General features: G+C 35.0%; 1 non-coding gene across 1 annotated transcript; it reads right to left on the bottom strand.

The window, feature by feature from the left end:
* Positions 1 to 47,121: 47,121 nt before the first annotated feature.
* Positions 47,122 to 47,248, bottom strand: LOC138833063 (small nucleolar RNA SNORA40). The gene has a single exon (XR_011373778.1). It is a non-coding gene; the product is annotated as a small nucleolar RNA SNORA40 (small nucleolar RNA).
* Between the last annotated feature and the right edge of the window lie 24,841 nt (positions 47,249 to 72,089).

Raw genomic sequence — 72,089 nt, 5'->3', positions numbered from 1 at the left:
GGGGGATTTTGGAGAAAAAAAAAACGCAGCAATTTGGGAACATCACTCATTCAGACTGCTGTAGAGATATAAAACAAGACAAAGTAGCAAATGAGATATACTTGAGTTGGTAAAGGTGCATCAACTCTTAGTTAGCACATTTTACAATTAACATTTCTAGCAATAAATGTTCAAATTCACACACACACACACACACACACACACACACACACACACACACACACACACACACACACACATACACACACACCCCAACCACATCTTTAATTTCCAACATTATAGTAGCCTTTTCCTCAGGCCACATGTTCCATATAAATATCTAAGCATTCTTTTTTCTTTCCAGCATTATTCAGCACTCTTTACGTGGATGAGCATAACTATGATTTTGGTGGCAACACAGCATTAGACATCTACTTAAGGGCAAGAGGAAATAAACTGTAATTAAAATGTGGAATGTACACTTGATGTCCTTGGCATCTTTTCCTATTCAATAGTTTAGGCATAACGTAGACAGCCCACTGAATAAGTGCTTCATTTGAAATTCATTTAATCCATTTGAAATAAATTTAAAAAGTAGTATTTTTGACATAAAACTCATTGTTAAGAATATAACCATTGTATGCTACATGTCCCAAACTACCTCTTAAAAGAAACAAATATGTCGACCTTATAGCCAGTTCAGCTAAAATACCCAGTTTGACTGCCAACATGTATATTATTTCTCATTACAATCCTCATCTTTTCATTTCACTTTTTTTGGAATTTGTACCTTTTGTTAAAGTATACTTTTCCTTTCTAATAACAATTTTTAATAAAAAGATTAGGATTAGCCAGTGGTGACAAAATACCCATGGAGGTCCTTCACCCAATGGATTCCTGTGAAAAACTAATTGAAGAGGAGAGGCACACTGCTTGGCTCTCATTAATCAGTTCCTGTGCTGTGGCCATGTAGACCAGCTCATTCTTTCATGTTTGATTGAAATGGGATGCCCTTGCATCCCCCATCCTGACTAAACGTTCTACAAAGTACGAATGATATAGAAAAACTTGGAATTTATACTTTTGTAGTTGCTCTACTTTTTTATTTCAAAAAGGCTTTTAAAGTCACACGAATGCTATTTAGATCACTGGTATGTCTAAATGGAAATGCCAATTCTTGATGCTCTGAATATCTCCCTAACCCCAAAGGTATATTGAGCGATTGGGTGCTAGCTTTGTTCTTAACTCTAAGTTCCAAAAAGTTTTATTTACTTTTTGAACTCTTTTCTATGATGAAAGTGTCATGGTGCTTTTGTGGTCTGCCACTTAAGTGGCTTCATCTCTTCTTGGGGAAAAAATGAAAGTAACAAGCAAAATATAGAGGAGGTTTGGGTTTGTTCTCTGATCAAAGGGGTCATTTATTGATCTGACACTTGAAAGAGAGATCTGTTTTGGGGAAAGTCATTGTACTATCTGGAGTTTGAACTCTACTTCTTTTATTATATATTAAAGCATGATAAGTGCAAATTTCTATTTCTACAGAAGCAAAGCTCACAATTAAAATAAGGATTTCATCATTACTGTGGGCATATAAACATTCTTCCAAAACTGAAAACAAATATATCTCTGCTAATTGGAAAGCTGATAATTTCTGATTAGTCCTAAACAGATGCTTTCTTCTAAATGACAATTTATCACTACAAAAGTTTTATTAAATCTTTTCTAGAAAGAGAGAATTAGAATGAGATTGAGTATTGAAATTACATGTTTTCTACATTTTCTCTCTCTTCACATTTCTTATCTAAGGAAGTAGCTTGAATATCCCACCGAGTATAATGCTGGGAATTAGAATAAGATGGAGACTAAAATCACAGTTTTGGCTCAACTATGAACTCATATATGAACTTGAACAAGTTAATAAATATTTTTATATTTATTTTTATTGGAATCAAGGCAAAAAGAAGCCAGAGTGTATAATGTTATTAAATGAGGTAACCTAGGACATTTTACAAAAATAATATTTGGCAATTTAATATCATGGGTAAAAAAATTGAGTAAGCATATGACATATACAGACATGCAAGGAGAGATCTTTATATTTATGAATATATAATTATAGTACATTATATCCTTCAGTATATCATACAAATATCTGGTAAATATATGAAATTTTGCTGCTACAGCTTTCCCTGCCTTTGCTTTGAGATATACTGAATTTCTACAAGATGTTTCTCTTGGATAATCATAATATAAAAGGGAAAATTAAGACTATGAAAAGGAATGCAGAAGGAAAGCCAGTGCTTCCAAAAACCTGTTTGATCTTGTTATAATTCTTAAGGTGAAACCTTTGTTAAAGGTTTTGAAATGAAAATATCATATTGGTAAGAATACACAGTTAAAACATCTGAACACTCCAGTCGAATTGCTATCTCAATCCTTATTAATTATACTACAGTTGAAATACTTAGCTCCTTGGTTAACATGAGTTCTTTGTAAAAGGCATCCTACTTATGTTTGTAATAACTGATTTTATGATATATCATAACAGCACACACTCCACTTCTGTTCCACTATTTATTTTATTTATTTATTACTATTAATTTATTTTGATGTGATTGAACTTAATGACATTGTTAGGTAAGTTCCACATGGGAGGTCAAACTTCATTGTCTGACTGACCCTTCTGTATTTCTGCTCCATTGTTTCAGCATGATTCTTCTTCTACCTTTGATTTTTTTTCAATACTGAGGAATTGAATACAGGGCCATTCATATACAGGCAAGTGCCCTCAGCTAGATTCCCAGACCTCATCCTCACCTGCAGTCAAAACTAGTGAGCAAATGGTTATTACAATCTTGTCTATGACAAGTTGAATGATGTTTTAAATGCTAAGGCAGCCCCATCTAGTCTTCTTTATTATTAGAACTCAGATAATATGGAAGGGTCTTAGCTAGAGGTGGAGCAGTAGCCATCTTTTGCTTCAACAAAGATTGGGAAATTTGGCAACAATATTGTAAGTTAGACCAATCATAGTTTATTCATTATCTCTAGGCATATTCCTGACCTTAATAGAAGTATAGTTTCATAACAACAAAGTAAAACAAAAGTAGTTGAACATGTTTACAGTCCCACTAACAATGTAGTAGGGTTCCTTTCTAGCCACATCCCCTGCAGCAGTATCTGTTGGATTAGAGTTCTTGATGATAGCCATTCTAACTGGGGTGAGGTGGTGTCTCAAAATTGTTTTGATTTGCATTTCCTTTAAGGTTAGAGAGGTTGAGCATTTCTCCATGCGTCTATTGGCCATCCTTCTTTCCTCTTCAGAGAAGTTTCACTTTAAGTTTTTAGCCCATTTAGTTATTGGGCACTTGTTTCTTTGAGGATTTGTTGTTGGGGGACTTAATTTTTTGAGTTACAAGTATATTTTAGATACGAGACCCTTGTCCATTGTATGGCTAGTGAAGATTTTCTCCCAACTCGTGGGCTTTCTATTGATCTTGCTAGCTATGTCCTTTGCCATGCAGAAGCTCTGCAGCTTCATGCAATCCCATTTGCCCAACCTTTCTTTGATTTGCTGTGTTTCTGGGTCTTTATTAAGAAAATTTTGGGGGGGGGGTGGATGGGACGTCAGGGATGGGAAGGGGAAGCAAATGAGGAGGCAACAATGCTTGATAAAAAATGCACTCATTACCTTGCTCATGTAATTGTAACCCCTCTGTACAGTATTTTCACAATAAAAAAAACTTGCTAATTAAAAAAAAAGAAAATTTCAGCCTGTGCCAAGGAGACCTAGGGTTTAAGTAGTATGGAGGTTCCTCAAAAGACTCCACATAGAGCTCCCCTATGACCCAGCAATCCCACTTTTGGGCATTTACCTGAATGATCACAAACAAGACCATACTAAAGCTACTAGCACAACTATGTTTATAGCAGCATTACTTACCATAGCTAAGATATGCAACCAACCCAGATGCCCCTCAATAGATGAATGAATCAAGAAAATGTGGTATATATACACAATGGAATTCTATGCCTCCATCAGAAAGAATGACATTGCCCTATTTGTTAGGAAATGGAAAGGCTTGGAAAAAATTATATTAAGTGAAGTAAGCCAGGCCTAAAGAAACATAGGTCCTATGGTTTCCCTTATTTGCAATAACTAGTATATATGTCTGAGACAAGCACAAAAGTTCAGATAAGATGATGTTAAGCTAAATGGACCCCAAGATAAGGACACAAGTGTTTTTTTTCTTTCTTGTATTGTTTCTAACGTATTTATTAAGTACCACATGATTTTTTGTTGCTTTGTGTGTCCCTCCCCCATGGTATAACCCCTGTTTTCACTGTATTTGATGTTGGCATAATTTGTGGAGAGGAAGGGAAAAAATTGTTTAACTAGGGATACAGGTTGACCCATTCCAACAATGAGAACATATGTAGAAAAATGAACTTTACAATTTAGGTGGGTGGGAAAGGAGTGTCAATGTGGAGGTGGGAGGGAAGGGATGGTAGGGGATAAACAAAGGAGGAAGCAACAATGCTTGATAAGAAATGAACTCATTACCTTGCTCATGTAACTATAACCCCTCCTCTGTACAGTATTTTCACAATAAAATATTTTTTTTGTTGTTGGTTGTGGAGCCTGTCTGGGCACTGTCCCTCAGCTCTTCAGCTCCACCCCTTGAGCCACAACACCACTTCTGGGTTTTTCTGTTTATAAGGTGCTGAGGAATTGAACCTAGGTCCTCATGCATGCAAGGCAAACACTCTACCACTGAGCCATCTTTCCAGCCCCCAATAAATCTTATTTAAAATCTTATTTTCAAAAAGAGAAACAAAAAATGTCATAGTTGAGAAAATAGAATCTCTTTTAAGATTTAGAGATATAAAAAGAAGATAACATCTGACATTCAGTAATGATCCAGAAAAATTTCTATGTTCAAAATGGAGGAAGTCACTCTTTTTTTTTTGGTCCAGTCGTGGGGCCTGAACTCTGGGCCTGGGCGCTGTCCCTCAGCTCTTCAGCTCAAGGCTAGTGCTCTACCACTTGAGCCACAGCTCCACTTCCGGCTTTTTTTCTTTTAGTTTATGTGGTGCTGGAGAATCGAACCCAGAGCCTCGTGCATGCAAGGCAAGAGCTCTACCACTGAGCCACCTTCCCAGCCCGAGGAAGTCACTCTTATTCATAATCAGTGATTTTGTCAGTATCTCTAGAATACCAATCTGAGGTAAGAGTGAAGTGTCCATACTTTTATTCCAAGGCACAAACCTAGGGCAGGGACAGTGAGGAAAAATGACAGGCAGTCCATGAACACTAGATAAATAGAATAGGTATCCTGGCCCTTTCAAAATAATGACAGTATAAAAATTCAACAAGTATTTTGACATTTCTTTTGCGAGGTAAAGTGCTCAGAGTTGTTAATATTTTGCAAATGTATGTTAAATGCATACTTATTTAAAAAGCAACAACTGTTTAACGGACTGGAGGCAAGGCTCAGGGCTCCAGCATCTGTCTAGCAAGTGCAAGTCCCTGAGGTGAAATCCTTAGTAGTGCAAATAAATGAATGAATGAATGAATGAATGACATTGATCTCTCATGTAACTATTTCATTCCATTTCTAAATTTCCAGGAGCAGTATTTTTCCTGTAGGCTCATATTTCAGACAAGTGGCTTTGTAATTCTGTGTTTAAGTTTGTCCACTAGAGACTGGAATAGGCCACAAAACTTCTGTAACCTGCTTTCAGAAATACAAACTAGTGTGAACACATTTTGCTTTCCCAATGAGAAATCTCAGGTAGCATATGAGGATGTTGAGATAACACCACACCCACCCTTTTCCAGAGCAGCCAATTTAGAATCACTTGCAATCTGGGAGAATCTGTCTCAACATCTTCTTGTAAGAACCTGCAGCTAACTGTTTACTGAAAGGTTTCCTGGGAATGGGATTTTATCCAAGACTTGTGGCAATGGTAACTTAGAACGAGGCTACAGAGATCTAATTAAAGAGGTGATTTTCTAACATATGGAGCTCCTATGTGAAATCAAGCAATGGTGCTGTGATCAGGGACTTGCTGACCCTGTAAATTCTTATGACATTAGGTTTAAATCTTAACTGCTCAACACCTTTCAAATATTTAATCCTCTCCAAGTAAATGGACTTCCTACAAAGCTCTATTTGTTGACTTTTATCCCAGTTGGATCAACTTTGGGGACTGCATCACTGAGACCTGTGCATTAAGTGGTACATATGTTGAATAAACAGCCAGACAGCTACCAACTGTCAAGTTGCTTTACCAAAGCATTAAAAAAACACACACACATATGCCACATTGAAAAGCAAAAGAAAAACAAAAGTTTATAATAGAATCAGGAAGTGTTCAGGTAAAATGCAGCCACATGCTTATTTTTTAAAAACATTCCACTCTGTTTCTGGAGGAAAAATGACAATCTACAAACATTGGAAAACATTGTCTATCTCCTCTGGTGGTTGATAATTCATTAATCAGTTGATACATCTAAGAGGAGACAAGCCATGTTCACAAAAGCCAAGGTTGAAAATGTGTTCAGTGAGGAAACACAGGTTTGATTTTTCTCCCAAGCAGCACATGGAAATGAAGGAGCAGGTTGTTCTTACAGGTATGGATGAAACAACAGAACACACCAGCTTTCCTGGCAGGCACACTGGAAGTATTTATAGTTTTTTTTATATTGTTTCCACCAGCATTGCTCTCCTGTGATAGCATGGTAGAACAACACTGGCGACACATCCCAGGTGGCCACCTGCTATGCAGAAAGAATCTTGGTCACTGGCAATGGATTTATTATGTTCAAGTTTATTTTAGCTTGTTTTCATAAGGAAATGAATTGCTGACATGCTTGTAACAATGAATGTAAGTTCAGGTGCTCCAAAAGCAGGTGTCAAGACAGAATTAGGAGAGTAAAAATTACATGGGAGGTAATATGCGTTTGAGAGAAAGGGTAGTGAAATAGGGGGAGCAATGGAAAGATTGAGACTTTCATAGATATCTGACACTTGTGGGGGAAAAATGTGAGAGAGAATGAAGGGAATGGGATAGAAAGCCTCTGAATTCAGGGCTACCCTGACAGAATTTTGGCAAATCTAGTGAGGAGATCAAAAGCAAAGAAGGAAGATTTCCCACCAGAGCAATTGGACAGGCAAAAGTGGCAAGGCTCTAGAACTCTGCTATTCTTGACTAGAGCCATCCAAGACAATCATATTCTCATATTTAATTCCAAGAGGTATGCCACAGGTGCTGAAATGAGAAGTTTGTGGCTGAGTTTCTGTGGCAAATCTTCCCTTGAAGGAAGAATTTTACAGAGAAGCTGTATGGCTGGCAGGTTAGAATTTTTTTTCCAAGAAAAGGGAATGAGTTGACTTCTAAGAAGAAACAACATTTATCCATCTGTTTTGTTACGAAGGGCAAAGATAACAAAGATTTACTCATGAGTTTCTAACATATACATCTCCAAACTTGTGAAAGACTCTGTGTTAGCTTCTCCTCATTCCTTATTAGTTTCTGCATAATATACTAGACAGAGAAAGATTTTCCTAGGGTGGAAGAACATTCTTAAATTATAAGAATACATATGTCCTTTGCTAGTTAGTGATGAAGAGTTAGAGAGATCTAAATTTATATCTTGCTTTTAATCACATATTCAAGTAGTAACTTACTTAAATTCTTTGTTTCATTTTGTGAATGTGGATAAAATATCATCAACAACCTGTTATATGTCTTTTGTGCTTTGCTTAGCCAATGTTATATACCCAGAGCCAAGTCAGTGCTAAGTTAATACTTTGTTGTGAAATAGTCAACACTTAAAATATAAACAGTTCTGGGAATTCATTACATCCTTTTTAAATATACCATATAGTTCCTGTTACCTACTAACATTTCATAGTAGTTTAGGTCACAAACTTTAATTAACTATTTTTTTTACATTTTCTATTATCTTTAAAGTATTGTACAAGTGAGTTGTCATTTAACAAAGCAGTTTATGGATACAATGACTTTTGTGCACTGTCTACTTTTAATAGTTCCACCCATCTCTTCCTGACCTACTCTTTCCCTCGCTCTTCTTAATTTTGTAGGATATGCATTGAATTCTTGACTGCATTCTCCCCCTCTTCTCCTCTTCATTTGTCTATCCTTTGATCCTGCCCAATCCCTTTCAAATACATGTTTCCTGATGTTTCTTTCTTCCTTGCTTGCTTTTCAATTTTATTGTAAATGTGATGTACAGAGGAGTTACAGTTACACAAGTCAGGCAATGAGTACATTTCTCTTTGAATAGTATCACCCTCAACTTCATTTTCTTTTTTTAATTTTTTATTGTGAAAATACTGTACAGAAGGGTTACAATTACATGGGCAATGTAATGAATACATTAAAATTTTTTTTTATTGTGAGAATACCATACAGAGGAGTTACAATTACATGGGCAAGATAACAAGTACATTTCTTATCAAGCATTGTTGCCTCCTCTTTGTTTCCCCTTCCTATACTCCCCCCACTTTCCCCCCACTTGATCCTCCCCCCCTCAAAGTTGTAAAGTTCATTTTTTGACATAATGACTTGTACATATCACTGTTGCAATGGGTCCACCTGTATCCCTAGTTTAATGATTTGTTTTTGCCCTTCCCCTCCACAAATTATACTAACATCAAATACAATAAAAGCAGGGGTTATACCATGGGGGAGGGACATACAAAGCAACAAAGAAATAATCTTACATGAAAGAGAAAAAACATTTGAATACTTGTAATTTATTTCATTAAACATTGGCTGGCTTGAACACAAAAATGGATGTTGTTCTTGAGCTTTTTTCACTCGAGACACACCTCTAATTCTGGCTTCTTCATGGTTAATTGGAGATAAAATCTCCTGGACTTTCCTACCCAGGCTGGCTTTGAATTCCTATCCTCAGATCTCAGTATCTTGAATGGCTAGGATTTCAGGCATAAAAAATTCGTGCCATATTTAACTAATTATTTGAGAACATTTGATATACTTATGTGTAATATGATGTGGAATGGTAAATAGAGATGGTTGGACAATTTATTTATTATGCATTGTTACTAACTTTAGCTCTCATATTATATAAAAGGTTGCTTTCACATATTTCCTTATTTAACTGAAATATTATATCCTCAACCAACATCTCTTTCCTTCCAGCTCTAGGCTCCGGTAACTAACACGTAGCTCTCTTCTATGAGTTCAACATTTTTTTTATTTTAGATGAAACATAGATTGGGATTATTCGGTCATTGTCTTCCTGTGTCTGGATTCCTGTGTCCTTCAGGTCCATCCATGCAGTCATAAATGACAGGATCTCTTTTTTTAAAAAAGTATCACACTGAATACACATACATACCATCTCTTCTCTACCCATTCATCCATAACAGATCCTTATTCTAGAATTTGGATATTGTGAGGAATATATATCACATTTTTAGTTGAAATCATACCATTGGCCCTGGTAAGGCACCTGCATGAGATGGATGAAACCACAAACCAAGCCAGGGAATGGGAGCCCAGAAGGGAAAGTAGTAGACACTGAAAGCATTGGCTAGCAGGGAAGTAGGTGTACACTTGCATATAACAAAGACAACAATCGGAAAAGAGAAGGGCTAGGCTTAGCTACTTCTACATTCTACCTTGACTTGGCATATTTAACACATCATTGAATCCATGGAGCCTATGGTCTAAGAGATGATTTAGTTGATATACTGGAGGCTGGGATAAAATTTATATGTCATTTTAAAGTAGATATTCTTTAGAATTTTTTTAGATAAAGAAAAAGTGGTATAATTTGACAAACTTAAATGTATGGATATGGAAATGGAACATAGCAGTGTGGTGTTTTTCACTTCTTTGACATTCTATATTAAAGACAATTTATAGTTATGTATCTCTCTGAACACATACACACACAGATTTATCTGGACGTGCAAAGGGATCTATGTTTATGGTTCTGTATTTCAACGGTACACACTCCTTGGAGATTGTCTTTGGACTTGTCTTTATAGTTGGAATGGAAGAGGCCAGAGTTGAATATTGCCTTTAATTGCTTTAAATTTGTTTAAAATTTTAAAGCTCCCTAAAGTGTTTGAGTAGATCACATAATAATGTGGCACTAAGGCAAAGTTTGCTTTGTTACCTCTACATGTGGAGCTGGAGGGGGGAGGGTTGCAATATTGATATTTCTTTATATTCTATATATACTTTATTGCAGCCAAAGAAGACTACATTTTCTTCTACCTGGGCCTTTGCCTATCCATTTTTTGTATGAAAGAATCTGAAGAGACCTTCCTTTCCTCCATTCATTCAACTTCCACATTTCTGCATTGCAGTTCAAAGGCCAAAAGCTGTGTCTGACTTTTATAGATATTTCTATGTGCCTCTCTAATTACAACCAATATTATTATAACTATATTTCTATGTACCTCTCTAATTATAGCCAATAATATTATAACTACAAAGAGTTACAAATAATCTTAGATTGCATTCGTCACCTTCAAGTTTAGAGGGGCTAATATTTTCTGCGTGCTGTTCCATTTTCACCAACTAGCCCATCACCTATAAAAACGGTCTCCCTGGATTGTGTCACACCATTTCAAAATTTAATGGATAGTATGAAATAAGTACACACTAGGTTGAATTCGTTCTGGTGGCTAATTTTACTTTTCAGCTAAACTGCATTGGGAATAGAGGAGATTAGTGAAGCACACCTCTGAGCATCTGTGAGGCATTTCTAGTGAAAGGAAGAACCCTGCACCATCAGGCACTGTCCCATATCTAGGGTATGGATGGAATTAAAGGGGGGAAGAAGAAAGCCTACTAAGGCAGACTCAGACTCAGATTTGACTCTCTCTCTGTTCTCTCTGTGTGTGTCTCTCTCTCCTTTCTTCCCTCCCTCATTCTGTACCTCTCTTCCTTCATCTCTTCATCCTCCCTTCTCTATCTGCCCATCATGAAGCAATGGGCACTGCTCTACCACACGCTGGACAAAAACTTGCTACTCCTTGCAAAGCTGAGCAGAGACAACAGATCCTAATCAGCCATGTGTTCTGAGGTAAATAACAGATTATCTGTAGTGTACTATTGTTGATAAATAATATGAAATACATAGCACTTTAGTTCAAAATGGTTCTGTGTTAAATGATTTAGTCCAATTGGAGGCTAATATGAATGTTCTAAGCCGTTTATAGAAGTCAGACTAAGCTATGGTGTTTGGTAGGTTGGGTATATTCAATGCATGCTTAATTTACAATGAGTTTGTTTCCCAATCATAAGTTAATCAGCTGTCTTTTTATTTTTCCTGTGTAGATTTCATTATTAGCCCCATTTTTCAGAGAGACACTTAGAAACTCACAAACTTTCCCAATGATACCTAGTAAGTGACATAGAATTATTATCAATATCAACAATGTAATAATTCATTCTGAAGTGATTTCATCTCTTGAGGTGTTATTTATTGTGTAGTCATTTACATATCTTAAATGTAGCATTTGGGCAAATGGTTTCAGTAGGGGATCCTTAAGATAAACCTTGCAGCACATCTTAAAACTCAGTATTCGTAACTGGTTCATCAAAGCTAGAACTATTTAAGCATATCTGAATACTCACAAAGCAAGAAAAAGTACTGTTTTATAAAGGGTTTGATTGAAAAGCACTTCAAATGTATATGCTGATAAACATGATTTGGTAATACTAGGTAAACTTTCTGTCTTAATTATAGAAAAATGAGCATTAATATAAACTTTTTTCACAAACATGTAAGAATATTGTGAAAATAAGTCATATCCCAATTTGCTAACAATCAGTTAAAATGTAAATAATCATTACTCATAACTATCTATCTTAAGCTATCTAACACTTTTCTGTAGGTTGTGGGGCTTGAACTTGGGACCTGTGGGCTGCTGTGCTATCCCTGAGCTCTTTGTGCTCAAAGCTAGCATATTACCACTTGAGCCACAGCTCTATTTCCTGTACTCCACTTTTCTTCACAGTAATTATTAGCTTATTCTTGGTACCTAACATAATACTCTCTAACCCATCAGTAATTTCAACAGATATTAATTTTAAGCATGAAATAAAATTACGTCTTGATGTTAATGAATGATAAACATCTCAATAGATAATGTCAATAAGGTTTGCTTTTAAGAATAATCGAATAAAAGAGAAACTGTTTCCCAAGTAAGTGTTATATCATAATAGCCTACCATGATCAGCTATTCATTTAGACTGTTTTTAGACAACATACTCAACATGTTTTCATTATTGTATGACTTATCTCTCAGCCACATATTTCCGAACTCACTTTCATCATTCCAGAATTGTTACAATTTTCCTTCTAAAGTCTATGGACTTAAAAATTAGACTTCCTAGAAGATTCTGTATTGTATAAACAGACTTCCTGAAGAACTATGATGTGTATCACATGATGAAATTTAGACACAAATATGGGACATTTGAGGCCCTGAACTTCATGGAAGCTTTTTGTATTATGTTTCTTTGTCTCTAAAGGCAAGAAATTGTGGCACAAATACATATAAATGAATTGTTGTTACTGGGAGAGGAGTCTGCTACAGTAAATAGTTGTTGAGGCAGTAGTGAGGTGAATGAAATCAAGTTACAGCTGAGACTGGGGTGTGTATTTTTGGATCAAAGTAAAAGAATATATATATATATATATATATATATATATATATGTATGCATATATACGGTCTTAGCAGTCTGGTCAATGTGTGGTGGTGTTACATTGCTTTGTAAATTTAAAGGAAAATTAAACTATAAATATGAGACTATTAGGGCCCTTTCCTGCTGCTGCTCCTAACTTGGGGGATTTATCAGGTTTACATGTGGCTGGGGAACTGGGTTGTGACATATTGCAATGAAGAACAGGTCTGAAAGCTGAAGTTATAGTGACAACAGTAAGAGCCTTAAAATCAGCCTGCAGTATTCATTTCCTGTGCTAGCTGCTGATGAAATCATGATGGGAGGGAAAACTCCCTCCCTCACACACAAAGTCTCTTATGCACCTTATTAGGTCTTTCTCTATTCTACTATTTTCCAAGTGTCAGGCCTTACAAAGTCTATCATTTTTAATTCCAAAATTTTATAGGCAAACTTTCTGTCCTCTTAAATCCACAAAAATACAGTTTAAGACAGGGACAGTCTAGATATGGGAATGATCCCAGCTCTTTTTCATTCCAAATATTTTAATTTCAAACTAAACAACAAATATATTCAAATAACAAATATGCACAGAGCAATGAAGACAACACTTTGCCTCACATACTGCCCAAACACCTGTTCAAATTATTCAAATGTCCTTTAGTGCCCTCTATAACTATTTTATAAAGCATTTTTTTCTACCCCATAAAATTCTCCAAATTAGGAGGTGGTGGATGAAAGTTTTTTTTATTTTTTTTGTTTTGCACATTCTGAATCTCAGTCTTCACTGTATAACACATCTGACTGTCCACCAGACTGATTGTGCTGAGATGGGGCAGAATTTCAGTTCTTTGGTAGTATGAGAATATAGACAGTCATGGAATAGCATTTCTGAGAGCAGAGAGACCTTTTTCAACTTGTAAGATTCTTTAAAATCTTTGGGGACTTTTCCATTTCTATATTGATACATCTTATGTGCTTTGCCAAAATCAGGCAAGGATATTTTCATTTCTCTCCTCTCTTATTCAACCACCCCCTGGGCTTGCTTTGCTCCCCAAACTATAAACTCTGAACACGGTGTTTGTGTATGAGACAGAAATGGTCTAACCACCTGGGAGTCTAAACTTCCTCCATTCAAAACAGGATCACAAAAATTGTGCTACTTCTGCTTGCTCCATACAAGATCTAGATTCTCTAGTTCTTAGATGGTTTTACAGACCATTTCCCAACCCAGTCAGCTGCCAGCTATTGTTACTTTTTACAATCCAGAAGAATATGCTAATTATACTGTCACATAATGCAATATGCTTAAGAACATGCCAATCAAAAGTGTGATTCTCAGGAGAATTCTACCTTCAAGCAACTTCATCTATAAGGAAATATCCCCTTTGAGATAAAGTTAATTCTTTTGTGATAACAGGGGAAGACTAAAATATGATTTACAGCACCCCACAATACACTATAGAATGATTTAACTCTTGTTTAAAAACGTATGCATTGCTGTTGAATTTAATTAAATGGAAGAGAAAGAAACGAAAATATTAAAGGACTTCTAATTATAAAAAACTCTCTAGGAAAGACACAATAGTTAATGCATAGATTGCAAAGAAAACTATTGTTTCATCCAACTGAGTGATAAATATTTAATTCCTATTAAAATTTTCTAATTTTGTGCATATTAAGTCAAGAAACTAAAAGTGCTTTTTGTGGATATTTTTATAATAATATTTTCTGTTATAAAAAGGCATTGCCAGACACTACCATCTGTCGTGTAGACTGACAGTATATGCATCTGATGTCTTTCTGTGACTTCCTATCTTATATAATTGGAAATTTCAGCCTAGAATGATGCTTCATTTCTATCTAAGGACAACCAAGTTTAAGTTTGCCTGGAATATTTTAATCATTTCCCTGCTATATTCTGATATGAACAGTGTTCTGTATAGTTAAATGCCACAAATGTGTCTATTGAGAGACTTAGAAATTCTCTCAACTTCTGGCCATCATCCAGAATTATTACCATAATACCTTCTGAAATAAAACCAGAAAGCGTAATATGTTATAATTGATAAATGTTTCACTTATACTTACTTTATTTTGGAAATATGATAGAGTAACTTGGCCACATTAACATGGCAATGAATTTCTTTTAACCTTTTGTTATTGTTGTTTGGGATACTATCTTTGTCAACTGTTTATGTCATTTGTTTATGTATTTGTCTACTGTGTTTTTAAATATAGTTGAAGAACTTTTAAAAGTACTATACTGGCTTGTGTGTAGAAGAGAGGGTATATAAATTCCCCTATCCTAGTCAATGAGATATTATTTTTGAAGGCATAGCACCTTCTTCCATAAAAGAGAAATGGTGGTTAAAACCCTTAATTGGAGATAATGTCTGTGTAACTGAGCACTGTCAAAGGGTAATGACCTCCTGCTGCTGAGCCCTGTAAATGTTGACAGGAAGCCAGCACATTTGTTTTCAAAGCAGGAGACATAGGTCCTCTGACAAGAGTCTATTAAAATGGCTTTATTTTTGGTGCATTCCATAATAAAAATCTCATTCTAGGCCATTTTACCAGCAGGATTCCATTTTTTCTGTCTCCAAATACATTTGCTGGTTGTTTATCTATTGTTATTCAATCTACCAGTTATCACCTCTGCTTTTGTTGGATGCTGATCTCACAGTGACATAATTAGTTCAGTCAATTCTGAAAGTAGCCAAAATGGCAGAAATGAATTAGTGTTCATCAAGATATGCCACCTAATGCAATTTAATAATTAGTACTCTACCATTCATTATAGCCTGGGTAATGCATAAAGAACCCAAGGAAATGACCTCTTGCCCCATCTTCCCCTATCCCTAATCCTTACATACTTCATTAGAATAATGTCTGAAATTTCATTTGGCTAATGTATAAAATTTTACTTAAAAAGCTCTTCTTCTCTTTCCCTCTGTCTCTTTCTCCTTTCCACTTTCTCTGTATATATTGATATTTTTCTCAGTACAAACTGAGGATGTATGGGGCTGGGAAGGTGGCTCAGTGGTAGAGCACTTGCCTTGCATGCCTGAGGCCCTGGGTTCGATTCCTCAGCACCCCATAAGCAAAAAGAAAAAAGCCGGAAGTGGCGCTGTGGCTCAAGTGGTAGAGCGCTAGCCTTGAGCTGAAGAGCTGAGGGACAGCCCCCAGGCCCAGAGTTCAGGCCCCACGACCGGACCCCCCCCCCCAAAAAAAAAGAAACTGAGGATGTAAGAATGGATTTCCTGTAGGAGCAATGCTTACAAGAGATTGGTACCCTCATTCTGGTTGGGAAAGGTGAGATTTTAAGATACTAACGCATCCACATTGTGAAAAGTGAAGGTACTTAAAACCATCTCCAGGCTTGTAATGCTCTAGGACACATTCTTGAAGTTAGCCCTAGTGACTTGCATCATGAATGTGTATGAAAGTATGGACAGTTTCAGTGATTCTCTTGCTGACTGTAGAACACTTCCATTAAATTCTGAAGAACAATATTATTGATGCTCTGTCTTATCTTTTGTGATTTTGATTCAGTTTCTAGAGTATGGCCCAGATATATGTACATTTACACATATCTGTATGTATATAGAACAATTTTTGAGACAGTGAATCTGTCTGGGATGGGCACTGAGAATTTGCCTATCTAATTCCACAGGTGATACTAATGTTGCACTAGAATATTCAGGGAGTCATACAGCCTTGTTCATTCCTTTATTTCTGATAATTTTCAAAAGAAAGACAAGTATAAACATAAGACAGCCAGACCTAACTAGAAGCCAAACTAGACTGGGTTTTCCCAGTGCAACAGGACTTTTAGTTGTTGTTGTCAACAGTCACATGATTGTTTCTTATTTCTTTCAAATTTTTTATTCTTTTTGTTTACTTAGAGTATTTTATTCCTGAATATATAATTTCTAAAAATAATAATACAGTGATGGATTCTTACTGAACTTTTAGCAACTAAGTGTTGTAAGCACTTTATCTCATGTAAATTTCACTATAGGGCCGATGCCTTCATTATCATAATCCAAAGGAACTTGCTTAAATTCACTTGGTTAGCAGGTACTGCAGTTGAAGTGAAAATGACTCAATGCTACTTTTGCAGACTTAGTGATTTGCAAAGTATAGTCATATAACTGTCGAATAAGCAAATCACTGATTGCTGTTGAATTAACCCTGATGAAAGAATATTAATAAAATAACTCCTGCTGTGGAATGCCTATATTTTGGTTCATGAATGAAGTTAATATTACCAAATTCCCAAGAGATTGAAAGACAAGGTAATTAAGTGGCACTAATAGGGTTTGAAGTCAGGCTTTCTTGGTAACCTTTGGAATTTAGTTCCTAAAAGTTGCTATTCAAGTACCTCTTATATTCTCTTTTGTGGACCAAAATTTGGAGAAACTTAGCTACATTTCTAAAGACATCCTCATATAATAATAATGAGATATACATTTTTGCCTAATAATTTCTGGCATAGTTTCTGTTGCTTTCAGTAAAGAAGGCTTTGACTAGAATAGTGCTCATATTGTTTTGTAAATATGGGGTCCTTGAGGCCTGGAAAGAGGTCAAATGATTTAACAAAACATTTGAACAGTGAATCACAATCATCAATGGTAGTCCAGAATTTCAAGTTTCTTTTTCTTTACTATGATACTGTATTACTAATTTCTGGTTTTGCACTTTTTCTAAAATAATTTCAAAGGTAGTGTGAGAAGACCATAGTAAAAGCCATAATTCCATAAAAATTTTTTCCACAAAGTATTTCTGAAAACTGCCCCAGTTAATTTTATGAGAGATGATAATGTGCTCTTAGTGTGCATAGCCCTCTAGGAATCATTGTCCCAACCTCACAAGGTTGTTGTTAAAGATAAATAAGATAAAAGATGTGAAGTGTCTGGCACAAGGGAATAACATGGCTCAATAAATGGTAGCTATTACTGGTTCTTCCCTGATGGCAAGTGGAACAGGGGAACAGAGTGGAGGGTGCAATCCCTACACTAATGATTCAGATGACTCCTTGGTTTCAGAGATCATTTGAGTCCTAGGAAACATGTTTTCTATGTAAAAGAAAATAAGCATTTTAAAATCTCAGGATTGTCGGTGCCAGTGGCTCATGCCTGTAACTCTAGCTACTCAGGAGGCTGAGATCTGAGGATCACAGTTCAAAGCCAGCCCAAGCAGGAAAGTCCATGAGACACATCTCCAATTAACCACCAGAAAATGGGAAGTGGCTCCGTGGATCAAGTGTTAGAGCTAGCCTTGAGTTGAAGATCTGAGGGACAGTTCCTAGGCCCAGAGTTCAAGCCCCACAACTGACAAAAAAATAAATCCCAGGATCAGTCATTTTCATATTCTTTCATTTATGGGATTTATCATATCCTATCAATAGGTTAAATTTGATTCAGATCGCACATCTCAAGTGCATCCTTAACTCTAAAGTTGTTTACAGGTTCATCATTGAAGGAGACAGTTCCCAGCAGTAGGACCAAGAAGTATTACTATAAACACTGAAAGGGTGAGGGTGATGGTCTACATATAGACTGCTCAGACATAGAGAGATATTTATTTTTCTATTTGTTTCTCAGTATATATAGAAAATTTCTCTATATTCCTCCCTGTCTCTCTCTCTCTTCCTCCTTCCTTGATAAAAAGTTCTATTTCTTTTCACATCAAAATTTCAAAGTTGAGAATAACATTCTACTTGGACTATATATTATATATAAATTTAACATAAATCACATTGGATATTATATTTTGCTTGATTATGATTGATTAATGAACTATTCTGTTTACATATAGTGATACTTTCTAAATCTTAAATGCTAGACCTAATTATGATCTTTAAAGACACACCAAAGTCAACTAGTGTATGTGACTTCAGAAAATATTTTTTAAAAACCTTGTCAATTGATTTCAGTTAAAAGACATGTGTCACAGGACCTATATGTGACCTATATCTGTAAATCTAAAACTGAGGAGGTGGCAGAAGGATCATGAGATTGAAGCCAGCCCACACAAGGGAAGGGGTAACAATGCTTGACAAGAAATGTACTCATTGCCTTACTCATATAACTGTAACCTCTCTGTTTGGCATCTTTACAATAAAATAAAACTTAAAAAAAGAAAAGTTTTATGTCATTTTCCTATATTGCTTATAATTTGGCCATTATGTTTTATATTGACTGATCTCTCATATTAGTGTATATTAATTGTACAAAGGGGTCTTACTGAGATATTTGTATACATGCACATAACCCACTTTGACAAAATTCTCCCCTTCTAGTATTTTTTCTTAACCTTCTCTGCGTTTTCCCTTTCTTTGCAATTTTTAATGTGCTGCATAATAACGTCTGTCTGTCTCTGTTGCTGTCTCTCTCTTTATATACATATATATATATAAATATATATACATGTATATATATATATATATATCCTTATATATCCTTATCATCTTACAACACATACACACACATACACACACACTGTACCTGGCCAAGGTTCAATACCTATCATTTTCTCTTCCTTTTCTCCATCCACTGGCTTCTCTCCACTCTCATTTACATTCATGTCACTTTATTACTAATTTTTAGCCTTCACAACTAATCTGTCACCTATTTATCTTAAGCTGTTTTCTTTTCTCAATATGTGTGCATATCAAATTCTAACAGTTTCAGCATGTAACTGCAATATAAAAATATAGATGTATACAAAATGTCATAAAGATAATTCAAAAGCCAGAACAGATATAAAAAGTGTATCTGTTAATCTGACTATTAGTGGGATTTTTATTGTGTTGCCCTCTCATCATTACAAAAAAGAATTTAATTTTAAGTTCAGTAATATAGAAGAATTTTTAAATTCTCTTCTAACACTTGCATCCATAGTATCGCACTTCAAGAATAAAGAAAGGAGCTGGGTGCCAGTGGCTCACAGTTGCAATCCTAGCTACTCAGGAGGCTGAGATTTGAGGATCACGGTTCAAAGCCAGCCTGGACAGAAAAGTCCGTGAGACTCTGATCTCCAATTAGCCACCAGAAAACCTGAAGGGGCACTGTGGCTCAAGTGATAGAGCACTTCCTTGAGCTGAAGAGCTCAGGGATAGCACACATGCCCAGAGTTCAAGCCCCATGACTGACAAAAAAAAAATGAAGAAAGGAAAGGAAGGGGGGAGTCAGAGAATTCAGTAATAAAATTCAATGTGAATCTTACAAAAGTAAAAAAAATTGAGGGGAAGGATGGGGAGAATAATGAAAGGAATAAAACTGATCCAAAAGCATTGTTTTGTTGAATGAAAACTTCTTTGTTCTACTACTTAAAGATAATAATAAAAAACCTAATTTGTTTGACATCACATCTACCTGATGTCAAATGATACTTGTTTTTCCAGCTACAAGGAAATTTGAACATTTTAGAATCTATATCTGATATCTACTTTTTCTTTCAATGTTAATTATATACTGCAAATATAATATATAATATTATGTTATTAAGTTCTTGTGCATTTATGGTTTAGATTCTTCGTGACTTTTCTATCAGAAAATTGAATATTTTATAGATCCACATGTCAAAATACAACTAAATCCCTAATCAAATGCCACATATCCAGAAAAATGTCCCAGGCAGTTAACATTTCTTATTTCCTACTTTTACATATAAAATACTATTTTAAAAATCTTACTGATTTATTTTCTGTATGTGTTATATACATAATCAAAGCACAGAAAACAATTTTTGTTCAGAGGTTTGATATTTACTGTAATTTTCTCAATTTTATTTGACTTCTGAAAATCTAAGTTTCATGGCATCTGGAAATCATTTGTCGTATGGCATGAGGTGAGCAGATTTGACTTTTAAATAATTTACTATGCTATGACCCAGCTGCCTGAGTCCCCTTACAATTTGGCAAATATCCAGTGAAAGAAGAATACTCTTACATTTTGTGTTCACTGAGATAACATCTGTTACTTTATTAAGTATGCCAGATTTCTTTTAACTGAAAAAGTACATGCCTTACTTAAAAGTCTCTTTCAAAAGCTTAAATCACTTAATTCAGATTAGAAGAGTATAACTTTAAAAAAAATAGATTTTTAGTACTCTGTTTAGGAGGACACAGTCACAAAACAAAGCAGGTAGTTGGCATTTTCCGTAGTTACCTACTAATGTTAATAAACCATTTTATATTTAGATGTTATCTGCGAACTTGAATTATATCCTAAGGACTGCATGATTTTATTAGACTTCTGAGAATGGAACCATGGTAAGGATTAAATGAGAGACATGAATATATCACCTGATTAAAAAGATAACTCACAAATACATCTTCCTCTTATTTTTGATAGTATAAACTCATTGTCATTTGAACTGGTAGACCACAAGTGCTCCTTGAAAAAAAAATCCTCATGGACAATTTTGGCTTTGAAATGTCATGCTTAAATTTTCAATAGAGTAGGAGGATATTGCTCAGTGGTAGAATACTTGCCTAAGCTCTAGGATCAATCACTGGCACCACACATACCAAAGAATAAGTGAATATTTTTTTTAATGTTGTATTTGAAAGCTGTTATATTTTGATCTTCAGGGATTTAAACAACACAATGAAATGACATCACTGACACCCAATATTAGCTATCTTAATGCTTCCCTGTGTTCAGCTACATGCTAAGACAAGATTTAGAAAGCAAAAGAATAACTGGGTATAGAGAGATGTTACAATAGTAAATGTGTCAGCTACTCTGAATTACAGAAGGCTACAATAACTCAGGAGTCTTTCCCCTGTTTCGAAAACAATACAATGTACATAATTAAACAGAAATCTCATGTAAATTTTGGGAACAAATATAATTACATGCAGATCTACATATGATGATGATGATGATGATGATGATGATGATGATGATGATGATGATGATGATGATGATGATGATGATGGTGATGATGATGGTGCTTGAACACAGGGCCTAGATTCTATCCTTGAGTTTTCTTGTTCAAGGCTAGTGTTCTAACACTTGAATTACAGCTCCACTTCTGGCTTTTATTGTGGGGTGGCTAATTGGAGATAAAATTCTCATGGACTTTCCTGCTAAGGCTGGCTTTCAATAAATCCTCAGATCTCAGCCTCCTGAGTAGCTCAGATTAAAGGTGGAAGCCACAGTTACCCAACTTCATAGTTATTCTTTTTTGTTGTTGTTGTTGTTGGTCATGGGGCTTGAACTCTGGGCCTGAGCGCTGTCCCTCAACTCTTCAGCTCAAGGCGAGTGTTCTACCACTTGAGCCACAGCACTACTTCTGATTTTCTGGTGGCTTATTGGAGATAAGAGTTTCATGGACTTTCCTGCCCCAACTGGCTTTGAACAGCGATCCTCAGATCTCAGCCTCCTGAATAGCTAGGATTACAGGCCACCAGTGCCTGGCCTCATGGTTATTCTTAATGATCTGTTTTTTCTCAATATGCAATTGCCTCCAGAAACCCTTTGAAGTTCAAACACTTAACATCAGTTGAGAAATACATGATTTTTCTAATTTCTCTTTTTTTCTTCCAGTTAGCCTGAGATTTAGAAAGGAAAAGCCTAGATATGGACTTTTTTTTTTCACTCTTCTTGTTTATAGTTAGGATTCCATGTAAATTGTGTTTATAAATCTTCTAATGTCAGAAGTTCAGTATTCCTACATTTAAAACTTCAATACCATTGCATCATAATTATTATTGCCTAAAATTTTATGTTACATAGGAATTTCAGCAAGAATTTGATGTTTCCAATTGAGGAAAGAGATACTAGATGCTTGGGAAATAATGATTAAAATATAATGATTTAGCTCAATACTTAATAAAGCATTAAGCTAATACTTAACCACTAATTAGTAATAATGTCTTATCACTGTGTGGTAATCACTAATAATTTATTTCTCCTAATTCCCTCAATTCAGGGAAGTCCATGATCAGTGTTCGAGTCAGTGTTTGCTTCCTGGTTTACAGACAGATTCCTTTCTTTAACTCAATAATTTTTAAAAGCTGAACCTGAGGTAAGAATTGCCCTGTGAATATTTTACCTGGAATATACAAGTTCACTTAAGCAAGGAGGAAGAATGGAAGAGGTATATAGGAAAATTTCAGAGCAATTTCTGATATTGTATTGCAAGAATAATTGCTATGTACAACATGATGAGCTATTAAATGATAGTGCAGGGTGATTAGTAGGTGCATTTATTCAAGATATAAAACACTTCCGATGTGTGATAAGATGAATCAGACCTAGAAGAGGAATCAGGAAAATGTGTCTCCAGATTTTTTTCTATCTCAAGCTACCTACTGGCCAAACATGGTGGAGCTTTTTTTTTTTTTTTTTTTTAGATAATATCCCATTTATTTATTTATTTATTTATTTATTTATTTATTTATTTATTTATTTATTTATTTGTGAAAATACCTTAACAACCTAATGGGTTGAATCAGCCATTCCCTCAGTATTATTCAGAAAGAGAGATCCAAGTCTAAAAGTAAAGTGGTGACCTAATATAGATGGAGAGCTGACAAGGAGATAGACAAATGTAGTCTAGAGGATTTGAAAAGACACACAAAATTTGTTTTCAAACTGTAAGGGGTTTGTTAACATGGAAAACTACAACTGTCATGTATGGTTTGGGGCATTGGTTGGGCCAGAGGTATGCAGAACAACAAATGAACCCAAAATTTAATTGCTTTAAGTGACTAAAATTTTATTGTTTACTCTGTCTCCATTCTTAGGTAGGTTGATGGAACCCATAGTTTGCCTCATTTGTTGATTCCTCCACTGGACTATCTACACTAAGCTGCTAGGTAAGAGAATGGGATGAGAACACGAAGAGTTATATTTGCTATTCATGAAGTGTTACCTGGTGTCACCTAAGTCCAAGGGATACAAATGGAGGTGTTGAGAGGAGGTAAACACTCAAAAGTCATATCCTAACCAGGTACCAAAAAAGTTTACTGAGAATATTTTGCATGATATAACTTGATTTTGAACTTTTTTGAACAATTCATTATGACTCTAACTAAATGCTATCCTTATGCCCTAAGCATCAATATGTGTGTGTGTATATATGTGTATATATATATATATATATATATATATATATATATATATATATTTCTATCCATCTGTCTGTCTGCCTGCCTGTCTGTCTGTCTATGGATGGTTCCTGAAACCTAACCATCTCCTGGTTTTCTCAGGGAAGAGTACTAGACCTGATAGTCTATTCCACTTCAAATTCCAAGACAAATCTTAATGGAGGACAGTGTTTTTATTTTGTTTTACAATCTGCTGATGTAATTATTGGACTATTCAGACTCCTGCAAGCGGACTTCTCAAAGAAAAGTTCCATTTTCCTTGACTACATGCCTATCCTTCTCAAATAGTTTGTACTATAACAAACTTTCTACAAACAGTACCTTAGCCTGAGGCTTATCACAGTCAATGCACTTAATAATAATTTTACTCTTAACTCTCTCAGCAAGAATGCAGCTCACTAACTTTCACCCAGGGAATCACTTTTCCTTTCCTTCCAGCACTGCCTGTAAAAAAGATGAGAAAACAGTGATAAAAATAATAAAGTTACCTTTCGTTTCTCTCTTAACAGTTTTGATACCCATAGTTGTCCATAAAGCAATTTCCAATAATGAGATCATGTTACTAAACAAAGTAGTCACAATTAGAGGTACTATTATCATGAAAATTAATGAAAAATTAAAAAGTATATTTTCTATGAGAAGGCTTTCCAAAGACTTGACCAAAAGCAGTTTTCATTGAATAGTTCTGGAACAGGAGGCAGCAGGCAATAGTCAAGTTATTTGTAATGTAGATCATCAGTTCAGGATAGGTTATTTATGACTTGTTAATGTCATGGGTGATGTGAGGGAGAGAAGTCACAGTTGCCTGCTTAGAGAAAATTGGAATGGTGCCATATTGATGCTCATGTAATGTTTTAGTGCTTGGCACTCTTTACATCCATCTTTTCCCAAAAAGAGTGGTAGTGTTTGTGGAATGCGTTCATATTTAATGTGTGTCCTGCTGTGAGCATACATCCAGGACTCTAGCATAAGTGCTTTGATTTGCAAAACCCTGGGATGTATCTTGTCTCAATCTTTTATTAATTGGTAAACATTTTCATCAAAAAATTAGACCATAATTTTCTCATACAAAATTCAAATATTACTACACACACTAGATATTAGAAATAATGGATATGATATTAAATAGGAAAGTGATCAGCAGAATATCTGACATAAATATTCTATTTTAAGTATGTTGATATGGTATTTGAATTTGGATCTGGTTGATGTTGATTGATTGCCTATTTTAAACATGTGCTTTTTCTCTATCCTTTCCTTAGATACTTAAAGAAATTTAAAATTTATCTATGCTAGGAACATATACAGAAAGATCTTCATTCTTCGAGCTTTTTTTTAAATAAGAGGTTAACCATTAAGATCTTTCCAAATACCTGTACAAAGGTGGGTGGGAACTTTCATCTTTAAATGAATTATTTTCTAATTGTTTTCCTAATAATTTCTTAATGATTTTCTTATTCACATTATTCTTATGCTTCTTTGTGGCTGCTAAATACTAAAATTTCTACTCGTGCTTATTGTACACATATTTTAAACCCTTTATACAATTTCACAAGGGAATTGTAAAACAATCTGCCCTTCCTCAAAAGAGAGCTTTACTAATAATGAAACACAAATAAAGAAGTGTGTTATTCAGTGCTGATCTAGAGGTGAGCAGAACAAGTAATCATTTGCCTGGTGTTAGCTGTTGTTAGACTATAAACACTACCACCACTGGGATTCCCGTAATCACTTGGCTGTTAATGCCCTTGGTTCTTCTTGGTTTTTTTGTTTTTGTTTTTGTGTTTTATGAGGAAGGTAAGAAAATAGGTACATGCTGTGGCTTCATGAGGAATTCTTAGGAAAACATCCATGTTTTTTTCATTCTTTTCTAGGTTCTAATTCTCTACATATTTAGCTGAGGAACTGTCTTAAAATCAGCTTTTACTTCTACCTAGCACAGTGAAGCAGTGAAGGCAGAACATCAGAATTTCCAGACCTGGATTCTATAATTAGTGTGTATCTTTGGCAATCCCTTAAATCTCTATGTTTCTCAGTTTTCTCACTTCTTAAGTGGGGTGAGTCATAGTTTCTTTAAGTCATTTGGATATTTTGAGAATCAGATAAAAGGATGAATGTCAAAATCCTTTTGCAAAAAACAAAATGTCATTTTTAGACAAATATGAAAATGTAGCAATGTCCTCTGTTTCTTTTATATTAATGCTACCACATTCAATTATAAAGATCAATAAAACTTAATTTCATAACAACAATATAAATAAAAATCTTAAGGAAAATGTACATGCATATTAATGTTCCTCATTTTAGTCATCAGTGACACTTGTCAAATTATCATCTTGGCACAACCCTAACTTATTAACCAGGCACATCGTAATTCTTCACCAATGTGCTTGCTGTGGAAATTTGCTTAATTTGATGAAGAGCTTTGCTAATTTACTTATTAAATTTCAAGCCTTCTACTTAAAGTCTATAAACAAAAAAATATAGAAAAGTACTTAAGTTATTGCATTATTTTAATACTGTGATTGAATGGCATTTGTATTTCAGATTGGTAGACAGCATATTTAAATGATGTGCTCATGAAAGTGAAATATTAAAAACAGCTTATGAAAATCTCCCATCTGGCAGTTACAATTGATCAGAAATCTACTCTTCAGCATTATTTTGAAAATAGCATGAGTTTTTAATTAAAAGTGTTCATTCGATTTATTAATGTAAGTAAAACCTCCCATATGATCAGGTTTAACTTGAGAAAGTGGTTTTCTAAGACCACTTTTATGGATTGAATGACACAATTTTCAATAAAGAATAGTTATAAAAGATGTCAGACATATATTTGTGATCAATCTTTTTGTGGGTCCTTCTTAATTTGAAAATTGAACTGAGAATATAATTCTGCTTGCTAAAAACATTTGATAAATTTATGATCATAGTACTTACATTTTTAAAACCTAAGCTAGTTAAAAAGAAGCCAGAATAAAACTCTAGCAAGGTGCTATAAGGCAAATTTATGTCATTTAATTTAAGTAAAGTTGTCATAGACAAAATGTAAGCAGATTACCAAGGTTAGCATTTTTATCTCAGATTTGTTAAGTATTCAGTAGCTTGTCCATATATATATATATATATATTTACATGTATATGTGTGTGATATGCATATATATAATATCTCATTTAATCTCTTCATTTCAGGCAGTTGAAAATAAATATAAGTACTTCAATGCTGCTCCAAAGATAAGCTCAAGAACACCACATTTTTGGTAGAAATTTTACAGGACAGTTTTACTTGGAAGTTTAGATACTGCTTAGATGCTGTGAACATTCCTAGACATAATTGCTCATCAAAATCAATGCATTAACCTATGAATTGATAAATTATGAAATTTCAAAATAATAAATATCTTTGTTTTGTTAATGGAGTGTCTATTTCCTTCCTGTTTTTTACTGGTTAAAATTCATCTTTTTGGTCTGGTCGTGGGGCCTGAACTCTGGGCCTGGACGCTGTCCCTCAGCTCTTCAACTCAAGGCTAGTGCTCTACCACTTGAGCCACAGGGCCTCTTCCAGCTTTTTTCTTTTTATTTATGTGGTGTTGAGGAATTGAAGCCAGGGCCTTATGCATGCAAGGCACGTGCTCTACCACTGAGCCACCTTCCCAGCCCCTAAAATTCTTTTTAACTGTATTAGATCACAAAGTTATAATTTTCTCATTTGTTTAGTTCCATGGTATTTTTACGTGTTAGTGGTAATTTGTTTTAAAAAATTAAAAATTTAAATTTAAAAATGAGGAAAGTTTATTTTTTATTTAGCATTTATTTATTACTGTAGATTCTACAGAGGGAGTTTGCATGCTCAAGAGATGTTTCTTAACACTTAGGAGTTGGTTGAAGCATGCTTATTCACTTGGAGTTGGAACTATTTCCAAACTATTTCCAAACTTAAAAATACATGATGAATATAACCGTTCATGAACTTAAAATTTAAATCCTAACTCATAGTTCTCTATTTGACTGTGACTATTAGATCCTTATTTACATATCATGAGATTGGGAGTATATGCTTTTGGAGTATCTTTCAGGTTAATCCTCACTGTAAATATAAATCTGTCATCAGAGTCCAGATGTCTTTCTTTTTCATAGTATTGTATATAAACATGGACACACGCTTCTGTTTAAGGTTTTCTAGTGTGCTTGCTTCTGTACCACTAATAGTCAGGTCTCCTTTTATGGGAAAAGGGAGGAAGAAAACTGATTCTCCCAGCAGCTCAACTCTTGTCTGTGAACCCTTGACCTCTAACTGTGATATTTGTCAGCCTGTGTCTATTATTTGTATTTCTGTTTGTAATGCTGACTTTCATCTTCATTATCTTACCAGCAGCATTGCTTAAAACCATCTTTATTCCCCATGCCTTACCCAAGAGTCACATTGCTACCATGGATTCCCACCTTTTCAACAAATAAAGTCTAAGAGCTATCACGTTTCTTTACAAAGAAACTCCAGACTGCCAGTTTTCATTTCTTACTTAATAGTATTCTGAGTTCTTACAAAAATAATTTATCAAAACTTACAAACATGCACAGAAGACAAAATGAATTTTAAATATGTGAGAAACCCAAGCCAAGGGGAAAAGAAAGAATAATAAAAGTAAAATCAAGCCAGAAGTAAAGCTGGTATATAAAATATCTGCCCTAAAGTTTTATGCATTTGCTAAAGGTAAAACACAAATTTGACTCATGCTTTCTAGAAAGTAACCAAAAAAAGAAATATGATCAATAACTCTGAAGTGAAAGAAAATAAGTTGCTTGGAAGAAGCATATTAATTATTCATGAAATCATGGACAGAAAACAAATTTTATGTATTTATGTATCATAAGAAAGAAGAATTGAAAACATTTATCACAGAGTAGGGAATTTCAAGTTCCATTTTGTATAGTTTTATCCAACAGTAGGAGATGTTATCTTGCCATGTTACAATACGATAAAAGACATTTTCTGTTGGAGAATTGTTAAATATATGACCCAGTCATACCAGCATTTGATATCCAGAGGATTCAACAACAGACTTCAGAATATCTATAGAAGAAGCAATATCAGGCTTGCAAGTAGCCTCAATGCTTCAGCTTAATTCTGTCAGGTATAGTGTCAATTCAGCTCCCATCCTTTTGTTTACTCTTACCAATATATAGTATGAATATATATATATATAATATAAACACACATATATGTACACATACACACACACAACATAGGTCTCAAGGACAAAATTCCTTCTTCCTTTACCAGCATTAGCGCAAATATTCCACAACCTGAGGTGAGAAAACTCTGGTTAAAAGTGACACAGAATATGTTGATCTCCATAATCACAGAGAAAACTATTAACATCTGTGTAGTATACCTGTTATTTAAAAGTTATTATTGTCTGAAGTTCGTAAAAATTTTTACTATATGGTACTTTACTTTTATAAGGAAAGTTGATACCAACATTGATGAACATCAGAACACAAAGAATTAATGTTGATAAAAGATTGGTCAATTATTATTGATTAGTGAATATTTGATAAATCAAGGAACCAACTCTAAAAACATTATACAATGTGATAGAAAATTAGTGAATTATCTCAAAACTGCTATAATAAATACTTTAGTAGTATAACATCAATATTATCATCATCATCATCATCATCATCATCATCATCATCATCAACATTACTTTAGTAAACAACAAAATTATGAGAAATAATTTCCCCTTGAGTTTTTGTGTATGTATATTTTTATTTTGAAGGGAAATAAAAATATATTTGGAGAACTTTTATTTTATTTATTTTTTATTGTAAAAATAGTGTACAGAGGGGTTGCAGTTACATAAGTAAGGTAATGGGTACATTTGCTATCGAACATCATTACCTCCCCCTTTGTTTTTCCACTACCATCCCTCCCTTTCCCAATACCCCAACTCCCTCCACCCCCCCCAAGTTGTGAAGTTCGTTTTCTACATAGTGTCTTGTACATCTCATTGTTACAATAGGTATTCCTCTATCCTTGTTTCAGTATTTTGTTATTTCCATCCCAAGTTAGAAAAATGTATATTCAAGATGTAAGGCACAGACATCAAATACAGTGAAAACAGGGGTTGTTATACTATGGGGGAAGAACATACAAGAGAAACAAAAAATATCACATAGTATATTTTAGATACATTGAAATCAATAGCAAGAAAGAAAAAAACAAGTTGTGTCTCTATCTTGGGCTTCATTTCACTTAACATCATCTTATATGGTCATATGTACATAGCTTTTGACCTTTTCTGCTTGTCCTTGACTTACACTAGTTATTGCAAATAAGGGAAACCATGGGACTATGTTTCTTTCGGCCTGGCTTACTTCACTTAATATAATTTTTTCCAAGTCTTTCCATCAGAAAGATTGACATTGCCCTATTTGTTAGAAAATGGTAACTTTTATTTTAAAATTACACTTGATTTCAAACAAGTTAGACTACCATTGTTCTAAATTCTAAAATTAATGGAGTATATATTTAACTTTTAATATTATTTGTACAATATTTTTGGGTAGAACTAGTAATTTTGGTAAAAGAAGTAAAATCTAAGGAGATGTAAGAGGGAAACTGTTATATTAGGCTCTAATGAAATTGATTGATTTCATATGAGTGTATTATAAAACAAAATAATGGTTTTATTAGGACATTTTTTTACCAGACTGAATATTCTTAATAATCCTTCCTAAATACTTTTCTATATATTCTAGAAGTCCAATGCACTATCCATTGTGCAACAGAGCCCTTTTCTATATATTCATATTTGACATGTTCTAAGTAACAGTGATTTTTAAGATAAGATTATTGAACATAGTGGATTCTGCATAGGTTAAGTTTTATCTAATACTGTATAATGGTTTGACAGAGCACTAATAAACAAAATGAGAAGACTTCAAGGGCAAAATGATGGATAAAGAAACTTTATTTACAGAGACATAAGGAGGTCTATTGACACAATGCTACACTTAAAACTTCAAATCAGGGAGACTGGGAACCCATAGAGTGTTAGAATGGTATATATCTAAGTGAACGTACTTTGTGGGTGGGGAGCTTCCACTACAGTAAGTGTAGTTGCTGCCAGGTGGGACTACAGCTCTGAAATCACATTATCTAAGTGCACTATTTCTCCAGCTTCCTCACTACCCTACATTGATTTATTCATGATCAGAGTCTGAATGCTCTAAGACCATATGGTGGAGAATGGATTTCCTCTTATCTCTTCTTCCAGTGCAGATCTTAGGGTCCTGTTCCTCCATTCTCTCTGCTGTTTATCCTTCACCACATATACACTCTTGAGGAAGAACTTGGAGCTTGGATATTTGATGTGTCTGTGTGTCCAAACAGGGGTTCTGGAGTAAAAAGGAAGCTGCCTATCTCGCAGGCTGCAAAGTTCCTTGGGCCCAAGAATGTTTTTAAGGGTGTAATAAAGGGAAGCTTCTTTTTTTTTTTTGTGCTTTGTATTTTTTTTTAATTTAATTTTATTTTATTTGAGAACATACTGTACAGAGGGGCTACAATTACATGGGCAGGATAATGCATACATTTCTTACCAAGCATTGCAGCCTCCTCCTTTGTTTACCCTTCACCTCCCTTCCCCGCCTCCCCCCTCCCCCCACCCAATTATACCCCCCTCCCCCCTCACACCGACATTGTAAAGCTGGTTTTGACATGACATTTTGTACTTCTCATTGTTGCAACAGGTCCACCTGAATCCTTAAACGACTTAAGGGAAGCTTCTAAAGTAAATGAAACCCTCATGTGCACAACTGTCTGCTGTCTAGGCTTACCCTCAGTCCACATATTGCACCAGCTTGGCCTGACTGTTGCAGCAGTTTCCTCCTGTTGGTGATACTGCAGATTGGATCCTCAAAAGAAGAAAGATTGGTAGGAAGTCAAATAAAATCAGCAGGGTTATCTATTATAACAAATACGGAAAACACAACATTGACTCATATGAAATACAATATGAAAACTCAAGGCAAAAAAAAAAAAGCAAAGCAAAAGATCAGCTTCTCAGTATCAGGTACCAAAATGGTTGGAATGCCAGAAGTAAAGTTCAAAAAACTGTTTTCAAAAATTAACAATAACTTCAAAGAAGATCCAGACAAGCAGTTTAATGGAATATGGACAAGAGTACAAGATTTGGATGAGTAAGTTAGCTGATAGATGTGAAATTTAGCAAGGTGTTGAGATTCTGAAAAAAATCCACAAAGAGTAATCTTGGAAATGAAAAATTCAATACATCAAACAAAAAGTACAGTGGAAAGCATCACCAATAGAGTAGATCAAGAAGAAGGATGACTATCAAGGACTAAAGATGAACTCAAGGAAATACTATATTTAATAGAAGCAAAACAAAACAACAAAATCTCAAGCACAACCCCAACTTTCAAGAACTTTAGGAAATGGTTGAGAGATCAAACAGAAGAACTGTGGGCTAGATTATAAAAAGCTGAAATACAAACTAAAGGCATACAGAACCTATTCAAGAGAATTACAGTGAATAATTATCTCATCTAGAAAACGTTTGGATATTCAGATACAGAGTCATATTTTAGATGCTCAAGCTGATATAAACAGAAAAGAATCCTTTCATATCACACTATAGTAAAAATGTTAAACTACAGAACAAAGAAAGAATATTGAAAGCTGCAGAAGAGCTCCAACTTTCCAATGCAAAATTTATCCAAACTCTCAGAAGGAACACTAAATGTCGAAAAGATTAGAATGATAATTTTCAAGGTCTGATATTACTATAGCTGACAAAATTATTCCTTAAAACAATGGAGAAATAAATGTCATCAAAGTAGTCACAAACTGAAGCAATTCATGACCATAAAGACAACAATACAGAAAGATAATTAAATGAGTCCTACACATAGATGAGGCAGTTATAAATATGAGAGGTTAGGAAAGAAGAAATGTCAAGAGAGTATTAGATTTTCTTAAGGTGAGAGGAGAGAATCAAACAAGCTCAACTTAACAAACTCTTAAGAGGAACAAAGGGAGAAGGAAACAACAAACAGCATTTAAGCAACCAGAAAAATAGGCCAATAAAATAGTATCATGAAATCCCATACTTTGCTCAATTAATGTATGCAAATATATTATTGAAAAAGAAGCATAATAATAAATGTTCTGAAAACTGCTCTTGATTAGTAATTCTCACTTTATTTGACATTTTTTGTCTACTTGGATAAAAACTGTGCTAGAATTGATAAAAGAAACAATATAATGCCATCATGTACATGATTCTAGCATCATATTTCTTTCTTTTATGAGCTATATGCACATATATGTTAAATACTATTACTAATCATTTACTGAACTTTCATCCTTGCAAAGTGCCATTCTGTTTTCTGCTATTGTTATTCTTTTTTAAAAAATTCCATCTCAAGCATTGACGATAGTAATTTTAGAGATTTTGACTTACTTCTTAGAATTATAGCTCTTTCTAATGCCTTTATTCTCATTCTTGCTACATAAGATTTTCAGAATGGAGTTAGACATTTTCTGTAAGTGCTAATAAAGTATTAGGAGTGTGTTTAATACTGCCAGAATTTTACCCAGACTCTTGCAGATCCCAATTATAATTTCTCCAGACTATTTTCTCACTTTCTTTATGCTTTTGCATCTAACAGCACATACTTGAAGTTTTTTTCCAGAGAACTATCCTTGATTTATTAGAACCACTTTGCTTTTAGAAGATAGGCTAATAATTGACTAATGGAATATCAACTATCTAGTATTCAGAGTGGACAATCTTCTGATAAACTTACCCTTCAGAATTCCCTGAGGCCACCTTCCATGGTGACTTGTCTAAAATATCATCTTTATGTAACTGCTTTCCCTTTGTCTAACCTGCTTCCTGATGCTCTTTAAAATTCTACATTGGGAACTCCTTAATATATCACTTGCATTTTGTGGCCCATGTCCAAATCTGCTTCTTGGAAACCCTACCTAATTTGGGAAGGGAATCTATAACATGTAGTTTCATAACAATTCTTAGGCATATGTTTGACTACATTTTAACTTCTCATATTTTATACAAGGCTATCAATTTTGGGTTATTGCTTTTATGAGCTTTTAATCCTTTAAATCAAAATGCGTCATGCTTAATAGGCTTCTCTTCACTAGAACAGACCATATGCTGCGTAATGTTTCTTAGTATAGCGTTAAAGTAATGACTTCACTACCGTAGTGTCCAACCTGCATGAAACTCCTTAATCATTCTGTATATTCTCTGTCTTCAAAAATCATCATACCTCAACAACACATATAAGATATACTTGAGACAGGCAATGCCTGTAATCATAGTACAACTTGGCTTACTGAACTACAAAAGTGAAACTTCCCCTTGCTGTTTCCTCAGAAATTGTAGTAATTGAACCATTAACAATGATTATTTAAAACCCAAGGGAAAAAATTACTTTTCTTCTAATGTTTGTGGATTTGCACTGTTAAAGTTTCTTTGTTTTTTTCAAACTTAATTTTATTGTGCAGGTGATTTACAGAGGGGTTGCAGTAAGTAGGGAAATGACTACACTTATTGTCAAACATTGTTACACCCTTCCTTGTTTTCTCCTGCTTTACTTTCCCTTGACTCAACTTCCCCTCAAGTTGTAAAGTTCATTTCCAACATAGTGTATTATGAGTTTTGCTGTTGCATTGGTTCACCCTTGTTCTTAGTCTCACCATTTCTGTGATTCTTCTTCCCTTCCCCAAAGTAGATAAACTTAGATAAAAGACTAAGGGTACCAAAGACAACAGGGGATAAACCATAGGGGAAAAAAAGAAATGAAAGAGAAAAGAAGTAACTGCAAACAGTACACTAAAAATGATATCCGTATTCAAATGTTTTTTTTCCTTTCATGCGATTGTTTCTAACACATTTATAAGATTATTTTTTTGTTGCTTTGTATGTTCCTCCCCCACGGTATAAACCCCAGCTTTCACTGTATTTGATGTTGGTATAATTTGTGGAGGGGAAGGGGAAAAACAAATCTTTTAAATAGGGATACAGGTGGACCCATTGCAACAATGAGATGTACAAGTCGTTATGTCGAAAACGAACTTTACAACTTTGGTGGGGGTAGGGGAGGAGGATTGGGGGGGCGGGGGGGGAGGATGAGAAGGGATGGGAAGGGGAAACAAAGGAAGAGGCTACAATGCTTGATAAGAAACGTACTCATTATCTTGCCCATGTAATTGTAATCCCTTTGTACAGTATTTTCACAATTAATAAAAAGGAAAAAAATGATATCAATTAATTGTGCAGGTGGAAATCCATTGTAACAAATCTGTTGATAAATGCAATGGTTCTTTTTTTATTTTTAAATATATATTTTATTGTAAAGATACTATACAGCGGGGTTACAGTTAAATGAGTAGGATAATGACTAAATTTCCTATCGAATATTGTTACCCCTCCTTTGTTTTTTCCCTACCATCCTTTCCCTCCCCACCTCCCCAACTCCTCCCTATCTCCTCGAAAAGTTGTAAAGTTCATTTTCATTACATAGTGTCTTATAAATCTCATTGTTACATTGGATCAACCTATATCCTTATTTCAGCAACTTATTATTTCTGTTCCCCTCTCCAAATTAGAAAAAAAAATGTATATACAAGATGCAGGGCACCAGAATCAAAACCAGTGAAAACAGGGGTTATACCATGGGGAAGAACATACAAAAGAAACAAAAAAAATTACATAGTACATTATAAGTACATTAAAAACAACAGCAACAAAGATAAAACCTCGTGTCCCTATATTAGGGTTCATTTGGCTTAGTATTATCTTATATAATCATATATACATAATGTTTGACATTTTCTCCTTGTCCTAGACATACTAGTTATTGCAAAAAAGAGAAACCATGGAACCTATGTTTCTTTGGGCCTGGCTTACTTCATTTAATATAGTTTTTCCAAGTCTTACTATTTCCTAACAAATGGGTGGTGTCATGGAGGCATAGAATTCCATTGTGTGTGTGTGTGTGTGTGTGTGTGTGTGTGTGTGTGTGTGTGTGAGTGTGTGTGTGTGTATTCCCCCCTCTCTCTCTCTATATATATACATATATATTTACATTTTCTTGATACATTCACCTACTGAGGGGCATCTGGATTGGTTCCATATCTTAGCTATGGTGAATAATGCTGCAATAAACATAGTTGTGCCAGTAGCTTTAGTATGGTCTTGTTTGGGATCATTAGGGTAAATGCCCAAAAGTGGGATTGCTGGGTCATAGGGGAGCTCTCTGTGGAGTCTTTTGAGGAACCTCCATACTTCTTTCCAAAGTGATCGAACAAGTTTACACTCCCACCAACAATGGAGTAGGTTTCCCTTCTGGTCCACATTCCCTCCAGCATCTGTTGTTATTAGAGTTCTTGATTATAGCCATTCTAACTGGGGTGAGGTGGAATCTCAATGTTGTTTTGATTTGCATTTCTTTTATGGCTAAGGAGGTTGAGCATTTCTTCCTGTGCCTATTAGCCATTCTTATTTCCTTTTCAGAGAAATCTCTCCTTAAGTCTTTAGCCCACTTATTTATCGGACAGTTGTTTCTTTGAGGATTTGTTGTTAGGGGAGTTAATTTTTTGAGTTCTAAGTATATATGAGATATGAGGCCCTTGTCTGTTGTATGGCTAATGAAGATCTTCTCCCAATCAATGGGCTTTCTATTGGTCTTACTAGCTATGTCCTTTGCAATTCAGAAGCTCTGCAGTTTCATGCAGTCCCATTTGTCCAAACTTTCTTTGATTTGTTGAGTTTCTGGGTCTTTATTATGAAAATTTCAGCCTGTGTCAAAGATCCCAAGAGTTACTACTATTCCTTCTTGTAATATTTTCAGGGTATTTGCTTTGATTTTGAGGCCTTTTATCCATTTGGAGTTGATCCTGGTGCAGGGTAACATATAAGGGCCTAGCTTTAGATTTCTTTGAGGTTAACCAGTTTTACCAGTACCATTTACTGAAGAGGCTGTCTTTCTTCCATTCTAGATTTTTAGCTCCCTTGGCGAAGATTAGCTGAGTAGGGGTGTGTGGGTTCATTTCTGGGTCTTCAGTCCTATTCCATTGGTCCTCAGGTCTGTTCTTGTGCCAGTACTAAGCCATTTTGATGATTACTATGGCTTTGTAGTAGAGTTTGAGATTTGGTATTGATATTCTTCCAGCTCTGTTCTTTCTCTAAAGATTGCTTTTGCTATTTGGGGTCTTTTATTGTTCCACATGAATTTTTGGATTGTTTCTTCTATTTCCTTGAAGACTGAGCTTGGGATATTGATAGATATCACATTGAGTTTGTAGATAGCCTTTGACAGTATTGCCATTTTCACAATGTTACTCCTCCCAATACAAGAGCATGGGAGGTTTTTCCATTTCCTTACTTCTGCTTGAATTTCTTTTAGCAATCCTTGGAACAGTCCTCAACATAATAAAGGCTGTGTATGACAAACCTACAGCCAGCATTATACTTAATGGAGAAAAGCTAAAGCAATTTCCTCTAAGTTCAGGAACGAGACAAGGATGTCCACTCTCCACTCTTCAATTTAGTATTATAATACCTAGCTAGAGCAGTAAGACAAGATGCAAACATAAAGCAGATCCAAATAGGGAAATATGATGTAAAACTCTCCCTTTCTGCAGATTACATGATCTTGTATTTAATGAACCCCATGAACTCCACTTTCAAGTTAGTCCAGCTGATCCAAAACTTTGGCAAAGTAGCAGTGTACAAAAATAACTCTCAAAAATCAATGGCTTTTCTGTATACCAAGGAGGAGAAGAGTGCGGCTGAAATCAAGAAAGCAAATGCTTTTGTAATAGCCCCACAAAAAATAAAATGCCTAGGAGTTAACTTAAGAAGTGAAGGACCTTTATGCAGATGTCTTACACTATGGAGAAGAAAAACTGAGGCTTCATGCACATTCTTGTTAATAAACTAGGATGAGTTTGAATAGAATTACTCATTTCTATCAACTGTACTTTTCATTTAACTAATCAGATAATTTCTTGAAATACAAATTTTATACTTGATAAACCAGAAAGAAAACCTATAATCTACTCTTTAGGTTGCATAAATTTTATATAGACTAAAACATGTTGGTATCCATGGCAGAAAATAAATGATGTATCAGATTACAGTAAGCATTTGGAAAATTACATCCCATTGCCTAAAAGCTTTACATATACATGCATTCTAATTTATTACTTCACTTTTAGAATTACTGTACAAAAATAAAAGTGATACTATTAAAAATATGTATTAAAAATACATAGAAAAAGAGTTTATTTTATCCCTGATTATAAAAGCAAACACTTGGATATATCCTAAGTATATGCAAATAGGTATATGATACACAGTTACAGACATTAAAGTACAATTATGATTGAAAATGTTTTGTAGCTAATGGCATAAATGAATTCATGAAATACATCCTTACCTAAAATGCTATGTAAAAGGGAAGCTAGAGAAAGTAGGTACGATATAATCTGATACGTTTTTTTCCTAAGAGAAGAAAATTTCTACTTAGTTTGAGCTTAGAAGAATACCTTATAGAACACACACTAAAAATTTAACATGGGATAACTCAAGGGTAGCACAGCCGGGGAAGAAGAGTTAGCTAATAACATTTTAATGCCTTTATATTATTTAACATGCTACTGAAAGTTCACATTTCTTTTGTAACTTAATATGACAAAAACTATATAAAGTTTGTTTTAAGGAAAAATAAAAAAGATGAAGATTTGGATTCAATTCCATTATCTAGGATAATAAAGTTTATTTATGATAGGATGCTATCATATACTAAGGATACCTGTTTCTAAGGCTCATATTTTTCCCACTTTCTTTAACATCAATTAGTTGTATAAGAGGGCATTCATTTTGACATGTCCATGTGTACATATAATGTACCTTGATTAGACTCACTCTCTCCATCAGTCTTCTTCATTCTTCTCCCTTTCTGGAACCAATCACAAGCATTTCCATTTTCACATGAGTATATAATACATTTTATCCACATTTTCCCTCCTTCACCCTCTCCATGCATCCTCTGCTCTTTCAATAGTACTTAGTTCCTTGACAAGATTTGTTTTACAGTTTTATCATTTATTTAGCTTATGATACTTGTTCAAGGAAATCTTAACTGTTAGAATTTCATATAAGTATGTACAGTATTCTCACTAGACTGATGGCCTTGTTTACTCTCACTTTCTCTATTCCCTTTGACTTTTGACCCCAGATTATTCTTAGTGTATATATGTGCAAGACACATTTCATTTTCACAGACTCCACAAGTATAATATATGATAGAGATGATACTATGAAAAATATTCAGACAGGAGATTTCTCTTCAAATTGAACTATAAGGAAACAATATACATAGGCTGCCAGAGTGGTTATCTTGTAGATAATGTTTGCCAACATGTCTGATTATTTTTCTTTTCTTCATCTGATAATGCAAGAGAAGGACAACTTCCTATCCCTTAAAGTCAGTAAAGGGAATGATGATTTGGACCCTAAAAGTGTCATTTTCAAGTGAAAATAACAACAACAACAACGACAACAACAAAGCTTTTGGTTGTTGCAATTTATTTCAACCTGGAGATTATTCCTAACTATGAGCAATAATGAAGCCAAAGTCTACTAGTAGTCTTCAGATTATTTTGCTCCTAGAATGTACTGCGTATTGTTAGGATATTTTGTATGAGAAACAATTTTAGAGTTACTTAAAAGATAAAAAACAAGTTTCACATCTATTAAATTTTGTAAGATTGATCTAGGTTCATATCTTTTTAAAAAATTTTTTTATTGTGAAAATAATGTACAGAGGGGTTACAATTACATGGGAAAGATAATGAGTACATTTCTTATCAAGCATTGTAGCCTCCTCCTTTGTTTCCCCTTCCCATCCCTTCCCATCCTCCCCCTGCCCTCCCCACCCAATCCTCCCCGCTCCACCTCCCCCCCCACCACCAAAATTGTAAAGTTCGTTTTCGAAATAACGACTTGTGCATCTCATTGTTGCAATGGGTCCATCTGTATCCCTATTTAAACGGTCTGTTTTTCCCCTTCCCCTCCACAAATTATACCGACATCAAATACAGTGAAAGCAGGGGTTATACTGTGGGGGAGGGACATACAAAGCAACAAAGAAATAATCTTATAAATGTGTTAGAAACAATCGCATGAAAGAAAAAAAAAACATTTGAATACATATCTTAAGGTTCATTTCCCTAACATCAACTTATCTGACCTTTTCTGCTTGACTCAGACATATACTAGATATTGCAAATAAGGGAAACCATGGGACCTATGTTTCTTTGGGCCTGGCTTACTTCACTTAATATAATTTTTTCCAAGTCTTGTTCAACCACTTTGGAAAGTAGTATGGAGGTTCCTCAAAAGACTCTACATAGAGCTCCCCTATGACCCAGCAATCCCACTTTTGGGCATTTACCCAAATGTTTACAAACAAGACCACACGAAAGCTACCAGCATGACTATGTTTATTGCAGCACTTTTACTATAGCTAAGATATGAAACCAACCCAAATGCCCCTCAGTAGATGAATGGATCAAGAAAATGTGGTATATATACACAATGGAATTCTATGCCTCCATCAGAAAGAATGACATTTCCCCATTTGTTAGGAAATGGAAAGATTAGGTTCATATCTTAGCTCATACAATTACTTGCTAATTATGCATTATATAAAGTATATATACCACTCTTTGGCTCAATATTTGTTGGTAAATGGGAAAAATCAGGCTTGTGTCAGGTGATTATATGAATGTAATAAAATTGTGTGTTTCCCAGTGCTTAATAGTGTTAGTGGACGGTGTGGAAGATCCTCTTTAAATATTCTCGACAAAATCAAGAGTAGAAACAGTTGTAAGATAACAGAAAGAAACTCATGTTTTTGTACCAGGAATGTCCCCTCCCCACACTTTGATTGGCAATGTTCACTGCAGTTCTTGAGTAATGTTAAAGAGGTGTGCACATACTTGGAGCCTTAGCTAGTTAATTGGGCTTATTTAAATTCACTCCAGAATGCACAAAAAACCATGAATTTCTCTCATATAGATCAAATCAATACATTTGACTGATTCTTATTTAATTGTGCATTTTATTTTGAATTTATTGAAAATACAATCTTCTCTTAGGTTGAGATCCCTACCTATCATCTTTTACCACAGGAATGTTAATCTCTAAGGTAGGCTGAATATCATTCTCCTATCTATCAACTCTGCTTCTTTTCCAAGACAGCAACTACCAGCAAAGTTCTAAGCAGGAAGCAGAGAAAGTAGTGCAGGCATTCCTGGCATGTAAATTCTGCATACCAACATTCAATAAGTAAAAATTCAGGATAGAAAAAATGCTGGTAATTACTCTTGAAGGAAAGCAGTGTAGCACCCAGGAATCACTCATTCAAATGTCAGACATCACAACAATGGGGACAAGAAAACAACCAGCTCCACAAAGGAACTACTTATTTAAATAATCCATGCAAGCCACTAAGAGGTTGGTGAGAGTGTTCAGTGATTCACCTTCTGGCAATAGATCTTAGTATTGTACATTTAGACATTTAGCCTAAATAGTTTATTTTGAATGCTAACTACAAATTAATTGAAGGATTTTTCACCCATTCTTGCCAAGAATTGGTTGGGAATGGCTAATATTGGTGGTAGATAAGTGAGAGACAATCTAGGAGGAGCATTGGGCAACTTTTCCCTTTATTGCCTCAGTATTAAGGTGAGAAAGAGATACTCATTTTTTACATGATATGTTTGGATATGATACCTGAAACCACTATATTCACTTTATGGTCCAGAGGGCATCATTCTGAAGATAAATTTAACACAGATTTCTTTGATAATATTGTTAAACTTCTAATTAGATAATCCTAGAATTATATTGCCAATAATCATTTACTATATGGCATTATTCTTTAAGAAATTTGAGTTGGGGTTCATGGTACTTGTAAATTAAGTGTTAAAATTAGTACTATTAGATTCAGAAATTAATTTCCCTTAAGATACATACTTATTGAAGAAAATATGTTTATTGAATTTATAACATGTGTGTAGTAAAATATAACCAATGAGGCTGTATTTTATGAGGTAATCTATCCTGTGAGGTTTTAAATAAACAGTGAGTCTTTACTACAGCACAGTGTTAGTGTACAAATTTCTATGTGGTGTAATAAAGTGTGCTTAGACTTAGTCTTGTGAGATTGAAGAAGATTTTTCTGTAGATCTGAGTTCTATTCTGAGATCAGAGTGACTAAGAATATTAACTAGGCATATAGTCATGGTTCTGTGAGTAAGTGTGAGTGGCTCTGTGTGTGTGTGTGTGTGTGTGTGTGTGTGTGTGTATGAGTGTGAAATGACATCACTGCTGTTGTAACTGAAAGCCCACAGTCTCAAGTCCAGCTACTCCCAGAAATTGATTTTATATCAAACACAGACTGAATACATTAGACAGCTAGAAAGAGAAAAGTGCCTTTTCTTTTTTTTCTTTCTTTCTTTCTTTCTTTTTTTTTTTTTTTTTTTTTTTTGGTCATGGCGCTTGAACTCTGAGCACTGTCCCTCAGCTCTTCAGCTCAAGGTGAACACTGTACTGCTTGAGCCACAGCACCACTTCTGGTGTTCTAGTTGCTTATTGGAGATAAGAGTCTCATGGGCTTTCCTGCCGGGGCTGGGCTTTGAACCGTGATCCTCAGATCGCAGCCCCCTGAGTAACTAGGATTATAGGCATGAGCCACTGGTGCCGGCACAGAAAAGTGCCATTTTTAAAGGTCAGAAGGAACTAAATCTTCTCAGGAACTTCAAAGAGATCAGTATTGTCCATAGTCATCTCTAGATGTCAGGTATTGTTTTAAATAGGAAGTGTGATGGCATAGAATTGAGGGAAATTTTCTAAGCTATACATTCAAATTTGTGCAAATACAGGTTATTACTTAAAACCAAAAGGATGGATGAAGATCACTGTAGAAGGGAATTTCTAGAATTCCAACAGATAAGGTTTTAGGAAAAATAGTAAAGAATATTAAATAAACAGATATAGATGTAGTCTAAAATCAAGACTATGTGATCTTGAAAGCAGAGATGTACCAACCTGAGAAATGCAGAAAATGAAAAGCAAATTTTTTTTCACAGTTCCTCTGGACCAATTACTAAGCAAAAGTCCTGGAAGCAAAGTTGTGGCTCAAGCTTTGAGCCATAAAGCTCAGGGACAGTGCTCAGGCAATGAGTATGACCTCTAGTGTCCATAAACATACCACACACACACACACACACACACACACACACACACACACACACACACATATACACACACACACACACACACCAAAGGTGGAGCCTTGTAGAAGGTATTCAGGTGTTATAGTGATGTTACTGTTATGACCAGACTAAGACAATGTTTTAGGACGGGATCAGACCTTGTGTGACTGGTATAGATTTTTTTTCTTGTTCAAAGAGCAAGGCTGTGGCATTCATGGGGCTCTTCTACCTGACTTCTTTAGGTAGCTGAGGACAATCTCTTCATAATCTCCAGCTACCAGAGTCTGGCCAACCCCTCCCCACCCAAACCCAAAGTCTCTTTTATCAGCTACACAAAACAAACAGGTAAAGATAGTAGAGAAAGCAAAATCTTTGAAACTCAATGTATTCTCCTAATCATAACCCTGCCCCTCATCTCCAGTGACCACAGGTGTTTCTCATACTAACTTTTCTTATAATTGCTTATAGACAGATGCTCATATTGTAAGTTCAATAATCAAACTTTTGAAAGGAATCTATATTTTCCCTTTCATGTTTTTACTATGAAGCAGCATGATATCACCTAGCATATATTGTATAGAAAAAAATGTGAGAGCCACTGAACAAAGATGGAGTAAATTTGAACTATATTCATTACTAAGTTGGGTTATTAGCAAGATTTTTAATTTGGGCACCTATACTATAGCCACCAAATAAACCTCTTCTTGGAGTCATAATAAACAAGTTGACACATATGGAAGTGATTTGACAACCTTAAAATCAATATGAATAAGTACAATTGTTCTTACATATATGTTCTTACATATAGTATGATTGTACTATAAGTACTATTGTCTATTTGTTTTATTATTTTAAAAGTTAGGCAAGAACATTGAAACATTACTCATACTATTAATACCCTTGTAAAAGGTATAATCTAAAGAATGCTGTGTGTGCTTGTGTGTGTGTGTGTGTGTGTGTGTGTATGTGTGTGTGTGTGTGTATACATGGCTGTGTATGTGTATAAATTCCAACTTGCATTGTATTTATTTGTTGAACATTTTTAGAGAATCTGTTTCGTTCCTAAGCACCCATTGGCCTTATTGTCACTAGATGGCAGAAACAGATCCTACTTCTGTGGGAAAATGAGTTCATTTTGCATTCAAGAAGGGCACAAAAAGCTTCCCACAGACAATGTTTACAGGCTTTCTTTATTTTGACATTTCTTCTGAATACATTAATGTTTTTTGGAAATTCCCTGTTAGGTCCCCTGCAGGGGTATGCTGCAAAGTGATCTTGGCTTACACAGAAGAAAGAATGGCTTGCATTATGCATTTCACATTGCAGTTTATAATTTTAGAATCCCATACTACTTTGTTTAAGAGCGGGATAAGGGACAGAGTGCAGTTAAAACAGAGAAAAATCAAAAATCTGTATTACATTACTAAAACATGCCAGTATAATATTTCATCTGTGCAAAAAATGACTTTATTATAATTCATTCTCTTTAATGTAAAGTAAGTTGACAGCCAAGGTGTCAAATATAAATATATTGTGAAATTTTCTGTGTGAATTTCTGTACTGGAGAAAGGATTTTCTTTTCTGTGTTTTCTCTTTTTTTCTGCCTTGGAATGACTTATTGTTTCAGAGTAGTATCGGTGTCTTATAAAATTCAATGATTGAGACAGTTACTCATTTTAAAAGCCAAATTGATGCTGAAGCTTTGGAACAATGTTTTCTTGCAATTCAAACAATCATTGAGCTTGTACATGTGACAATTATAGCTTCCCTTAAAAATACCTAAATAGAAATGGCTTAATTACAAACTGCCAAGCTCGGAATTATGAATGAAAGATCATGTCATATTCATGTTCCCAAATATCTGTGAAAACTTTTGATAAATAGTCTTATGTTTAAAAAACTATTTTTGTTCTTCTTGGAAAATATTTTTAGCTCTATTAAGATTATATTTGGTCTATGGAAAGGAGAAGTTTATATAACTTTTGTTTTCTTAAAATGCAACTTTCAAATACATTTTTGCTGGAGTTGTGGCTGTGGGAATTCCAAAGCCATAGGAAGAAATGCTTGGTGAATTCATTTGCATGCCAACACCCAGAATGCTTTTCCAGCTCACTGCTATTTAATCTAAGTCAGCTGGTGTCAGAGCCCTGGGAACAAACTAAAAGATTTTTGACATGCTTCTTTATGCATGTACTGAGTTCTTTTTCTGCACCCAGTACACAATGAAAACTCAAATTTTTCTTCTGAAATATGAATTGTTTTCTGTAAAGACTTGAAAATTTTTTAATCTCTCATTCAAGCTTTTCTTTTAACTCCCTCCTATGAAAAAGTATTCTAATTACTATTGCAATAAAATTCTAATTGATAAGTGAGTTAAGCACTACTAGAAGGAATTTGTAATAAATTGAATACAGAGTAATAAGCGCTGTGACTCAGAGCATGGGGGGGGGGATTAAAGCACATTTTTCCATCTTGAAAAAAAAGCCAAATAAGAGAGAGAAGAGTACTTTTGGGGAAATCTGCAGGTTTGGTGCCTGGAAGTTGTTAACATCTCTTGCAAGTAAAACATAGACCAAATCCATTTTAAAGGATGTTCACTGGTAACAGTGCTTCTCAATTTGAAAGTGTTTCCTATACTGATGAATTTAAACTACTTGATGTTAATCACAATTATTTTTAATGTATTAAGAGGTGGTGGTGGAATTGGAGGTATGGTTTTACAGTTATTGTTTTTCAGAAATGAATATGAGTGTTTAAATTAAATTATACAATATCCATGATTTTCTTTATAACAATAGCAGAGGAAGAACTGGCTGAGACAGACATGAGATGAATTTGCCACATGTTGATAATTATTGACCAATCTATGCAATGGGAGCATAGAGGTTTATTTTACTTAATCTGTTCTTAAATCCATTGACAGTGTTCTGCAATAAAAAGTTTTAAAAGAAATGAAATACATCATAGGTCTGAGGGCATATGTGTTTATACTTTTTTTCCTGAAAAGAATGTTGATTTATGTTGTCAAGCATATTGTTACACACAGCTGTGTAAAAGAATGTTATTTTTGTTCAATTAATACATAAGAAATGATGAACCATATATAGTTTTCTTGATTAGTATTTTTCTTACATCTGCTTCTATAATCTTTCTGCCTCTTCATATTTATTAGACCCTATTCAACGTTAAGATAGTTTATCTCATTTTTGTAGAAACTATCTTGGACCCTCCATCTTCTTACTATGCATTCTTCTCTTTGAAGGATTTGCCAAATAAATTGTTGACTTTTTCCCCCTATTTTCTTCCTACTATGGCAGTCATACCTAAAAACTAGTGAAAATAAATATCTCGGTTTCAAAGAAGAAGCTGATAATGTCAACACCACATAGGAAGTGAAAAGAGAAAGATTAAGACTTTGAAGCCAAACACGATGAAGTTAACAAAATCCTACCTCAAAAAAAAAAAAGTGTGCCTCAAGTAGTGGAGACCTTTCTTAGTATGTACAATTTGTTGGGTGCAATTCCTAGAACAGATAATAATAATAAAGAATGGAAGGAAGGAAAGAAGGAAGGAAGGAAGGAAGGACGAAAAGAAGGAAGGAAGGAAGGAAAGAAGGAAGGAAGGAAGGAAGGAAGGAAGGAAGGAAGGAGGGAAGGAAGGAAGGAAGGAAGGAGGGAGATAGAGAGAAAGGGAAGAAAAATATACTTTTTTAATAATTTAGAATGTTTATTGTAGCTCTGTGGATTTTTTTCATTTTTTTAAACTTTTTATTGTCTTGAGTTAGTGTATTCTAACAGTCTGAGACAGGTCCATTCACAGATGCAAATAGCCCTGCCTTGTGATCTGATCTATTTTAGTATTTTTCTCTGTAGACAGATTATCTTAGCTCAACATAATATACCTAAGAGGCACTGAGTTACAGGGAAAAAATGTTTCATAGCATTTCTGAAGATGTATTTTCTTTTTTTTTTTTATCATATTCCTTCTTACATGTACCAAAATCTCATATCAGCAATGAGTTCTGGGTTGCAAAAGAGGATTTACTGTTTGCACCTGTCTGTAAGGCTTTGTTACAAATTAAACAAACATACATACAAGTGCTCTGAAGATGTATTTTCATTTTGCATTTATACATAATCTCTCATGCTCTATTGTTTTATAAGAGCAAGAACTGTTGTTCTGTGTATATGATTTTTAAAAAATCATCTCACTTTTCTTCCCAAAGCTCTGGCATGTTCCTTAAACCATTTAGAAGATAACTCAAAGTCTTTTCTTTTGAGGGGGGTGGATTCATGGACAGTGTGGTTCCCTACCTCTTTCCAGTACCCTTTGACCTTTAGTGTTTTATTTCTGCCCAATTTCTCATATACCTTAATAGATGATAATACCAAATGCCCCCTCTTGCCACAGTGTGTGTTCACTGTAGTCCCCCTTGGCTAGGACAGATTTCCCTGATGCATTGTATGAAGTGCTTCCTCTTTTCTAAGTTTTTTTTTTTTAATCAAATGGGACCCTACTGAACAGCTTTACTTAAACCCATGCTGAAAACAGCAAATGATGCTTCCACACAATCAGGCATCTTTATTAACCTATTATCTCTTTTATTTTGGTTTATTTTCTCTTCTTCAGCTCTGTTTCTGATATAACCAGTCTATGAGGACACAATTCTGGGTATTTGATTCATTTTATTATGGGGATGATTTTTTGTTACCTAAAGTAACTCGATAAATATCCATTTAATGAATAGGCATGTCAAGCACTAGAAGATTTAAAAGGGATGAGGAATTCCAGCTACAAAGAAGGATTAAATAAGGATAGAGGTTGACCCATTGTAACAATGAGATGTGCAAGACAGTATGTTGAAAAACAAACTTTACAATTTAGGAGGGGGGTGAGGAAGAGTGGAGTTGTGGAGGTGGGAGGGAAGGGATGGTAGGGGAAAAACAAAGGAGGAGGCAACAATGCTTGATAGTAAATGTACTCATTATCTTGCTCATGTAACTGTAGCCCCTCTATGCAGTATTTTTACAATAGAAAATGAATTTTAAAAAGTCAGTCTGCTTATGTGTGAGTCTATCATGTACTATTAGGCAAATTAACTTTATCTCTTAGTACCTCATTTATATTTAAACTGATTGTCATAATTCCACTTACCTTATAACAATGCTATCAATATTATGTATAAAATCCTTTTTAGGTTTACTTGTAATGCCTAGTACATACTAAACACTCAACACATATTTAACCTTATTATTCTTACCAGCAAAAATAAAAGCAATTGAAGGATTATACCTTTATTAGGAAATATTTATTGTATTTCATTCTGTTAATTATTTTGATGAATATTGTATTACAATGATCAATAGGACTTAGATTTACTTCAAAAGCTATCTTATGAGACCAGAGTCTAAAGACATATTTGTCATTTCAGTAATTTGAAATTAACTTGCAACTTATTATCATGTATTTAGAATTAAAATATGCTTTTGAGGGGTTGGGGAAGGTGGTTCAGTGGTAGAGTGCTTGCCTTGCATGCCTGAGGCCCTGGGTTTGATTCCACAGTACCACATAAGCAGAAAAAGCTGGAAGTGGTGCTGTGGCTCAAATGGTAGAGCACTAGGCTTAAGCTGAAGAGCTGAAGGAGAGCATACAGGCCCAGAGTTCAGGCCCCATGACTGATATATACATATACATATATATATATATATATATGTATATGTACATATATACACATACATATATATGTATATATATGTTCTTTGGGGGAATAGCATTTTACTTTATACATCTGAAAATAGTTCAAATTTTCAACAGGTGTTAGCAAGAAAATATTTATCAAAACTTTACTCTGACAAAGTTCTCCCTTCAGCTCATATGCTATTGATCCTCAGCTCAATGAAGAGAAACATAAAAAATGTAATAATTATGCTCTCACTCCAAAACCTGTGCTTTATAAGCACAGGAAACAGTTGATGATAGATTTGGGATGCTGCCCCTTTGGCATTTATCTTACTTGAAAAGTTATTTGTCTTTGAATTGTTTTCCCTGCTAAATTGAGACAGCCAAAAGGAAATACAGTTTATGGCTAACAATAACTTGTATAAGAAGTTTCCAAAATCTATTCCTACTGCTACAATAGTATAAATGTGATCAGGTATGTGTCATTCAATACCTGTTAAAGTGAAAGAATTCTTCAACACTTTTCTTTATTTTTTTCTTTTTAAACTGGGCATGGAAAGTTCATGCTTGTAATCCTAGCTACTCAGGAATCTGAGATCTGAGGACTGCAGTTCAAAGCCAACCAAGGCAGGAAAGTCTGGGAGACTTTTATCTCTAATTAAATAACAACCAAAAAGGTGGAAGTGAAGCTGCGGCTCAAGTAGTAGAGCACTAATCTTGAGTAAAAGAAGCTCAGGGAAAGTGCCTAGTCCCTGAGTTCAATCCCTAGGACTGGCACACACACACACACACACACACACACACACACACACACACACACACACACAAACACACACACACACAAACACACACACACATTATATATCTATATCTAGATATTTCTGTATATATGATACCTATATCAATATGATATAGCTATATCTATGTGTATATCTATATCAATATCTATGTATTCCTTTATACTTTTGTTGTACATTGCCTGATCCCTTGCTTATCTTCTTAGAGTTCTGTTGGCCAGCTGGCTGTGGTATTACATTTTCTATGCTAATCAGCATGTCACTTAATGATCACTTTCTCCATGTTAAAAATTAAAAAAATATGGGGCTTGGAAAGTGGCTCAGTGCTAGAGTGCTTGCATTGCATGCATGAGGCCCTGGGTTCGATTCCCCAGCACCACATAAGCAAAAAGAAAAAAAAAACGGAAGTGGCGCTGTGGCTCAAGTGGTAGAGTGCTAGCCTTGAGCTGAAGAGCTGAAGGACATCACCCAGGCCCAGAGTTCAGGCCCCATGACCAGACCCCCCAAAAAAATTCTTAAAAAACAAGAGAAAGGTATTTTTAAAAGCAGTTTGAATATATCTCTTAGCAAATCAGCAATCTGTTTATAATTTAGACATCATTAAAAAGACCAGTTACCCAAGCAAAATCATTTCTAATGGTTGCTGGTCACAATCCACAATGCACATTTGAGTATATATAATTCCTTTAGATTTCAAATTTCAGAGTTTTAATTCAAATAAACTTCACTACAAAGGATTAGGATGACAATCTCTCCTCACTCTCCGCACTCCTTGGGCTTCACAGGTAGCGTGGATATGGAGAAGGCTGGTGAATTGTGTGAGGAGGTACATTGTGAGCGACCCTGTGAGAGGCTTATTTTATTTTCTTTTTTAGATTTTGAATGAGAAAATGTATTTATATTGGAGAATAATATAACATAATATCATTATAATTCTTAAATTTCAGGATAAAAAATTGTTTTTTAGTTAATTTCCACTCACAAATTCTCTAATAGCACAGAAAATTTAAGGTGAATGATTTAGTTTCATTAAGCTCTTCTTTTGATCTTTTATATCTGTAGTTTCAAAAATATTTTCAGGTACTTTTGAAAGCCATTTGCCAATTTTCTACTGAGCATGTTTGGTGGTAGGGACATTGGTTTGGGGAATTGCAAACATGGGCCTATGAATTAACTCTTTTAATAATTGCCATGAGTTTTCAACAGCTTTAGCCAAAATAGATGACTATCTCTATTGCTAATTTATTCATTCATCACTGGTTTTGACTTTCCTCAAAAGAATGAGAGGGAAGCCTCATTCTTCTTTTTAACTGGAAAAGCATAACTTTACTATAGCAAGCTAGAGTACAACGTTCATGACTCAAAAGCTAATAAAATGATAAGCTTCAGAGTCGAATATTCTGCTTAAACATAGGAAAAAAATGAGGCTTAGTGTTGAGAAAACAAGAATGCTATCTGCACAACTATGCTATGTCTCCTACAAATTAGAGCGAGATCTGATGTTAAGGCAATGTCCTCTTGGGCAAGAAGTTTAGAACCTGGTGCTGAACAAAGACCAAAAAGATTTTTTAGCAGTGTTTTAAACTCTAAGGAATGTTTATACTTTTAGAAGTATAGGCATGCAGTGAAAGAGAGACAGGGTAGAGAGAAAGAGAGTATAAGAGAGGGAGATGGAGAGAGAAAGTCAAGCAGTCAAGCACTTCTTTTGAATATACAGAAAAACACACGAATACAGTGATGGGTCGGGTACTTGATAAGAGACACATTGAATTAAAGTGACCTTATAGGAATGTTTTATAAAATGAAGCAACATGAGCTTAGTGTATGTATAGGAAAAATTATATACTTTGTGGTAAACATGTAATGATATATGGACACAAATAGAAACAATCAAAGTAAATTCAGGTTACATCTCAGCATAGGATTATTTTTAGGGTGGCTAGGGGGGAGGAAGGAAACAATCTTCATTTTTCTTAGACAATTTCATAAATTTAAGGATTTAGGCACAATTTTCAAAATATTATTAGATGTGTGAGGCAAGCAATGGAAGTAACATTTTCTAATTTCCAGAAAGAAAAAATGTGCAAGGAGATCCTTTGTTGCATGAATACGTTTCAGAAAAAACACAACTATTTCATGTCCTTAGCATAATTTACATTAAGGTCTTATTCCCCTCTCCTTAAGCACACAATAAGAAAATAAGACTTCATAGGAAATGATTACTATATACAAGTTAAGCATTAGATAGCTTGCCTTTTAATGTAGGATTTATAATCATACAATATAGAGTGAGATAATAAATGATCAAATGTTGAATCTCATGGTTGGCATGCACGTAACCGTACCCCAGGTCACTGAGCCATGCTTTCAGATCAGCTTCTACCTTTTTCCTCTTCTCCGTGGACCAAAACTCTCATCAAGCAATGTTCCCTGGACAGCTGGTTCTGCCATGAGCCATCTGGAGTTCCTACTCCCCGGTGATACCCATTACCGAAAAGTTTCAAGTCCTCAACTTCACCTTTAGGGAATCTATATATCATTTAATGAGACATCCAGCAACACATTTGCAGAATGATACTGGCCAAAATAAGAAGTGCTTTTAACAATTTTGTTTTAAGAGATAATACAACTTATGTCAACACCATTGAGCTCAAGAGTTAAACAGCAAACCAAAAATTGAGCAATGATTATGTGTCAAGTAGTGTGCAAAGGGTTTTAAATGTACTATTTCACCATGTCACAAAGTAACTACTTTAAATCACAAATCAGAAATCTGAGAGTTCTATAGATTAAGTCACTGCTGCAGGGTACATTGACTAGCACTGTAACTTCAGACTCTCTCTATTCATTTCTCTTTCAACTCGTGGTCATTGAGGCTTTGATTGGATTAGAATATCATTTTAGGTACAGGGGATTAAAAAGATATATAAGCCAGATATTGCCAAATCAAGAATTCACATTTTACTAGACCAAACAAGTATATGAATAGCCTGTAATAATATATGACAAATTCTAAAATAGAACTGTACATGCAATTCTTTGGGGGCAAGTATGTGAGCAAACACAATGTCCTGGGGAAGGAGAGGGAGAATTCACTGTACAGGTGCATTTTTTAACTGGGCTATAAAGTGTGATTGGATTCCACAAAAAGAACCTCTCATATCCTAGAATGATTCAGCTTGCTCATTTTGTTTCTTATAATTTGAGAAATTTATAAGGGCTCATTTCAAAGCAAACTCTATTGTTTTTTGATGCTTTTGAGAAAGGGATGAGGGGGAGCAGTAAATCATGCAACATAGACAAAAAGAAGTGAAGAGAAAACAGAAAAATACAAGTGGGAAGAAGCAAAATTCAAGAAATAGGAGATACATGTACATATATGAAACAGAGAGATGAAAACCAAGATAAAATTAGAATTGACTGAAGAAAAGAAGATAGAAACAGCAGAGGAGGTGTGAGGTGTTTGAAGACCGATAAAGTGAAGAACAGAAGATCACAGCACAGGAAACAAGAGAAATTAGGGCAAGAAGGTAAGTGAAACGTTAAAAAAATATTATAATGTTACTTTAGGTTGATATAACAAAAGTGTGATAATTTTTGTGAAATGTCTTCTCATAAAAATAGAAAGTGCTTATTAAAAATGGCTGAAATCAGGAATATTTGGAGCGTGTGTTTTTCTTGGTTTGCAGAGACAGACACAGCTTTAAATGCCACAGATTAAGGCAAAAACAATTTTAGACAGAAACTTTCAAGATCTAATTTTCTTGCTATAACTCTAATCTGTATTTGACACAAAGAACCAGGATGCTGATGTTGGAAATCCATCTTCCTAAAATGTAAATAAAATAAGCCATTAACTTTTCACAAAGAATGACTGGCTTTGTGTATCTATTTTAAATTAGATACTTCATTTGTATTTGCAGATTTGATATTCTTTTAAAATTCTGATGTCTAAATTGTATGATATATACCTGAATTGATGTAGGTTCAGGAATCAGAGGGCAGTTAAGGAAGTTATTATGCAAGGCTGACGCTTTGTGAAAATTTTGCTTCTGTTTCAATAAAATTTTTTGTGCTTAAGTCCCATGACCAACCATTGTCTTTTGTGGATGTTGTCTTGATGATTTTAAAGCTTTAAAGGTGTGTGTATGTGTGTGTGTGTGTGTGTGTGTGTGTGTGTCTGTGTGTGTATGTGTGAGTGTGTGTGTGTGTGGTTGTTGTTGTTGTTGTTATAATAGAAAGACTTTAGGGTGTGGTAGACTTTTCTGACTCTATTGCTATAAACTCTTGCAACAAATAACAAACAGCCGAAGAGAGAAATGGCAAACATTGTCTGTATTCTCTGTGCACTTGGCAGGGATTTTTCATATTGTACATTATTGGCTCTGCTGTGTGATAGCACAACAGAGCCTTTGTAATGCTCTCGGCAGAGCTATTTATACACTGCAACTCTACTAAGTACCCTTCCCTCTGCTGGTGTTCTTCCACAGATTCAAAGAGAAAGTGATTTGCCCGAATAAAAGAAGTATGGATTGGCATTGCTCAGAGCACAGGACATTGTACAAGTAAAATACATCTTTATAGAACTCACATTAAATATCATTATTTTCTATTGAATGGTAAAATGAAGCATGGCCCACAGTGAAATAAAGAGATATTTCTCTGTAGCAGGCCAAAAAAATTATAATCAGGTTTGCATGCACCTGAGTTTACTGTTCAAACTATTCAGTCTCAAAAGCCATGGACTCTGGGACCATGTGGCTCTCTTTGATTTTATTAATCAACTCTTCAGATCAAAACTATAAGGGGGAGGGTTTCAAAAGACTTCCTTTCACTTTCTGAAAAATTTAAATGATTGGTTTTTTTCATGCTACCCAATTAAGAGCAAACATGGAAGCCAATAAGAAAAATGAGAGCATGGGTGATTTTTCTCTTGGGTGTAGCCTACCCAAACCAGTAACTGTATCTAAAATTGACAGGTAAATTTGCAAGGATGAAAAGTTATAATATCCCTCTTGTGATTGACAGTGGATCTTATATACTTGAAGCTCTCCTACAATCTCAAATTTAACCTGAAACATTAAGGTTTGTTGAATTCTGAATGAATTCATGCTTGTACTTTTATAAAGATGTCTAGTTGATATGACATTCTAGCATTAACTAGACATGGGACATGTTTTTTGTTATCAGATTCAATCAACAAGGTCTTAACTGCAATCTGACATTTGTATTCATATTAAAAGATCTGATATTTGGGTTCACTCATATTCAGTTAGGACATGTTCAAAAGTCTGACTTTTAAAAAAAATAATAAGCAGAGGAGATACTAGCAGAATGTGGGTGTTACAGTTAATGTCACACTGACACAGAATATAGGAAATGTCAGTGTTCAGTACTTAAGGTGGACCATAAATATCTATGTAGACACCTCCCCGCAAAGGGATTGTGATGAAATGTTATTTGCTATTTATTACTTGTTGGTTACCTAAGACACAAGAAGTGTAAGTTCCCGGAATTACCATCACCTTAAGGTGACTTGGAGGAGGAAATAACAAAAAAAGGAAAAGTAGCATTTAGTTGTTGTTGCTGTTTTGTTTTATTTGTAAATTAAGGTTTGTCATGTACTCAATGACAGCTTTGATGGAAATTAAAAGCAGGTTACATTATTCTCAATCACACATAGTTGCAGATCCATTCTCTTCTTGGGGGATTGTTTTTGAATCTTTTCCAACCATGACACATCCAATTATTAGATGACATGTTATGATTTGTTGAATGGAAACCCTTTTGTGCAGCTGCTAAAAGATAATAATAAAAAATTAAAATAAAAATAAATTTAAAAAAGCATTTGAGTATAAACATTTATGATCAACAAACCTGTTTAATTAATTCATTCTGTGAAAAATTTGCAAAAATCCTGATATGATCTATATTCTGAATTTCCAAATTATAGATTTGAAATACAGAGAGCTTAACTAGATATAAAAAGGCTATACATAGTAGTCTCTAATTTGATTTTTAATAGGAGCTATAGAAGTTTTCCTTGAAAATTAGCATGTTAAAAGGAGGCACGGCCATTGCAAAGACCATTAGAAGTGCACAGCTTGGGCGTTCCTTCACAGTGATTTCAAGGAGAAGTACAGCTTGTGGCTGTTTGGTCATTTGTGTAACACAGTTCTTCTCTCAAATGCATATGGGAAATCAATTACTTGCAGTCCAAAAGACATTACCATGCTGGGTCCTCTCAAAAGTTCTACATTGAAGAAAACCTTTTACTATTTTTTTTTTTTTTTGTCAGTCGTGGGGCCTGAACTCTGGGCCTGGGCACCATCGTCCCTCAGCTCTTCAGCTCAAAGCCAATGCTCTACTACTTGAGCTACAAAGCCACTTCCAGTTTTCTGGTGGTTTATTGGAGAGAAGAGTCACAAGTACTTTCCTGCCCAGGCTAGCTTTGAACCAGGATCCTCAGATCTTAGCCTACTGAGTAGCTAGGATTACAGGCGTGAGCCACTGGTGCCCAGCTTCAACCCTTTACTCTTGACATATTAAAAATATATGTGACTGTGGAATTATTTCATTACCCAATGCTGGTTGGTACAGAGAGAAACCAACATTTCAGATAATACATTTTGGACATATCAACAGATAATGAAGAAAAATTAACTGCATTAAATAAAGTAGCCTATTAGATATTCAATAATATACCTTGTTACTTTATTTAATGTTCATTACAAATATATCTCATAGATGCTATCCATCTTTTAAAGATGAAATAATTCAGGTTCAGGTAGATTTTAAAATCAGAGCCAACATGCTTTGCAAAGCCAGATAGCAAAACTAGAAATGATTTGGTTACAGAAACAAGAATCAACAGCTGCATCAGAATTATAACCTAGATCCATGTAATTTCAAAGCCTGCAATATTCTTCTTTTCTTATGTCCTGAGAATACTTTGATGCGTAGTTAAGTGAATAACCCAATTTTTATTCCGTTTGGTGGTTCAGAAGGAGAAAAAATAGATATACTGAAAGGAAATTTTTAAAAGTAATTTTGTTGATCACTTATTTATTATCATGTTGTTATTGAGATATCAGCAGTGTCTTGCAAAAGCTTACCGAGAAAGGCATGCAATTTATTTTAAAATCATAGGAGCTGGTGGCTCACAACTCAAATCTGTGAAGGCTGAGATCTGAGGATTGTGGTTCCAGGTGAGCATCAGCAGACAAATCTGAGATACTCTTTTCTCCAGAACCAGAAAAATAAAAGCTGAGGGGTGGGGGATGGGGGAAGCTGGAACTGGAGGTATCAAGTAAGTGGTAGAATGCCAGCTGTGAGCAAAAAAGCTGAGTGAAAGCATAAAGCCCTGAGTTCATGCCCCATTACGGGTACATGCACTTAAAATATTTAAATGACAATTAAAAACAGCATCTATGCTGGTGCTGATGGCTCATGTCTGTCTTCTCAGTTACAGGAAAGGCTGAGGTCCAGAGAATCACAGTTCAAGGCCAACTCTTGCAGACAATCTAAAGGACTACATCTTCAAAAGAAAAAGTTGGGCACAGTGGGATAAAGCTGTCATTACAGCTATGGCAGGAAGTGTAAAATAGGAGGATTAAAATTCAGGCCAGCCTAGACAAAAACAAGACTTTGTCCTAAACATAAGCAGAGAAAAAAGGACTGCAGGTATGTATCTAGCAATAGAACTCCTGCCTAGTAAGCATGAAACAGTGCTTGTTTGGAGCCTGAATGAATAGAGTTGAAAGTTTGGAGTTTAAGTACATGTTGTATAGTGAGATAAATGTTTTTCTTACTATTTTCTTGTCTTAGGATTTATTTCCCATAATCTGCCTCTCCTTACATGTTTAGCAACTGACTACAACACTACTCTTTTTCTCAGTATATTTCTCCTTATTCCAGGTCTCTCCATAAAGCACTGAAAGACGTTAAAAACATTATAAAGACAAAAAGTCTGGCATCAAGTGTTCTCCACATTTCTAGTCTCCCTATTTTGAAACCATGATTTATTCTTTCTATTCTTTCCTCAAACTTATAATCACACTCTCTTGATGACCTGATTTCCATTTCACACAGAAACAAAGGCAGGCAGGATCCCCACTAGGCCCATGACAATCTGTGTTCCACTTTCCCTCTGTGGTCAGGGACTAAGTAGATACCTGTTTGTAAACAGGCAATTTCCTTTACAAGAATAAAGATGTCTGTATAGATGTCTAATAGATATTTGCCATTGATTCTACCTGATTCATGTAACTGTAACCCCTCTGTATATCAACTACACCAAAACAATAAAAAAAAATCTATCCTCCAAAATCTTGTGAACTTTCTCATGAGATTTGTGCTCTAATCAATATACACATGCGGGTAGGTGGCAGTGATCTCCATGCTGTGGCATTCTCCTTTCAGTTGCCTTTTGGGGAATGTTTTGGCTACAGTTCATTGAGAAAGGTTTTTGCCCATTGGACACCATTTCTCCAGGGGCCATATACATGCCTGCTTCTTTTCATATCCTTGGCTTGTTCTGGAAGACAACAGTATTTGTGAAACTTTTCTCTTTTTTTGAGTGGGGGGTCAATTTTCACTGCTTGAGTGAGCTCAGTAGTAGCCTAGCTTTAATACCATCAACTTGTTGATGACTTTTACATAAGTATGTCTTCACAGACTCCTTTCCAAGTATAATCACTACTGTTTGGTAGTTCATGGGCACATCAAATTGAAAGTGCCCAGAGGAAATCCAAGGAATTCTAATACTGCCTCTTTCTTATCTCTCAATGAAGAGTTCTGGGAACAATCAGGACCTCTCACCCTGTGTAATATGTAAAACTTGCACTTGTCACCAACAGATGTTGAGTACATTTGATGTTCCATGATCACAAGTCAGATCAGGAAACATGGTTAGCTACTTATACAAGGAAAAGGCAAAACTATTAGAATTTTTTTGGTCCAAAGAGAATTGCTATTTACAAAAGACATGACTTTTCTATAGAGCTCTCAAGACCACTAGTGCAAATGTTTGCAAATAATGTTGCAATGCTCCCTCTGGTTTAAGATAAATTTCCTACCACATCATAACCATGCGCAAGTAGTACTTGCAATACATTATGCAGAAGCAAACTACAGGTGTTCTACGAGGCAAAAGGTTGTAATAATTGCCTTTATGTATTTTAACCATTTTAGTTATATAGAACTGTACTACAGTGTTTCTTAACTTTTGTGGTTTATTCAATAGGTAAAAATTTCATAAGCCTGGAATTTTATTGTATGATTTTGCACAATGACTTTGAGAAGCACATATATGATGTTAGCCAAACTGATAATATAATGCGGGACACAGATGTCTATGAAGAAAAATATTGGAATGGCAGAAAAATGACATTTTTCCAAGGGAAATGGGGTAATAAGGACTGAATGCTAAAGATAGAAAGAAGGTAAAGTAAAAAAAAAGAAAGAAGGTAAAGTGCCAAAGCATTAAATATTTACTATCCACTACTAGACATAAGAGCAAATATTTTATTGTCAATTTCATAGGAGAAATTTTCTGGTAATGTTGGATGGAGGGACAAATGTCACTAGTCACTGAGGGGACTGGGTAATAAATTTTATTATATATATTTATATATAATTTTCATTATATATGATTGTTATTATATATATGGCACTAATTTCATGTAATCCTGGATGATAATAGCATTCTGAAAATGATATGGCATCTTTGAAGAGGAAATTATACACAAAGAATGTCTCAGTCTCTCTTCTGTTTACCATTTGTTATGAGAGATAAGTGCTCTTTATAAAATGTTTGAAAATATATACATACTATGGAAAAAAGTGTGAAAAATATACATACTATTATATATTATGTCCATGTGAAGAAAACATATGTAACATAATTTTAATTTATATATAAATGTATTTTAAATACAAATAAATATATCACAAATATATAAATATATACTTATATTTACATATTATATATAAATTTTTGAGTCAGCATCTCACTGTGTAGCTTAAGATTGTCTTGAACTCACTATATCTATGTTGGACTTGAAGTCATATTTCTTCTGTGGCAGATTCCAGGCTGCTGGTTTTATATTTTTAATCCCAAAATGTATGCCATAAACACTTTGGCATTAAAGATTTTCTGACAAAATATTGGTGTTGCTCTTCCTTCCTTCCTTCCTTCCTTCCTTCCTTCCTTCCCTCCCTCCCTCCCTCCTTCCTTCCTTCCTTTCTTCCTTCTTCCTTCCTTTCTTCCCTCCTTCCTTCCTGCTTGCCTGCCTTCCTGCCTCTCTATCTACCTGCCTGCCTTTTTCCCTTCCTTCCTTCCTTCCTTCCTTCCTTCCTTCCTTCCTTCCTTCCTTCCTTCCTTCCTTCCTTCCTTCCTTCCTTCCTTCTTTCCTTCCCTCCTTCCTCCTCCTCCTCCTCCTCCTCCTCGTCCTCCTCCTCATCCTCCTCCTCATCCTCCTCCTCGTCCTCTTCCTCCTTCTGCTTCTTCTGCTTCTTCTTTTTTCCTCTTCCTCCTCCTCCCCCTCCTATACTCCCTTCCTCCTACTTCTTCCCCTTCCCCGCATCCTTCTTTTTTTTCCTGGATAGCACTGAGATTTGAACTCAGCTTCACATCTATTTATTTTTAATATATATTTTTATTGTAATGATACTGTATAAAGGGTTACAGTTACATGAGTAACATAATGAGTCCACTTCCTATTGAGCATTATTACCTCACACTTTGTTTTCCCCCTATCATCCCTTCTCTCCCCACTGCCCCAACTTTTCCCTCCCCCATCCCAAAGCTGTAAAGTTCATTTTCAACATAGTGTCTTGTACATCTCATCTCATTGTTATGATGGGTCAACCTGTATCCTTTTTTCAGCATTTTGTTATTTCCCTTCCCCTCCCCAAATTAGAAAAATGTATATACAAGATGTAGGGCACTGGAATCAAATACAATGACAACACAGGTTAAACCATGGGGGAAGAACATACAAAAAAAGTACCAAAATCACACAGTACATTCTAAGTATATTAACAACAACAGCAAGAAAGATAAAACCTCTTTTGTCCCTATCTTGGAGTTCAATTTGCTTAGCAGCAACTTAAAAAAATATATATATATATAGTTGTAAAGATACTGTACAAAGGGGTAACAGTTACCTGAGCAAGGTAATGAGTCCATTTCCTATGGAGCATTGTTACACCCTTCTTTATTTTTCCCCTACCATCCCTTTCATCACCACTTCCCTATCTCCTCCCTCCCATCCCCACCCCCCCTCCAAATTAGAAAAATGTATATATAAGATGCAGAACACTGAAATCAAATACAGTGACAACAGGGCTTGTACCATGGGGCAAGAACATAGAAAGAAACAAAACAAATCACATAGTACATTGTAAGTATATTAAAAACAACAGCAACAAAGATAAAACCTCGTGTCATTGTCTTGGGGTTCATTTGGCTTAGCATCAGGTTATATGGTCATATGTACATAGCTTTTGACCTCTTCTGCATATCCTAGACATATACTAGTTATTGCAGATAAAGGAAACCAAGGGACCTATGTTTCTTTGAGTCTGGCTTACTTTACTTAATATAATTTTTTCCAAGTCTTTCCATCTTCTGACAAATGAGACAGTGTCATTCTTTCTGATGGTGAAATAGAATTCCATTGTATGCATATACCACAATGTCTTGTTCCACTCATCTTCTGAGGAGCATCTGGGTAGGTTCCATATCTAAGCTATGGTAAATAATGCTGTGATAAACATAGTTGTGCTGGTAGCTTTAGTATGGCCTTGTTAGTGATCATTTGCCCAGAAGTGGGATTGCTGGGTCATAGGGGAGCTCTATGTGGAGTAGTTTGAGGATCATAATACTGCTTTCCAAAGTGGTTGAACAAGTTTACAGTTCCACCAACAATGCAATAGGGTTCCCTTTTGGCCACATCTCCACTAGCATCTTTTGTTATTAGATTTCTTGATTATAGTCATTCTAACTGGGGTGGGGTGATATCTCAATGTTATTTTGATTTGCATTTCTTTTATGGCTAGAGAAGTTGAGCATTTCTTCATGTGCTTATTGGCCACTGTTATTTCCTCTTCAGAGAAGTCTCTCTTGAAGTCTTTAGCCCACTTATTTATCGGGCAGTTGTTTCTTTGAGGATTTGTTGTTGGGGGATTTAATTTTTTGAGTTCTAAATATATTTTAGATATGAAATACTTGTCTGTTGTATGGTTAGTGAAGATCTTCTCCCAATCCATGGTCATTCTATTGATCTTTCTGGCTCTGTCCTTTATCATGCAGAAGCTCTGCAGTTTCATGCAATCCCATTTGTCCAAACTTTCTTTGATTTGTTGTGTTTCTGGGTCTTTATTAAGAAAATTTCAGCCTGTGCCAAGGAGCCCTAGAGATTCTCCTATTCCTTCTTGTAATGTTTTCAGGGTGTCTAATTTGACTTTGAGGTCTATTTGGAGTTGATTATGGTGCAGGGTGATATATATAAGGAACTAGCTTTAGTTTTCTACAGGTGTTTCACCAATTTTGCCAGCACCATTTACTAAAGAAGCTGTTTCCCTTCCATTTTAGTTGTTTAGCTGCCTAACAAAGATTAGGTGGCTATGGGTCTGTGGGTTCATTTCGGTGTCTTTGGTTCTATTCCATTGGTCCTCAGGTCTCTTCTTGTGCCAGTACCAAGCTCTTTTGATTAATAAGACTTTGTAGTAGAGTTTAAAATTTGGTATTCATATTCCTCCAGCACTGATTTTTTTGCAAAGGATTGTTTTTGCATTTGGGGTCTTTTATTGTTCCATATGAATTTTGAGGTTGCATCTTCTATTTCCTTGAAGAATGAGGTTGGGATATTGATAGATATTGTATTGAATTTATAGACAGCCTTTGGCAGTATTGTCATTTTCATGATGTTAATCCTCCAATCCAAGAGCATGGGAGGGTTTTCTCACTTCCTTAGTTCTGCTTTTTTCCTTATTTGGGTTTTTCAAGTTTTCATCATAGAGGTCCTTCACTTCTTTAGTTAACTCCTAGGTATTTTATTTTTCATCAGGCTATTACTAAAGGAGTTGCTTTCCTGATTTCAGCTCTGGTCTTCCTGTTGTTGGCATACAGAAAAGCTATTGATTTCTGAGGGTTAATTTTATACCCTGCTACTTTGACAAAGTTTCATATCAGCTTGAGCAACTTGCCAGTGGAGTCCATTGGGTGCTTTAAATACAAGATCATGTCATCTGCAAAGAGGGAGAGTTTTACTTCATCTTTCCCTATTTGGATCCCTTTAATGTTTGCATCTTGTCTTATTGCTGTAGCTAGACATTCTAATACTATGTTGCAGAGAAGTGGAGAGAGTGAACATCCTTGTCTCATTCCTGAATTTAGAGGAAATGACTTTACTTTTCACCATTAAGTATAATGCTGGCTGTAGGTTTGTCATACACAGCCTTTATTATATTGAGGAATGTTCCATGGATTCTTAGTTTTTCCAGAGCTTTCATCATAAAAGTTGTTGGATCTTGTCAAATGCTGTATCTGCATGTATTGAGATAATCACCTGGTTTTTATCCTTGTTCTTGTTGATGTGATTAATTGTTTTGATTGATTTGTGTATATTGAACCAGCTTTGCATCCTTGAAATGAATCTTGTTTGATCGTGGTGTATGATTTTTTTGTTGAGTTATTGTAGTTAATTGGCCAAATTTTGTTGAGAAGTTTTGCATCACTTTTCATCAAAGAAATGGGTCTATAGTTCTCTTTCTCTGAAAAGTCCCTATCTGATTTTGGGATGAGGGTTATAATGGTTTCATAGGAAAGGTTCGGTAGTGAACTATCACTTTCAATTTCATTGAAGAGTTGGGGGAGTATTGGTGTGAGTTCTGCTTTGAAGGCCTTGTAGAATTCCACTGTTAACCATCTGGTCCTGGGCTTTTCTTGGGTGGGAGGTCTCTAATTTCTGCCTCACATTTGCTGGGAGGTTTCCATGTGAACTTTCATCCGTGTACTTGTCTGCATTTTATAAATTATCATGAACATAACTTGCTTTGATAATTAGAAAACATTACAATGCTTGATAAAAAATGTACTCATTACCTTGCTTATGTAATTGTAACCCCTCTGTACCATATTTTCACAATAAAAACTTATTAATAAAAAAAGATATTTTTCAACTAATGAGTGCACAGTCCCATCCAACTGATAAAATTATTAGATAGCAAGTTAACTCAAGCTCTAACAAAATCTGTTATGAATAGATATGGTCATTATTGATACTCTTTACATGTATTCTCACATAGAGGATGTGGCTGAAATACTAAAAATCAGAGAATGCTAGACCTTCAATATGCAACCCTGGGCAAAACTGATAAGAAAGAAATCCACTCCTTTCTTTTGGAAGGAGTTTTAAGAGACCAGGAGTAAGGAATATTACAGAAACAGTATGCATCCTGTTTTCCATTACATGCTTCTCTTCAGTTTTTACAAAAATGTTATTCACCAGAATATTTATTTTATTTAATACTATATTACTACTGTGTAAATACTAAATATAATACCTGCTTTGATGACACTAGTGTTTGACAGTCTGATAATTCAAATCTGTCTCAGACTACATGGTACAGTTTTGGAGGGGAATTTTTACTAAGTAGCTTCATCTCAAAATGATGAGAGCACATAAGGATGGTCTTTTCACCACTTTTTTTCCAGGGTGGGGCACAGTTCTGGAGGTGAATCTCAGGACTATGCACTTGCAAGGCAGACACTTTACCATCTGAGCCATGCCTTTAGAGAAAGGACCCTTTGTAACTTGGTTATGTTGGAGGTAGGACCTCTCTTCACATTCAGGCCAGCCTGTGATCCTCCTACTTGTATTTCTTCCTATCCCTGGCTAGGACAGGCCTGAGCCATTACATACAATTGTTGATTGAGATAGAATCTCTTGAACTTTTCTTCAGGCTGCTCTTGACCCACATCTTGATCTCCATCTCCCCAAAAGAATTAGAGGCTTGAGCTACAAGCAACCTATTGTGTTCCCTTTTTATATCCTAAAAGTGTAATGTCCTTTCTTTTTCTTAGTAGTACCTGAGATTGAACATAAGATAGGTAAGTGTCCTGCTACTAATATACATCTCTGCCTCAGTATGTCATTAACTATTTTTACTTATTTTTCTGCATAAAAAATGTGTGTTTCTAAATTAAAACATGCCATGCCTTTAGGTAGCATCAAACACCTTCTTTGCTCTTATTATCATGAAAGGTGTTTTTGTTTTTTTATTGTGAAAATACCGTACAGAGGGGTTATAATTACATGAGCAAGGTAATGAGTACATTTCTTATCAATCATTGTTGCCTCCTCCTTTGTTTCCCCCTACCATCCATTCCCATCTTCCCTCCCCCTTCCCCCCTTACCTTTACACCCCAAGAGGCCCCCCCACCCGGTCCCTCTCCCACCCACGCAACCTCACGCCAAAGTTGTAAAGTTCATTTTTCGACATAACGTCTTGTACATCTCATTGTTGCATATTTAAACAATCTGTTTTATCCCTTCCCCTCCACAAATTATACCAACATCAAATACAGTGAAAATAGGGTTTATATTATGGAGGAGGAACATACAAAGCAACAAATTCTGACTGAAAAACTTTTATTTGCTAGACTATGTCCCAGGTGGTTTTTCATTGTGTGTGTGTGTTTATGTGTGTGTGCATATGTGTGTGTAGGTACATATATGTGTGTATATGTATATCTGTATATATGTATAAATACACACATATATACATATATGTTTATATGAATACTAAGATCTATTCTTGAACTCAGAGTTACAATGGTTACAAAAATGATACTTACAGCTAACTAGCTAGATAAGTTAGATATGTTTAATGAGATAATTGTAAATTTATATAGGTGAAACTTGTCTCTATTTGCACACACATACACAGATCCATATGGAGACACATAGAAACTTCCAATTATAGGTATAATAAGTAACTTTTTACATCCTGGGTGAAATAATTAACATTTCTCTGAGAACTTGAATGAATGCGGTGTGTGTCTAGGTGTGACGCAACAGGTGACTTTTCCATTCATCAGAAGTTGTTGAAAGCACGGTTAACCAGTAGAACACAAGAACCTATGGAGCAGACAAAGATTAATTATACCTGTGCTCCTGCAGCAATGTTTGTGTTCCAAACAAATTATATTTGCTTGTGTTTAAACGATGCATAAATCTGATGCGTGCAGATGAACGTGTGTTCAGGATGAGTGAGCACACTTGTTTGAATGTCATATTTATCCCTGTATTTTGTCAGAAAATTAACTTCTTTGGAGTTTGTGCTTGAGCTGAGCATATGGTTGTTGATCTCTGGAGATGACAGCCTATCTGAGCAATAGCTCCTTATGGCTCCAGCTCTCCTCGGCTGGCAGATGCTTTGGGCTTTTCTACAATTAAGTGGGGATCATCACTGTTTTCTTTGAGCACTGCTGTGCCTTGTACTCTGAAGTGTTTTGTTAATCACTGTCTGCCTTCGACAGAAGCTGCCAAAGCTCTCATTAAGTTTGAATTTTGAGATGTCATGCTCGAATGATGGAATTTCATCCTTTTTCTGCATGAATGGAATTGGCTATGGAAAGGTGCCAGGAAAAAAAAATCATGTCACTAAAGTGTACTTGCTTTATATTTTGGAGCTGAAACAAAAGGCAGTTGGAGAAGCGGGGAGGGGGCTCCAATAATTTGTCAACTCTGGAGCATGTAGTTTCTTAGGAGCTCACCCTGATGAGCAGGAATGGTTTCTTTATTATGCTTGATATCAATAGCTAGTCATTTTCTTGTTCACAAAGTGAACTTTAAATCTGTTCTCTTACTTTCCCCAAGACCTTTCATGGCATTTGATATTGACTCCTGGTGTGTAGAAACAGAAAGTAGGGATAAGTTGCACAAAAGTGAAGCAATTTCTTCAATAACCTGTCTGTCTAATTGGGGAAGGAGACAATATTCGGTAGTAAAGGGGAAAATGCCACTTTTGCCCTTCAAAATGATTTCTAGAAGTTATATAGAGACTGGAAATTAAATGCATCTGTTGACTATTTAATGATTTGCTGCAGGAAACTAAGTGTTGTGGGAAATATGGTTTGAAAAAAACATTATCTATTTCTCCTGGCGAATCTAATTGTTTCAGTTGAATGAGTAAAAGTAGGAAGTAAGCCTTGAAGAGGAAAATACTTAGAGTAATTAGCTCTAATGCCTAATCACATGAGTCATAAAGCATTTGGAAATTTATTAAACTGATCTATAAAGTCCTGTACTTGCAAAGACTAACATCTCCTTACTTCTAAATTTCAAAAGCAGCATGGTTTTTGTGTCTGCTTTGTGGCTCAATTTGTTTTAGTCAACAATGCATGCAATGGATATTTCACTGAATCATTTTAATAGTTACAAATAAAACAATTCAAATCTATTCTCTAGCAGCAGGAAGACTGGCTACTCTAACCACCATCTCTTTGCAGCCTCTTACTCCTGCAAGACTGTAACCTGCACTTTCCACAAGGCTAGGAAGAGATTTTTGTGTCACAGTGAATGTAATGTCTATTCTTTTTAGACATTTAATGAATCTTCCTGTGGAAAATCATGAGCAAAATGTTGATTGAGAGTTCTAAGGAAAATATTAGGTAATGTTTTTGTACATGTATAATGACAAAGTAATGACCATTTCTTCACGATGGAAACACCTGGGAGTTCACACTAGTTAACCTAATGGTAGTCAACAGCTGTACGGTATGAAGTAGGAACTACACCAAACAAGTTCACATACATGAAAATACCTGACATAAATGGATTCCTTTAATGAGATCCTACCTGAGTTTAATTCACTGACTTTAGGAAAAAGAATAAAAAGTTATATGTGGCCATTGAGCCAGACAATGCTCCGTCTTCTTTTCCTTCAGTAGCAGTCAGCTTCTCCTATAAAGCTCACATCTCCAAGAAGAGAGATGTGAAGGTGGGAGACCCTATCAGTGGCATTCAAAAGGATCCAAGAAGGCCTCCTCTGAAGCATTTCTTAGAGAGCTAGTCAGCCTTCCATGTTCAATCTCTGAGAGGTCCTGTAGTTCTCCAAATACCATAGTGGTTCCCAGAAAATAATCAGTTCTGATCTATTTGACACTGTAGACATCCATTCCAATTCCCATGTTATTTCAAACGATGGTGTAGTGAATGTTGGACAAACAGAAGTAGAACATTTGGCTTGTATTTACACATTTGTGAACTTTACTATGAGAAAGCCATCTAAAATCCGATGTTCATGATCAAGTGGCCTTGTAATTTCACTGTAAATTAGATACAGAAATTAAAGAAGAATTAGCAAGTAATTTGCCAAATAATTTACATACATCTAGTCAAAATCAAAATAGATCTTTTATTTAATCTCCAAGTTTTCTTTTCTTACATTTGTCTAGTGTATATATCTACTTTTGTAAGGTATATATGGGACTGAAAGATAATTGTTTATAATGTTAAAAGCATGAATTGAAAAATATAACTCTTAATTGTAGAAAAATGCCAAAGAACAGCTAAACAAAATAAAAAATAGAGCAGAGGGAAACAACGATATATCGTATCATTCAGTTACAATACTTAAAGATAGTTGTTGGTCCCTCATGTGTTTTACATAACCATGACTATCTCAATGTTTATTTCAATATTACTAATTTTGTGTTTTACATTTAGTACTAGATGACACTTCATAAATTTATTGAGTTAAAATATCTTTACGTGACATTTTTACATATATAACCATAAATATATGATTTTTATATAAGTATGACATACTTGCTAACATTTGTTCTTGTGACCACTCCCTCCCCCCAATGTTTTGCTGTTCTGTATATAGTTATATACCAAATATTTTTCATCACATTTCATTTGAAAATAACTAAGTTGTCTTTCTTTATAATTTGAGAAACTTAGTTACTACCCAAGAGGCCAATGAATTTTGTTACATTTTTTAAGTGAGACAAATTTTATATTTGTATTTAATTTAAAGCTTGATAAATACCTTCAGTTTCTATCTATAGTATAACCATATGTCACTGAATTTCTGATTTGGACAGTGAAAATCTTGTAAAGGTTTAATTAATTAGTGTACTTATTTTTACTTTTTTTGTCAAGCACATGAGTATTATATACAGTATGTTATAGATAGAACATAACACAAAATGAATAAAAATATTGCTAAAAAACTTCTATTGTTTTTCTTAAATGAATCTGTATGGTAGTGCTAAAATATATTATATTTGGCATTATAGCGTGTAGAGTGTCAACCATATTGGTTTCAGATCTTTTCTGACATTGCTCACTCCCTCTGTTCACTTCCCACTACCACACTGGCTCTAAAAATCTCATTAAAATATGTGAAAGGAATAAAATTTAATATTGCATAGTTGTTCACTACATCTGCATTAATGACAATGGAGCTTTATTCTTAATTTATTTCAGTACAGAAAATTAAAGTAGGTAACTGACATTAAGAATTTCAGGGCTGGGAAGGTGGCTCAGTGGTAGAGCACTTGACTTGCATGCTCAAAGCCCTGGGTTCGATTCCTCAGCACCACATAAGCAAAAAGAAAAAAACCAGAAGTGGCGCTGTGGCTCAAGTGGTAGAGCGCTAGCCTTGAGCTGAAGAGCTCAGGGACAGCGCCCAGGCCTTGAGTTCAGGCCCCATGACTGGACCCAAAAAAAAAAAAAAGAATTTCAAAGCCAGCATATGAGAATCCTAGTAGAAGGTCTATAAGGGATGTTATAAATATCCTATGAGAGATATACAATGCATACTAAGAGAACATTATTTGGAGGAGATATTTAAAAATGCAAATTGTCTCAGAGAGATAATTTTTATTCATTAAAAACACATCTAGGAACCTGAATCCGTATTTTTCTTGTAAAATTCCAGAGTAGATATGACTAAAATAGTTTTTAGATGTTATGATAATATTTTATTATTTGGAATAAAGTATGTAAGTTCTTTTTGTCTTTTATAGCAGAGCATTTTCTACCTACAGTGTGTTACCAATATTGATTAGGTGCCAAAAAACCTTTGAAGTATTAAAAATATCTTTTGAAGAATGCTTGATTTTTTTTGTTGTTGTTGTTGGTCATTGGGCTTGAACTCTGGGCCTGAGTGCTGTCCCTCAACTCTTCAGCTCAAGGCTAGCGCTCTACCACTTGAGCTACAGCACCACTTCTGTTTTTCTGGTGGTTTATTGGAGATAAGAGTCTCATGGATTTCTGCCTGGGCTGGATTTGAACCGTGATCCTCAGTTTTCAGCCTCCTGAGTAGTTAGGATTACAGGTGTGAGCCACTGGCACCCGGCATGCTTGAATTTTTTAAAATACAGCCAACTTAAATTTTACTCATTTAATAGCACACATATTTTTCAGTCTTTCAAAATAATTTATTTGAAACAAAATACAGTTGTTTATTGATGAAAGATCTTTAGTTAGGCAGCATAGCCCAGGCTTGGACTATGTTTTGTTGAAAATATTGCTGTTTATCTCTACAAAAGGAAAAATAAGTGGTCAGTTTAATAAAAATTGAATTTTCTTTTGTCAAATCAGTGTTATTGTTACAATATTCCTCACATTTCTTTGGCATGAGTTAACACAGTATGGATTTTTGGTGGTGTTGTACTGTGAACTGAGGGTATGGTATTTGCTAGGCCAATGCTGTACTGTTTGAGCCACAATATAATCCATATCTATAATCATCAGCAAGTAAATTTTACCATGTGAGCATGAGCAAATTATAACTGACACCATATATCAGCTATAATCTGGTATTGTAGGATTCAGACAATGAGCATGGGATTATACTGAGCTCCAGTACCAATATTTTGAATAAAACCAATATTATCTTAGATTTTCCAATGGAGTTAATTGAAATATATTCTCTTCTTAACCAAATTTCTTTGCACTACATTACTCTTATGCACTATATCTGGCTTCTTTCTCTTGCTAATTCTTCATAGAATTTTAACCAAGGAAACTGAGAGTGCATACTAAAGATCTCTACGTAATTATGGCCTTATACAGCAAGCAAAGTTTTGAAGCTTGAAAAATGCAAAACACAGCCTACAACTTAGACATACTTGAATAGAAAGGTAAGCTTGATATTTTTGTTTTCAATATATGATACATGCCCATTTGTAATATGTGTTTACTGCCATAAATATTGATTAAAGTAAATTTCATTTAGTTTGCTATGAACTTTCAAAGTCTGTCTTTTTGACTATTTATTGCTCCATATCACTTCACTTGGGCTTTGATAACTAGTGTCGCCATCTAATCTTTGCACACTGTTTCTAGAATGAGGATATGAGTTCTATGTCAATCAGTAATTTCTTGAGAGTTTGTCTTCTATCATTGCAATTCTTTTTTTTTTCTTTCATTGATTGATTGATTGATTGCCATTACCAGGGTTTGAACTCAGGGTCTTGAGCTCACTCAGCTTGATTCATTAACTGTCACTATCTTACTTGAGTTGTGCTTCCAGCCAAAATTTCTGGAGATAGAATTTTCTTGGACTTTTCTACCTGGGCTGGCTTTGAACCATAATACTTCAGATTTCAACCTCCTAGGTAGTTAGGATTATGGGCATGAGCCATCAGCACTTATCTTACAATAGCTATCTTATTACATTAGTTATATCATCTATTCTGTTCTCTGTGGTTGCTAATCTAGCTATTTTCAAGGTATTATTAGATATTTCACCTTCAAGGAGGTGCCAGTTGAAAAACAAAACTCAATAAATTCTATGTATTCATAGTGTCCATACTCTAAACCTTAATGATTTTTACCTCTTATTTTCTGGAATAACCTTCTCCTTGATCTTGAAATATTTAGTGGGAAAGAAGTATGCATAATAAAAATATAATTAAAAGACTAAATTGGTATTCAACTTCTAACATTAAAACTATATTTGGTACCAATTTTTTAGTCAAGGCAATTGTTTTAAGAAAATATTTTCCAGATCTGTATTTTTGTATTCTTCTCCCTCTCTTTCTCCTGACTTCTTCCCTTTTTCTCTCTCTTGTTCCCTCCAGCTCTTCTTTCCTCTTCCCCAACACCACTCCTTCATTCTCCCTCTCACCCCATATCTCCACTTCGTTTTTAAGTCTGGTAGATTCACTTCATAGCAGTCTTGTAACCCAAAAAGAAAATTTACCATTTAACAGCATGTTTCTTAGTACGTTGGAGCAGTGGGTGGGCCAGGGGTGGGTGGGGGGAAGGGGGAGGCATGATAAGAAAGAAATGGTACAGTAGAGATGTCTTTTTTTCCCATCTAGAATGGAGTTATTAGTAGCTATAAAGAACAGAAAGGTTAGGAGAATAGAGTTAGCTAGACTGTCACTTGTCTTCGATTTAGTGAGGGGACAGGGTGTTTATATAAAGTGCACAG

Source organism: Dipodomys merriami, unplaced genomic scaffold (genome assembly GCF_024711535.1).
Source record: "Dipodomys merriami isolate MVZ:Mamm:240054 unplaced genomic scaffold, mDipMer1.0.p SCAF_20, whole genome shotgun sequence".
NCBI classification, from domain to species: Eukaryota; Metazoa; Chordata; class Mammalia; order Rodentia; family Heteromyidae; genus Dipodomys; species Dipodomys merriami.
Note: the sequence above shows the minus strand (reverse complement) of the source record. Positions and strands in the feature narration are given on the sequence as shown.